Source organism: Quercus robur, chromosome 10, assembly GCF_932294415.1.
Source record: "Quercus robur chromosome 10, dhQueRobu3.1, whole genome shotgun sequence".
NCBI classification, from domain to species: domain Eukaryota; kingdom Viridiplantae; phylum Streptophyta; class Magnoliopsida; order Fagales; family Fagaceae; genus Quercus; species Quercus robur.
In genome coordinates, this window is record NC_065543.1 from 44,356,163 (window position 1) to 44,415,276 (window position 59,114).

General features: G+C 32.9%; 3 protein-coding genes and 1 long non-coding RNA gene across 4 annotated transcripts; 1 reads left to right on the top strand and 3 right to left on the bottom strand.

Moving 5' to 3' along the window:
• Positions 1-4,954: 4,954 nt before the first annotated feature.
• LOC126702374 (LIM domain-containing protein WLIM1-like) lies at positions 4,955-9,394 on the bottom strand. The gene is made up of 5 exons (XM_050401066.1): positions 9,065-9,394; positions 7,127-7,223; positions 6,985-7,025; positions 6,750-6,839; positions 4,955-5,484 (listed from the first exon to the last, which is right to left on the bottom strand). Exons 1-5 carry the CDS (start codon positions 9,200-9,202, stop codon positions 5,257-5,259), a joined length of 594 nt encoding a protein of 197 aa, XP_050257023.1. The 5' UTR covers positions 9,203-9,394; the 3' UTR covers positions 4,955-5,256.
• Positions 9,395-14,155: 4,761 nt separating this feature from the next.
• On the bottom strand, positions 14,156-18,068 carry LOC126702523 (succinate dehydrogenase subunit 7A, mitochondrial). Its single transcript, XM_050401241.1, has 4 exons — positions 17,900-18,068; positions 17,744-17,812; positions 17,342-17,444; positions 14,156-14,524 (listed from the first exon to the last, which is right to left on the bottom strand). Exons 1-4 carry the CDS (start codon positions 17,954-17,956, stop codon positions 14,442-14,444), a joined length of 312 nt encoding a protein of 103 aa, XP_050257198.1. The 5' UTR covers positions 17,957-18,068; the 3' UTR covers positions 14,156-14,441.
• Positions 18,069-21,039: 2,971 nt separating this feature from the next.
• Positions 21,040-24,485, top strand: LOC126703170 (uncharacterized protein At5g50100, chloroplastic-like). The gene is made up of 8 exons (XM_050402102.1): positions 21,040-21,249; positions 21,643-21,782; positions 21,908-22,015; positions 22,385-22,441; positions 23,135-23,200; positions 23,336-23,396; positions 23,867-23,913; positions 23,994-24,485. The coding sequence occupies exons 1-8, from the start codon at positions 21,090-21,092 to the stop codon at positions 24,030-24,032; spliced, it is 678 nt and encodes a 225-aa protein (XP_050258059.1). The 5' UTR covers positions 21,040-21,089; the 3' UTR covers positions 24,033-24,485.
• Positions 24,486-25,658: 1,173 nt separating this feature from the next.
• LOC126703174 (uncharacterized) lies at positions 25,659-28,743 on the bottom strand. The gene is made up of 4 exons (XR_007647960.1): positions 28,589-28,743; positions 28,349-28,429; positions 28,168-28,233; positions 25,659-26,148 (listed from the first exon to the last, which is right to left on the bottom strand). It is a non-coding gene; the product is annotated as an uncharacterized LOC126703174 (long non-coding RNA).
• Between the last annotated feature and the right edge of the window lie 30,371 nt (positions 28,744-59,114).

Consider the following 59,114-nt stretch of genomic DNA (forward strand, 5'->3'; position numbering starts at 1 on the left):
GGTAGGGCTGTAAATAAATCTAGCTATTTATGAACAACTTAAGTTCAACTTATGAAAAATCTTGATTAGCAAATAAGCTAAGCCCAAGCCCAAATATATGCTCGATTAGAAAACAAGCCTTGTTCAAACATAATAATGTGTTCGTGAACATGAGACTCGATTTAATTATACGTAATATTATATTTTTATATGTATATTTATCTAAAAATATATTTACATAGACTTGAAATTAGATTGTGTAAGTTTGTAAATAGGTTTGTATGATATCAAATTATTATTTGTATTTTATTGATAATAATATTAGTCCATTCCTAGTAAAAATTCATAGATTGGTGAAGGTGTAAAAGATTTTAGTCATAGCTTTTCTATAGATAGGAAAAGAATAAGTTAATCAAGTAACTCATGAACAAGTTCGAGCTTATTTGATAACAAAATGAACCAAGGTTAAATATGTAATCTTATTTGGTGTTGAACTTGAGCTCGACTCATGTTCAAATTTCTAAATAAAATTAAATAAACAACTTTGAAGTTTTAATATTCGAATTGGTTCTGTTTGTTCACAACACTACTGTTGGCTACCCATTAAACATGTGATTATTGGTTATTCGCTAGAAATTAGAGGAGCAAAGTCATTCTAAAATGATATCCAAATAATTTATTTAGCAATATATATATATATATATATTTGCCTATAAAGGGCAAGAAAAAAAAAGAGTTTTTGTTTAATTATTTAGTACACCTAAAATGAAATATTTTCATGAGAAAAAACTTTTAGTACATATGATTATATGATTAATATTAATATTTGATCTTGAAAATATTTTAGAAAATAAATTATATATTATATTTCTTTTCAAAAAAAAAATTATATATTATATCTCACTACAAAAAAATTGTATATTATTCTCGTGCATAGGTCTGGGACTAGTTCCATTAATACGTCATCAATCATTTTGAAATTTCATTATTATCATGTACACATTATGAATACATGATATTTAAAAAAAAAAAAAAAAAATTGTTAAAAAGAGAGAGGGAGGATCATTTTCAAAAGTCACACAGTCACTTTAGTGACTGGTTCTAACTTTCTCAATGGACAATGGCTCCTTCATCTGCTAAAAAAGAAGACTACACGATGTCCCGGTTCCCTGACTGGTGGCAGACAATGTATTGGGTGCGTCCAGCAATACCCATCAGAGACCAACCTTTAATTTGGAGTCCCCAACATCAAATTATCAACTCTTCAGAGCTTTATAGCATTTAGCATCCATTCAATTGACAAAAGCCTGAAAAATCTCTTTGGCCTAACAGAATAATCATCCCCTCCCATGTGAGTAGTTCCATTCTGTAAAATTCCAACCAAGAACCAATTCCAAACAAACTACAAGCAAGTTTTGTTTACATATTGATATGTCAACATCCAACATTAACTTTTTGCATTCAGAAACCTAGTCCAAGCATCAAAATTTTGGAATTAAACAAAGTCATTTGAGGATAATGTACAATAAAAGGGCCATCTATTTATATAACAACTCAAAAAACTATGGTACGGATTCTTTACAAATGCAATAATTGTCTCATGCATTAGATGTATGCAACTATGCATCCTCCTCTCATAGCATGTGGACACACTGAGAGAGAAGATCGGATATACACCATGGTGCGAAAATGGATCCATGTATTGTATAATTTGTATTCGATGATCAGCCCATAGACTTCTGAGATGGTCTTCAGAGCTGAAAGACAATTATGGCATGTCCTTAGATACATCACTATCAGAATCAAAGCATAAACAATAATCACTAGCCCCTGATCATTTCTCTATATTCCTGAAATTCTTGGTCCTAACACAAAGTGAAGATCACTAAGGTGAATTTGTACTTTATATCCAGGATAGCCGTTAGCACCCCATTTTTTAATACTAGCATGCATTGGGTTGAAATGATGAGTGGATTCTTTGGAAATTGTGGAACTTTGAACAGGCCTTGATCATGAGGTTACATAAATTAAAGTAGATGGCAAAACTTTGATCAAATAAGATTCATGCAATAATGGGGTTGTAGGCAGAGAATGAGAGAGGTGGTGTAAGAGTATGAGATGAGAGTTATTTCAGATTTGAGTGACAATTTGGGCATGACTTGGTTGAGCTGAGAGAGTTCTAAAGCTGCTTTATTAGCATGTTGAAAGCAAATATATCTTTGTAGAGTTGGGTGATCATTTGGGATTTGGTTGATTGTGTTGGAGATGGCGGGAGATGTTGTTGATGAACAAGAAAGAGGGACAACTTTTGAATTCGAAGCGTGTAAAAAGAGAGTAGGTAGGCTGCGAACCTTTTGATCAGAAGTAGTTGGGGTTATTAAGCAATACATGATGGGGAGTGGACTGTAACAAATACTGATTTTGTGCTTAGGCTAGTCTGTGCCCAGGTTCGATCAAAAGAATGTTATTGCTGGCTTTGCTGCTACTACTAGCTCCTTGAACCCATGATATCTATTAGGTATTGGCTGGGGCCGTAAGGTGATAAGAGCTCGAGTTTAACTCATGAAAGAGATTGTTTAGCAAAACAAGCCCAAATTTTGGCTTAAACAAGCCAACTCAAACATAATACTATGTTCGTGAACATGAAACTTAATTTAATTATACATAATATTATACAGTTATACTTTTATATATATACTTATTTAAAAATATACTTACATAGGCTTGAAATTGGATGGTATAAATTTGTAAATAGGTTTATATGATGTCAAATTATTATTTGTAGTTTATTGATAATATAATTATTCCATTCATAGTAATAATCCATAGATTTGTAAAGGTGTAAAATTTTAGTTATAATTTTTCTATTCATGAGAAAAGAATAAATTAATCAAGTAACTTGTGAACAAGCTTAAGCTTGTTTGATAACAAAATAAACCAAGCTTAAACATGTAATTTTGTTTGGTGATAAGCTTAAACTCAACTTGTGTCATATTCGAAATACAATTAAATAAACAAATTTGAACTTTTAATACTGGACTTGGCTCGGCTTGTTCATGGTCCAACTATTCGATACCTATTAAACATGTGATTATTGATCATTCACTAAAAATTAGAGGAGCCAAGTTATTCTGAAATGATAGCCAGATAATTTACTTAGCATAAATAAATAAATTCTTGTCTATAAAGGGCAAGATAAAAAAGAGTTTGTATTTTTGTTTCTTTTTTTGTTTTTTAAATCAATAGTTTAATACACCTAAAATGAAATATTCCTACGAGAAAAATATATATATTTTTTATAAATGACTAATATTAATATATGATCTCACTATAAAATAATTATATATTCTTTCACATCGGTCTGCAATTAGTTCTGTGGGGATCAACAATTGACGGGCCAGGCCCATTCGCTGATGAAGGGCCCAAAGGTCTAAGCCGAAAAAGGGTCATGGCCAGAGTTCAAGAATAGTGTGGCCCAAATTGGCCCGGAGAAGCAGCCGAGGACAGTGCAGTCCTCGGCTGACTCAAGAATAAGGGCAGAAAGGTAAAAGGACGGGCTTGAAGGGAAATTCAAAATATCTAAGAAAAGCTTCCTCTGCCACCTTCCCCATGCATATCTCTGCGCCTAGCAGAGCCTTACCCATTAACTTTATCGACAACTCTCAACGACTTAGGTCTGGGACTGATGGGACAAGTATCAGTCTTGGAAATGTTGACCCTACACGTGGACGAAGGAAATTGAAGGCAGGCCAATATAAAAGGAAAATATGCAACCTAAAGAGGGGATCCTTCCAGAGAAAAGGACCAAAAGGGGTGAACACCTCTAAATCATGCATGAACAACTTAACAAAACCACAGCCGAGTAAACATGACTTAGCCTTTCGATCCCACTCTCTACAAATGATATTGTATGGGTCCATTTACGTGCGAACCCAACCCTACTGTGGTTTAACACAAATCGTGTCCCTACAAGTTCCATTAGAGAATAGAGCATAACACATTTGATTACGTAATGAACACATGATTTTTTTCCTCATCGTCAATATTTTTGAAATTTCATTACTATCATGTACACACTATTGATACATTATGAGAGTAAATCTGTTAGTCTTAAAATAATAATAGAATGTCTAATATCATACAAATATGATATTTGTAAAAAAATAATTGTTAAAAGGAGAGAGGGAGGATCATTTTCAAAAGTCACACATTCACTTTAGTGACTGGTTTCAACTTTCTCAATGTTTCCTTCGTCTGCTGAAAAAGAAGACTACAAGGTGTCCCGGTTCCCTGACTGGTGGCAGACAATGTATTGGGTGCGTCCAGCAATACCCATCAGAGACCAGCCTTTAATTTGGAGGCCCCAACATCAAAATTATTACCCCTCAGAGCTTTATAGCATTTAGCGTCCATTCAATTGACAAAAGCCTGAAAAATCTCTTTGGCCCAACAGAATAATCATCCCCTCCCATGTGAGTAGTTCCATTCTGTAAAATTCCAACAAGAACCAATTCCAAACAGACTACAAGCAAGTTTTGTTTACATATTGATATGTCAACATCCAACCTTAACTTTTTGTATTCAGAAACCTAGTCCAAGCTTCAAAATTTTGGAATTAAACAAAGTCATTTGAGGATAATGTACAATAAAACGCCGTCTATGTGTATAACAATTCAAAAAACTATGTTATGGATTCTTTACAAAATGCAATAATTATCTTATGCATAAGATGTATGCATCCTGCTCTCATAGCGTGTGGACATGCTATGAGAGAGAAGATCGGATATACACTTGGTGAGAAAATGGATGCATGTATTCGTTGATCGGCCCATTTACTTATATATACAAGGCCACAGCCTTTGGTGTGTGCCTGAAGATTCATAAAGATAAAGGCCCAGCAGCGTTTGAAGAGAAACACCAAAGATGACAAATATAAAAAAAAGAAGTCAATACCAAGGAACAGACACTCTAGCCATAGAAAATGAAGCCACACCAAGCTTTATATCAAAGACGGAAAACAGGAAAATTGGGCTTGCCAAATGGTTTGTAAAAGGAACTAAACACAACTCTACATAGGAACTATTCAAAGCTCACACTCAAAATCAGCAACGTACTGCAACTCTACCAAAGACTTAATACCTTATGAACACATTACACATATAGAAGAAACGCAATTCTAAAATCTCTTCTTGTATGCTATAACAGTTGCATCTCAAGTCTTGCTTAGAACCCACCATCCGTGTGATATAACGTTATAATATGAAAACTTTCACAGTACTATTCTGCTGCTGCATTCTCAGCTACAGCTACAGCTACCACCGTAACTTGTTCATTCTTGCCATTGCCAAATTGGCTGAAGTTTCCCTTCTGCTTGAATAGTTGGGTGTGGTGGTGCTTACAATACAGACGATGTTCATGGGCTACATAGTTTGATGGGCTGATCACACACCCTCCATGAGTGCACCTGAAGCAAGACTTATGATATGATTCACCATCAACCGCCACCTGTAAAAAAAGGCAGTCAGGGTAATGTACCAAGAAATTACATTGTTTTCAACATGCACATGAACATTGAAACTCTCTCTCTCTCATAGATATGCACACACACAAACACAAACACTCTTTTTGAATCTTTAAGGCTGATTTAACAATTTCATGAGGGTTTATCTTCAGTCAGTAGTATCTTCTCACATTGGAAATTTTGGTTTAATCGTTTTGGGTTGTGGTTTATTTACTAATAACTTCATAATTTTCCACCAAAAGAAATAATTAAAAAAAGGCTAATTTTCGCTTATATTCTTCAATAGTGGGAGAAATTCAAACAGGAGTACCAACTTAAATCTTTGAGTGTGCTTAAATTTTGTCACTCATACTGTAGATATGAAGTAATCACGGCATCTGATTGATGTACAAGTTGTACCAGTTGTCCACATATCAGGGAAACTATTATGGATTCTCATATTTAAAATTTTTTAGGTACCTCCATCTATCTGATATCATTGTAATGACTGCTAATTGATCCAGAGAAGTGGCATGTAGTTAGAAATATTTTTCTCAGACCAGGTGATTGCATTTAAACTACAACTAAAATAATTTCTACTCCACTATTACAAATGAGAGCTAATTGCAAGAGGATATTGCTTTCAAATTAAAGTTCCCTTTTAAGTACAACAAAGAGTAGTGAAGCATAGATGTCAATTTATGAAAATATTATGTAGCAAATGTCAAATAAGCAGCTTGTAAATAGCCATTTCACACATTGTTCAAATTTTAAAGCTTTTAATCTATCTTTTATCTCTCAAACACGCTTCTTTATGGTGTTCTATTCTTCACTATAATCTTATTTTCCGATTACACTTTTTTTCTTACAGGACCAGAAAAATGTCAAGTTTACTTGGACCTCTTCATAGCTGGGAAAACAGAATTACTTTTTTTTTTTTTCTGTTTGAGGACACCTGGTGGTTGACCATGACCTAGCAGTTTCTGAAGCTCCCATTAGACAGGCGCAGATGCCACAAAGTGACACTGCTTAAAGTAATTTGTGAGCAAATACTAAGATTAAAAAATAAATGTTATATTCTGACTACTTGAAAGGTACTTCAAAATGGATTGGTTTATACATTTGAAGCTCAGTGTAACAGTCAAATGAGAGCATGAAAGGTACTCAAATTGAGGACAATAACTTTCATGCTCCTTAAAACTAAAAAAATTTAATAAATAAATAACTTATGAAGAGCTCAACAATTGTATACTAAGATATTAAGATTTACCTTTTCAATTGGGTAGACAGTTTTATTGCAAGCAACACATTTTTCTTTAGTCCCACCAAACAAACTTGAAACTCTGCTGTTGGTCTGGACCTGAACAGTTCCATTCCCAATAAGAAACAATTTAAATAACTATTTAGGACTTCAATATCACTTATAGGGAACATTTCATTCCAGTTGATAGTTATAATTTCAATGAACAAAAAAGAAGAATTAGCAAAATCAAGCCTTCAAATACCTGATTGGCAGATCTGTCAGCTCTAACAGTTCTTGGAGTACCTGCAGAGGGGGAAAAAGAAAGAACAACATATGAAATAAGCATATTAACCAGATCAAAGCAGAGGTAAATATGCCTAAAACAACTCAAAACAGTCAATCACCTTCAAAACTTTTATCCAAGCTGCCAGTCATTTTAAACAGTTGATCAAAGTGAGGCTTGCAATACAAAACACCCTCAAAGGAGCTATAATTGCTCAGCTGCAAAGAAATTGCAGAAAATGAGAAATAAGGATAAAGTAGAAGCAGAAAAACCACTCTCTCTCTCTCTCTCTCTCTCTCTCTGTATATATATATATATATATCAGCATGTGTTGTGACCAGTCAATGGAAAAGCAGTTCCTGAGATGACGAACATCCAAATGCTGAGGTGAACAGAATTATAAATAAATTACAATTAAATATGAGATATGCTATTAGTGTTCCAAACTTCCTATTGCTGAAGACAGAGAAATAACAACCATTAACCTTTAACAGGTAAGAAGGCAAAAGAGCCGAATAAGACAAAAATAGCATTCGTGTAATCCTTATATAATTCTAGAAGTTAGTAAGAGCAAATGATGAAAATGGTAAAGTTAGTTATCTAATGACCTAAGGCATCAACCGTTGGCTAGTTAAAAGAGATGTCACTCTTGATCTAAAAAATGAGATACTGCAGAAATATGAAATTTGAAGTTCTATTAATCATTGTAATAAGCTACAAAAGTTTTACATGATTCCACTTTATTGCTGAACAAGCCAAGAATTGACCCCAAGATTCAAGCACTTCAAGAATGAGCAATTAATTAATGTCATGAAATTGGAGTAATACTTGAACAATGTATCTATATGGCAGGTAAATCTACTGGCAGATTGACAGTGAGTTTAATCTTTATTCCATTCATTTTGTCTTTAATTTCAGCTATTTGGAAGTGCTAAGAGATTGTGGTTGAGTCACAACAAAAAGATAACTTCTAGATACTTATACGGCGGAGAAGAATATAAATAACGATTATTGCACTGAAGAACAAGTGATTTGAAGAGTTATTTTTTATGTTAGGCAGATTATCTTGGTGTAGAATGTGAAAAACACCACCCAAAACAGGACCCTTTGTAGCACTTGGAGAATCCCTTTTTTGTGCTTGATCTATGCTCTGGACTGGTGTTGCTTAGTTAATCTCTGGTTGTTGTCTTATCCAAGTTGTGGTCCTGTTCATGTTGTATTTTCTGGTTATGGCTTGTGTTGTATTCTAGTTTGATGCATAAGCAGTGTGCTTTACTGGTTTTGTTTCTGAGTAATGAATTATCATTCATCAAAAAAAAAAAAAAACTGCAGTCATTCATTGAGGCAGTCATCTTAGGCTCACAAATTTAATATCTCGTTCATGTCTGATTCTCTATAGATGAAAATAGAACTAAATAATTTAAATTGACACTTCCATTTAAAGCATGGTTTCCTGGGGGCTTCTACTTATTAACATTCTGAATAAATTCTCTAAATTTTGATTTATTTCTGAATTACATTCAAATTTTCAAAGAACAAATTCAAACCTACTTTACCGCTTATAATTCCTTGACCATTCAAAATATAGTAAATCTTATTTGATCCAAATTTTATATCAAAAAATAGTCCAATTGAACCCATTTATGCAGCACAGAACTAGCCAACTTCTTAACAAGTGAAATCATGAATAAATTTAGGATTGTAAATAGAGAACTAAATATAGCAATCATCATTAATATTCACAATCAGAACAATAATTATCAAGATGCATGAACCCATCATCAAGCTAACACAGTCAACCCACTTAACATAATAAAATATTTCCAAGTACTCCATATAAGTTCATGTCTTCATGATCATAATCCTTAAACAAAACCCAGATATAAGAAGATCCATAACCAAGTTCAGAAGTGACAAAGCAAAGGCTTGCATGTGTACATACATATAAAATCAAATAGAAAAAGCCAAAGAGCACTATAAAAACCATGAAACTTCAATGTCAAAGAAGTGTACCCCATGTGTCCCAATGTTCAAAAGACTCTATCTTTATGGTTATTACCTTAAGGGTACCCTTACAGTGGTGACATCTGAAGCAAGCCTTGTGGTAGACCTTGCTATCAGCAGTAAGCTGATCAACAAAGTACACAGTTTTCTCACATGCCTTGCACTTTTGGGTAGTCCCTGCAAACGTTGCCATTCCCAAAAATCTTCCAAACCCAGAAATCTAATAAAATTCCAAAACAACAACAACAACAAAAATATGAGCAATATTGGAAACGGTCCTAGTTTGATGACTTTGTCTCCTTCAAACTCTTTATTGTCTCTTTCAAACTCTCAAGTTATGAGATTTACAGCTAAGAACATGTCAGAGCAAACCAAACCAACTCACTAGTAGTGGGTCTGACTTTAGGCATATACAAACTGCCAGCTGTGCATACCATTTGGACCAAACTATATTAAATTACGATTGTGCCCTCAGGAAGGTCAGGTGTCTTCGTACAGTTTTTCACTAGAGAACAGTGAATTAATGCTTTCTATGACCAGAAGAGTAAGTATATAAAGTTGGTGTATTTAGTACACAGAATGGTACATTTTGCGATTTTCTACGTGGTGGGAATTTTTTTTTTTTTTTGCAATAGGTGAGGTGGGAGACGAGTAGCTCCAGGAATTTTTTTTGAGAATGATTATTAAGAAACTTAAATTATACAAAATTTAATAAAAAAAGAACTTCATATATTAATAACAAAAAAAAAAAAAAAACACACACACACACATGCAAATATACTTATAATTTCCTTCTACGAATTTTCTTATCTTGAAATCGTTATATAAAATTCTTATTATCAATGTTGTAAGTTACATTTAAAAAAAAATTTAGTTAAATAAAACTTTTCTTGCACTTTTTTTTTATTTTCTATTTTTATGTAAGGACCTAATATATTGTTAAGGGGACTAAAGTTTAAGGACAAAATTTGGCTACAAACTAAGTTATAGCACAAGGAAACAACTCTCACTAAACAAATTAACATTGCTAACATATTTTGCAAATCTAACCGTTGAATTACATAGCTATTGATCTTTGATCTTCTTAAAATTTTGCAAGTATAGAGGATATAAGAAGAAAATGTAATTAAATGGTGGATTTGTTAAAATTCATAATCAATAAAAAAAAATATATATATATATATATTTATATATATATATTGAATGGAGTTGTATCCTTAACTAACAACCAAGTTTGTTGCCAAATTTGTCAAAAGTTTAGTTATGTTGGGCCTAAAAAAAATTTAGGGTTGTCACAAAAATTTTTTAAGGATAAAAAAAAATCATAAATTTTTAAAATTTATACATAATAATAATTATTTTTTCTTGGCTAGGGTGGTGTCGTCAGTGTGGGAGACTGATTAATGCACATGTAAATGTCATTTACATCATCATCTTTATTGTATATCAATCAAAATCTATCACCTCCATATTTGAGAATTTTTTTTATGTAAGATTAAAGAAAAATGAATAATATATCCAGTTAAAAAATATGGTATTACCATATTTGATGTTGGTAGAGTTTTGAAGGTTTTGAAAAAGCTCAACCCAACACCCAATTCAATATGTCGCATTAATAGTTGGACCGCTCAATCCATTTGAAAATCAATATCATATCTGTGTGCTTTGGTGCGGCTATGCAAGGTAAAGTAAGCTGGACGATAATTTAATTGGGAAAACAAATTCTAATATATTATTTCTTAAACTTTAGATGGTAAAATCCAAACATCCCTAGATTTTAAGTTTACAATTTAGTCTTTTTTTTTAGAACTTAAAAAACTATAATTAAGTTTTTATTTTTTTATACAAGATAAAAATTCTACTTTAACTTAATCTAAATATATATATATATATATATGTTTAGTCTAATATAAGTGTATATATATGTGAAACTCCCTCTTAGAGACTTGAACTCCAGGCTTTGTCCCTCACACTCCACTAAGAACTTATATTTATAAAGTAACTATCGCATCAAGAGCGCGTGATGTAATTAAGCTTTGTTAATAAAATGAAAAGGTAAAAACTTAAAATTTTATTAATTAACCAAAGATATTAAAATTTTTCAAAAGCCAACAAAATTGGGCTTTGCACAAGTTGATGCAGTGTCTTGAACGCGCCTCAGATGGAGTGGATAAGCAAAGTAATAGTATATAGTACCTCAAGGCTAGTCCAGGTACGTAAAATAAAGTAGAAAAATAAATTTTGTAAAATTCTGCAGAGGCATTCTGTTTTTGGGTTATTGAAGTTTGAACCCCAAAAATTCCGTGTTTGGTCAGGAACTCATGATGAGTTGATGAATCATTTTCAATTTTTAATTTTGTCATTATTATTAAATTCTTCGACAATTCTCTCCAGAGTCAGTGTACGTACCATTTACAGCTCAACTCCAATCATGCTCCTTACATTTATTAAAAAAAAAAAAAAAACCACGCTCCACCACTTCTTCAAAATTAAAACTGCTCCCGCCGCATTTTAAGAGTTTGTTTAGAACCATTTATTTAGTTAAAATCAATTTTTTATTTATTAAAAGTGCTGTAAATAAAGTTAAAATTAGTAAAAATAGTAAGATTCATAAATAATATTAAAAAGTGTAATAGAATTCAAGAATATTAATAAAAATAAACTGAATAATAGTAAAAATAAGCTAAACAGAAGAAAAAAAATGTCTTTTTTTTGCCAATACCAAACACAACCTAAGTTTTATCTCTCTCTCTCTCTCAAACTTTGTTTGAGGATACCAATTTTTTACACAATTTTTAAAATGATAGGTTGTGACTTGTGAGTAATAAACGATAGCTTTTGTATGAAATTAGCCAATTTCTTTACAACTTTTTAAAGTAACTGTATTTATCTCGGTTCGTGAAAAAAATTTCGACTATTTTAGCATTAAAACTTACTTTATTTATTTACATATTTTTTAAAATACCCTACATCAGATTATTTATTTTACACTATATTACATTAAAATGTCAATTTTTCTTAATTTTTTAAATTGTTTATCTTTCTTCGCACATAATAACCATCACCCACTCTCTTCTTTTAGGCCCAAAGTACATAAAGAAAGAAAAAAAAAATTATATGCCAAGTAAATAGCATCAGTATAAATTTACATAATTATTATAGCAATTTTGTAAATTTATATATTTTTAATTTGACTGATGTAGGTGATTTTGAAGATTGAGTATGTAGAATTAATAAATTTTTATATTTTGCATTATTTGATGCAAATGTTCAAATAAGATATGAACAGTGAATAATTGCTTTATATTAACCTATCTCTTTTATTTTCACCACTTATGACTTGCTATTTTAACAATCTGAGAACAAAGTTTTCATTTAATTTTTAAAGTTAACGTTTAAGATGATGATTTGTTGTTAATTAGTTATGTACTATTATATTGTAATTTGGTTGGTACCTGTAATGTAAGAGTAATTGACAGCACATTCATTTCTTATATTATCTTTTGTATCACTGCACTTTTTAGTACTATTCATGAGTCTTATTATATTATTTCAGCTAATTTTTACCTTTATTTATAGTACTTTCAGCAAAAAATTTTCAATTTTAACAAAATAAGCGAATCCCAAACAGACACTTAGTGTCACCCAATTGTTCTTTTTAAATTGGTGCTTAGTTGACTGTTATGAAAGATGATGAATAAAAAAGAGTCATGTTAATAGATGCTTTTAAAGAAATTGCTAATAAATCATAATAAGAAAGTTTTAACATCATTTTTATAGAAAATATAAAAAATTATTGAAAAAATTAATTACTTTATCATTTTCTCATAAAATATTTTTAAAAATAGTTCTTAAACCAATATTCTTAAAGCATTTGATATCATTCTCCGTAAAAAATGATAGAGCATCAGAGATGAACAAATTTTGTTCGAATCACAACTTCGCCAAAAACTTTGTCTCTAGTCTCTACCCCAAAACTTCAATGTGGAGATCCCATATTAATATTAGAAATCCTTGGCCTTGCTTGCTATCAATGAAAATTTTATTAGAGATCCTTGCTTTCAATGAAAACTTTTCTAGTCAACACAGCAGACTTTTGAGCCGAAAGTTGTACTCAATCTACCACACAGAGTCACCACTCCACATCACGTAGTATTAAATTATTAACCTCACAAGCCATCGTCTCTATTGGTGGGCAGTGGGCTCCTCTTTGTATAATCTGGTACCATGCCAAAAAGAAACAATTTTTAGTCACGCTCAATAACATTTTGTGATTCTCCTTTTTCTTTTCTTTCATTGGGGGCACACCAAAAATTGGCAAAAAGTCATTTTTAGTGAGGACAAAAGAAACATAGTTTCCAACACTTTGTAATGAGACAATCAGGTAGCAGCCAGTCGAAGCAAAATATTTACATGAAAATGTAATTTGAAGTGATTAGAATGTTCTAACCAAACAATTAGAAATTAAACCCAAAGAGTGAGACTCATGGATGTAACATGAGATAAGCTTGAGCAATTCTAAGTTTCTAACTACTAACAACCTTTCAAAGTTCAAATTAGTCTAAACTTTTGAAGATTAACCTCTCATTACGATACTCATTATGGCAGGCTGTCCTAGTCTAAATAATGATTAGATTCCATTTGGTCTTCATTCGCATATATCCACAGTGACTTTAATTTCCCGCTCACGTACAAGCAGCATGTTATAATGTTAGTAAACTTATTGCAGCTTAAGAAGAAAATAGCCATAGACCAAGTTTGGAATTTTTTATTTTTGGGGTTACTTTTAATTTCTCTTTGTTGTGATGGTGTTGTTGAAAGCGTGGGAGAGCATCTAGAAGAATAGACAGTGGGGGGGATATAATAGTGTTGCGAGTGTTCCAACTGCAAGTCTCAAATTTTTTTTTTTTTTTTTTTTTTTTTACATAAAGATCGGATTCGGGTAATATCTGTACCCAACCCAAAAATTTTGGATCTTTATCCAAAACAGGCCCGGCCCAATTCTCCTTAATTACCCATGACATATCAGGTAAACCTGAAAGCTTTGGATCAGGCCGGGCCAGGTACATGTTACCCATTGGATTTGGCCATCCCTACTTGAGTCTCTTCCAAACAGGTTACTATAGGTTATTTCCAAACAAGGAAGTTGACTCTCAAAAGCCCTCAGCTGCATTAATAACAGATTTAATAAAATAAAATTCAAAAGAGACCAAAAGAGCAGAAGGTTGGATTCAAACATTTGATAGAATGTTTTCACTGCTTATTTAACCCAGACCAAAAAAAAGAAAAGAAAAGACATAAGGCAAATGACAATAGGTCTAACATCATGGCCAAACAATCTTACATTCCCTCCCCCCCTCCCTCCCTTATTCTTCTCTTTTCTTTTTTTTACTTTTTTCTTGGTAAAGAAGTCCTGGAGTTATCACACTTCATTATGCACTTCCACCTGCAGCCCCTGCTTTTTTACGAGCTTCTTCTCGCATTACTGCTTTAACATATATTTCATAGCAGCAACCTGAAACATACATACATCACAAATAAGAATGAAAGCTTTAGAAACAGGTAACAAGAATACAATTACTTATAACAATTAGCATATGCAGATATCCTCTTATCATTCCCAATATAAACAACCATATTGATAGTTTATCTCAAACAAACAAAATTGATTCAAAATCACAATAAAAAGGCAGTCCCTTTATATTGAGCATTGTATAAGTAACTCCTGTCAACCTATTCCATAGGTAGAGAATGATGTGGTTCTAATTGAAGCTATAAAGGGCAATGCCATAAGAAAGACAATTACAACTAGTGAGAGAAGACAACCTAAGCCTAGCCAGATAACATGGCCATGCTTGATGCTAACAGGGAAAAAGACTTGAGTAGCCAAGTAAAATCAATTTTGTCCAATGATGAAGGTTGGTTGTTGATTTGTCATGACTGAATTCATAGACATAGTAGGTCATTTTGTGCCATAACTAACACACAATAGGTTCTATAACCATTCAGCACAATAAAAGGCAGGGATGGTGTTGTGTGCATGCACATGCGAGTGTGTGGACACTAGGAACTGCACAAGAGAAGAGCAAATATTTAAAAAAACCACAGCAAAAAAATCCCAAGTTTTAGCAAAACCCCACTTGGACGGGTTCCCAACATCGCGCTGCTTTTCACTCATCCTTCAGGGGATTACAACTTCCAAAATAGAGGGCCCTAGAAGAAGCTCTATCAGTCTAGTCACCAGATGAAATTGTGAAAGAAGCAAATTCCCCAATCCAAAAGATGCTTGAATCTATCAGTCTAGTCACCAAATGAAATTGTGATAGAAGCAAATTCCCTGATGCAAAAGATGCTAAAAGTTTCTTTTACTATTTTTTGTTTTTCTTTGAAATGATGCAAGTCAAAAGGGCCTTCTCACTTAAGGTTGGCCATTTCACACAATAATTTGTGAAGTCATTCAGGCCCTATTTTCTTCTCGAGTAAAAGTCGCTCAGACCATAACATAAAATTTTCTGCTGAAAATTTTACATGAAAGGAATAGAACATTTCCTATTGTCTTGAATTTAGATTCAAGCTGCTTGCTCAAACTCTACTGTTCAATAAGATAAATATAATCCAAAAAACTCTCAAGCTTCCCCACCCAAGATAATAAATCAAGTTTACAAAAGTTGATTCATATGGCTTTATTAGCAGTTTAATCCATTCTTCAGGAAGCATGCCAAAAAAGTTTGTCAAATCTAAAGGTTCTAAACATCACACGCACACACATCATGGCAAAAATGCAAACAAGTAACAACCATGAAGCCATCAACTCATTAGCAAAAGGTTTAACGTCAAACAAATAAGAGTAACAATTTTTGTAAAGTACAAATGGCCAGCTGTAATTAAAGCAATATCATTTTCAATTGGGTATACCACTGGTACGGCGGTACCACTTTTATTATCCACCAATCACAATAGGCCATATCAACAGTTGTGAAAAAAGTTGTAGAAAGATGTCCCTAGACTTTCTGAACAAAAACAATTCTCATAATACAATGTCTCAGATTGAGGTTTTATCAATTGCATACTAGATTTACTCTCGTTCCTTTTTTTATTTTTATTTTTTAACTGCTAATTGACACGCCCCAAATGGGTCTAGAACCCAAGACCTCCCCCTCCCCCTTGCTCTTATAAGAGCAGGAGATACCATTTGAGTTAAAGCACATTGGTAATTAACTTTTGTACTCCATAATGGATTAAATTTGGAATTGGCCAAAATATCACAATTTTTTAGCTTAGGTGCAGGAATCTAGCATACTAGATGGTGCTACCAATAGAGAATGCTATTTTCTGTTTCTTGCTACGGAGCTTATATAACTTGTAATGTGTGATTGCCTATGTAATTATACAAATGTAGTAAGCTCTTACAGAAAAAGAATAGGATTGCAAATGCAAAAATAAGTTCAAACTTGGATCTTACCAGATTACTTGGGCATATTGGCAATCAATATAAGGGAAAAAACTGAGGAGGAGAAAGGGGACATTCAGTTCCTTGTCATACCATGGACAGAACAATTATTGAATAGAAACAATCATATGACGGAGAAGCTAGAACCAGTTGGTACACTTCCTACATCCTTCAAATTTTTGGAGTTCTTAGAAGAACATGTTACCTTCCCCCACTACCACTTTATGCTTCTAGTGTTTGATAAATTAGAAAATTTTGGACAACTAAAATAGACTACGACTAGGATGCATGGACATGGGAACAGGTATGGGTACAATATTGCGACATGAGCAATTTTTGAACCATTATAATATGATACAGCAGATAGGACACCATTACAGCATCCCAAATAAAGTGTCTGTGCTTCCTAGGACTAATATAATTTGAAATTTTTATTTTTATTTTTATCGGTGAGTTGCACATGCATATGGTTGATCTAGATCACTTCACCCCCTACCCTATTATGTTAGGAGCAAGCCATTGGCATTCGAACATTTAAAATATTTTTTTTAAAAAAACTTAAAAAAGTACAAATGACATATACAGTGGAAATAAATCACTATACTATACTTTAATTCAGTGTACCAATTATAATAGCTTGCACATAGAATATAATGATTTGTCAAAATATAAAACGAGTATTGATAATTTCAAACACCCTTGTAATTCATTTCATGATTGACAAAAAATTCCTAAACATGAATTCTTTTTAGATACCTGAACAAATTACTTTTGTTCCAATATGTCCCTTTTGTATTACTCTTCATGTCAACCATATACTCTTCAAAGGAACTTAAAGTTTTGAGCAATTGCATAAACCATTAACAGATAACACTGTGTTACCTGCGACAACGACAATAGTGAGAACATCTCCCATTCTTTTAACTGCATTAACACTCTTCTTATGGGATTTGAATCGCTTCAAAGCCGGGTCCTCTGCCAAGAGCTGCAAAGTTTAAGCAACTTAGTACCAACACCACACACAAAAAATAGGAAAACCCATTACTGCGTTCGATATAAAATGACCCAATTCATTCACAAAGACAAGCATACTTAAACTTAAAATTCAGAAATGCATCAAAATTAGGATTCTTTAGGTGTTTGATTCAGTGTTTCAGCTACTAGCTTGACCAAATCTAGATGAATTTGATACGCATGAATATAAATCCTAACAGATATCAAACAATAAAGATACAGTGATAGAGCAATAGAGAGAGAGAGAGAGAGAGAGAGAGAGAGACTAACGGCTTTCTCGCGAGCCCCGAGTTCGATGTGGTAAGCGCGGCGCGTGTGAGAAAGCGCGTCCACTGTGTTCTAGAGAGAGAGAGAGAGAGAGAGAGAGAGATTAGAGGATCGAAACGACGAAGGAAAGGGATCGAGAAGAGAGGAAGTGCGTAGTACCTGGGAGTGAGATCGGAAATGCGAAGCGATGGAGGTTTTGTTAAGCAAGAACGCCATTTTGGTTGCGCTGAAGCTTCAAAGCTCAGAGAGAGAGAGAGATTGAAAATGAAAATGCTGAAGAATTTTTTGTTTTACTTTGGTGCCCCTGTACTTTCATGGCCTTTCACCACTAAGGTGCCAACTGCTAGGTGGCATTCTCCTAATTAGACATGTGTCCTAATTATGGTATCTCACGTCACTTTCTTTATTCTATTTAGCCCAAAAATGTGTAAATTTGCCTAAAAAAGATAAGTGTTAAGGGTGCATGCTATTTTTGCAACAAATCATAAATAATAAATTGTTATTAGTTCTAATTTGAACTTATTACTGAAATTATTATTTTTTTACCAAAAATAACTTATAATAACTTACTACTTAAAATTTGTTGTGAAAGTGTTAAGAACATAATATTTCTCCACATTAATAAGTGTATATTTGTATAAATTTACAAAAGTAACTATATATATTTATTTGTAGATGTGTACATGCTATATACAAATGCCGCTATATATACTGGCACTTTTATAAAATGTTGCAATACCAAGGTCTAGGAGAGCTTGGGCTCACTTGGATTTTTTGGTGGTAGCAACTGGCAAGTTGGTTGTTGAGTAAGGATTAGTGCAAATTTGTTTCGGGTCGGGTTGGAGATGGTTTTCTTTTGATGGGTTTTGGAGGCTTCGTTGAGATCCATAAATGGTTGGATTTTGCGACAATGGCTAATTGATTTTCTGGTTGGGGTTGATAGGTGGTAGGATGGCTAATTTTGTGTTGTCGCTTCATAGCGGTGGGGATGGGTTCGACAATGTGGGTTTCTCTTTGCTTGGTGGGTTGCATATTTATGGGTATGAATTTTTTGAGTTGCTACGATTTTTTGGGTTTATGGGTATGAAATTTTAATTGTTGTGACAAGAGATTTTTTTATTTGAAAAACTTTAAATTTTCCATTAACAGAAAACCTTATCATTTGGATTTAGTTGCACCATGAACAATTCTCTTTTTTTTTTTTTTATTATTATTATTATTTTTTTTAACTTCTCTTTATGCACATTTTAATAATCAAACTTCTAGCCCACAAAATTTTTACAGGAAGCTCATGAGACTTGCTTTCAAAACTAACCACATTAATGACTATTATAGTTCTGCTACTCAATATAATTATTAGTGATAAATATGTGATGGAAACTTATAATCTGTTTTTGTCCAAGCCGACCTCCTTTGGAAGAGATTTTGGAATCACGAAAAAAGAACAAAAGTTGGTAGTGTTATTTTTTAGGGATTACCATAATTGAGGTATATGGTGTTGAAATATGTTAGGGATTTTGTTTTGATCACAAGATGTTTATTTGGCTGGAGTTTATAAGTTCAACTTTTTTTTTTTCTCACTTTTTCAAAGTACAAATATACTTCTAACACACTTTTTAGCAAAATGTTTTCAATAGAAAGCTAAATAAGTTGTTCCTAAATAGATAAGTATATAATGATATAAATGCTTAAGATGTGAACTTGTGCTCCATAATTGCAAGAGGTCAGAGCTTTCCAGGCTTGTTTTTCATTTGATTCCATATGTGATTTTCAAAAATGAGCTTGATCTGAGCTCATAGCCAAAACTTGTAACAAGAGAAAGAGGTGTGGCAGTTCTTTAAATAATTAGACTCTTTACCTCAAGAAAGAGTATAATTTTGTAACCCTTTTTCAATATTGCTGCTATATCATTTGTACAGCAACATGTGTAAATTTTAACTTCAATTATATTCTTCAATTAATTTTAGTCATAAAAAAAAAATCTAGTGAGTTGATGCTCTTATAATGTGCACAAGGAAGTGGTAATTTTCTTTTGTTGGACAAGAAAAAGGAGGAAGAAACCTCACTTTAGAATTTCTAAATTAGAGCCATTTGGTTGTTATAATCATTCGAAGCCACTATCCAGTGTGAACTTCCAATACTTGATATGGATTATTATGAAAAGTTGAGTTTAGAGAGTTCTAGATGTTTGTGGCAATTAGTTTTTGTTTGTAATATGACCCCCCATTCGTGAAGTGTTCATATTTTTCTTGGATTTTGGATTTGTTGTTTGTGCACAAACCGGTCTCAATGGAATAAGTCATTCCTTTAAAGAATCATGACTAATAGCCAATACTACTTAGTTTGCTTCCACCTTTTGTTCCTCTCAACTCTCTTTATAAATGAGCATGAATTTAATTATTTAATTATTATTTTAACACTTCCATTCACAAACTCCCAAAAAAAAAAAAAAAAAAAAGTCTGATGTTGTGTGGACTGAAACTTCCTATTAATGAGTGAGATACAACACATAAAATTTCTTAAAATTTTAAACTGAAAATAAAGTGGAACATAGTTTGAACTTTGGGTTATCTACTTTGACATTATTATAAATAATTATTTATTTTAATAAAATGAAAAATGCTACGTCCATAATATTTTCATAACACTTTCACAATAAATTATAAATGATAAGTTGTTATTAGCTCTAATTTGAAAATACAACTTAAATTATTTTTTACCCGTCCATAACTTTTAATAACAACCAACTGTTTATAATTAATTTTGAAAATGTTGTAAAAATATTATGGACAGAGCATTTCTTTAAGAAAATTATCAATTTGCTCAAAATAATAAATACTATTGACATTTTGGATTGAGAAATGATATGTCCACAACATTTTTACAACAAATCTTAAGTGGCAAGTTGTTATGGGTTGTTATTGTTGAGTTAAAAAAGTAATCTCAGTGCTACATTCAAATTTGAACCAATAATAACTAATCACCCATGATTTGTTGTAAAAATGTTATGGACACAGTACTTCTCTTTTAGATTAGCCAAGAGAATTCAGTATTCCGATGTTTTATCCTAATAATAGGGGGTAAAGCAAATGTTGTAATTCAAAAATCAAAATTTTATCATATATCTAAAATTTTTAATTAAAAAAAAAAAAAACATTTGGTTCTACTTTCCGAACGTATTGAGTTAGTGGACGATTGGAGGCCAAATAGGCAAGTATTCTTTGAGTGAAGCCCGCATTGCCACGTGTATGAAAAAGCAGCTATGAACATCACCAACTTTGGATTTAAGGAAACGAAACAAACACCGAATCCTTCAAAATTCAAGAGCTGATTTTTAAGAAAAGAAGCAATGGCATTGAGAGGAGCTGTTGCCACAGCTTGTAACGTTGGAGGAAGACACAGAAACCCGTCTCTCCTATCAATTCCTCACTATCTTAAACTCAAATTCCATTACCCTCCTTCACATGCTCTCCATAGATTCACAGCTTTTCCTATATACCAACCCGGTGGTGAGTCTCTATCTCTGTTCTCTATTTTCATCTTCCAAACTTTACTTGGTTCTTTCGGTTTGTATAGAAACAATAAAAAGCAATTCTCATTGAAAACCAAGTTTTGGGTTTCATTTTTTTATGGTGTTTTAATGTTTTTCTTACAGAGAATATGACTTTGGACATGATAGAATGGCAAAAAAGAACTTATGTGACCGACCCTTATTAGTTTGTTGAGGGTTTGTAGGATAGCCAGTTCCACACTTTGTTGTTGTTGTTGTTGTAAATGTTTTTCCTTCGTTATTTGATGGAATAGAACCAATTTTAGGTGGAAACTAATTTAACAATTTTGATCAGTGACACTAAGAATTGAAGCAAGTTTTGTTGGTTGTTGTGCTATTTAAATTTATGCAGGACTTAAATATCCAATCCGTGCAATAAGCGAGGCTGCTGTGGATCCCTTAACACCCAAGAAAGAAGATGAAGAACAATCACCTCAGAATTGGACAATTAAAATGTTATATGATGGGGACTGCCCGCTTTGCATGCGTGAGGTCTGTCTTCAAGGACCTGTTTTTTGCATTTCTTCAAGAGCACACCTGATTTGTGTGTAAAATGTGTTGATTTGTGAATTTGGTCATTTTAAATATTTGATGTGTTTAAGTTCATTATATGTCAGGTCAACATGCTCAGGGAGAGGAATAAGGACTATGGTACGATCAAATTTGTTGATATAAGTTCTGATGAATACTCTCCAGAGGATAATCAAGGCCTAGACTACAAAACTGTATGTTCCAAACAATGCCGAAATTTGTAGTATACACGACTTGTTTGTCGAAGAGGGCTTGCTAGGATCTATAAGATAAGAAGTAGAAAATGAAGTATATAAGTGACTGTAACACTACCTGTTAGTCATATCCAATATGACTTCACAGACTGATTTACTCTTTTTTTTTTGGTGGCTCTTATGGATCATTAGAAATTTCCTGAAAAATCCACGTGAAATCATGTGGCTCTGTGCTTTGGCCATAGGAAAGTAAATGATAACTTTGTAAAATACTTAATGGTATGCTACAATACAAATTTTAGAGCATCTTTGTGTCAGATTTATTGCAATACAGTGATGAAGTTCTGTTTTTTTTTTTTTTTTTCTTAGGTAATGGGAAGGATTCATGCCATCCTCTCTGATGGAACTGTAGTTACTGATGTTGAAGTACGCCGCATTTCCTACCCCTTTCATTTCTCCTATAATTGTATTTTTGCAGTGTCTGCTCTTCTCATTTCACGTTTTACTTTATTTCCAAATTTCCACGTTATATAAATTCACTATCTTGTATTTATCTGTGTATGTGAGTAAGCATGCATATGTGCATGTCATCTATGTGAATATGTATATACTTGTGTTACAGTGATCCAACCTATGGAATATATAAGAATAATGGGGGAAATAAAACACCATCGATCAATAGGTTTGGAAACTTCAACTAAGGCTATTCCATGACTAGAATCAATTAGTACAAGTACATGATTGTAAAACTTTGAATCTAATAAGTGTTCTAGACAATCACTAACTATCAAATATCTAAACTCTAAAGGAGGCCAAAGCGCAGCCTAGGATGTGGAACTATGATCACCTCCATGATTCTATCATTTTACCAACGCTTGCATGGAAAGTTTATTGGGTCCTATTGTAGGCATGTGGACAATGATTCTCTCTAAGCCAATTTCCTTCTCAGTCCCCTTTGCAATTCAATAGTAAATGTCAATGGTTTGGGACACGTTTGGAATTCTTTAGGTACACAATCTGTTTGAAGAAGATGGCTAAAGAACTCTGTTAAGATGTTACTTAATCTGCCACTGCTTCCTTTATCTGATATTCTCATTCCTGCATATGACAACTTTACAGGCATTTAGAAGACTATATGAACAAGTTGGTCTTGGTTGGGTTTATGCCATTACCAAATATGAACCTGTAAGTTTCTTTGTTCCTAATTTTACTTGTAGTTCAATCGAATGCTACCATTCTCTAGACGCATAAGGTTGTGGATAATGCTCCCTTGTCCTCTCATCATTATTTGTACTAAATATAACAATATGCATTTAACAGATTGCAACAATAACTGATGCCGTATATGGTGTTTGGGCTAAATATCGTCTTCAAATCACAGGTAAATTTGTATTGCATAAACAATTTTATGTTATGACCCCTTTAAAGTTCTTAGGCAGTCGTGCCTTCTTTGCTTCAGTTAAAAAAAGGTCTTGCTATAGCTGATTTTTTCCCCCTGGATATTACATATTATAATAGAGTAGCACCAGCCTTGTGATACACACACCCAATTCAGTGACTCTTTAATCCTTGTGATAAGGAATTATTTCTTTTGATAATCATTATATTGTCCACTAACAGAAAACCATATCATTTGGATTTAGTTGCACCATGAAAAAAATATCTGTGCGATTTTTTAACTTCTCTTTATGCACATTTTCAAAATCAAACTGAGCCTGCAACATGCTTCACTGGAAGCTCATGAAACTTGCTTTGAAAACTAACCACATTGATGACTAATCTGATTTTGCTCTGCTCAATCAAATTCTTATCTTATAAATATTTTATGCAAACTTATCTGTTTTTGTCCAGGCCGGCCACCTTTAGAAGACATTTTGGAATTACGAAAGAAGAACAAGGTTTGTATACCACTGTGCAGGGATTAGCATATTTGGGTATATGGTGCTGATTAATGTTAGATGTTCTGTTTTCATTGCAGGATGAAGTATGTAATGACAGAAATTCATGTAAGAAGTGACCTTGCTCGATAATTGCAAGAAGTCTAAGCTTTCCAGGCTCACTCTTCATTTTCTTACATATATGATCTTCAAAAATGAGTTGCATGTGGGCTCATAGCCAAAAGTCGTAATAAGATGAAGAGGTGTGGTAGTTCACATACACTTTTCAATTGATTTTAGTCATCAAATAGTCTAGTGATATGATGCTCGTGTAATGCATAATGATGTGATAATACACTTTTGTTGGATGGGAAAAAGGAGATAACCAAGAAATCCCTCTTTAGAATTAATAAATTAGAGCCTTTTCTTATCATTCCAAACCACTTTCCACTTTGAACTTCCAAATGTTGACATAGATTATTATGAAAAGATGAATCTAGAGAGGTCTAGACGTTTTGTGGCCATTAGTCTCTGTTTGTATATAAGGTTTGACAATCTAATTGATTCTCAAACTTTAATATTTCATTCGTGTACATATGACTTGTTTTTTCTGTATTGTATCAGTTTTGTTAATTAGTAATAGGTGTGGCAGACACATGATATAGGTGAACAGTGTCAAAGATTTATTATTTGATTAAATTCAGTTTTAAATGGCTGGTTAGGCTCTGTTAATGGTATATGGAGTATACAGAGGCGTGAATATCTGAAATTATTCTAATGAGAAAATCAGTTTTCATTCTCAATTTGATATGACAAGAAACAGAACAAGGAACGGTGGATCATATAGTGAAATCTATAGAGTGGCAGATCAAATTTCTGTAGAACATATTGGGTCAACTTCAAGAAATAAACAATTGCAGCGTCTAGACACTGATCAATAGCAGAGGTAGACAATGCCCTCTCAAATGGGGGTTTTAAAGGCCCCTAGTTCAAGTGGGTTTCAAACGTTATTTTATCAGATATACTGGAACATCACGATAAATGTGGTGAGGATATGAAGTCACATTGCAATGCTGGTATTAGGAAAGAATCTATCCAGAATTGGCAAGTGCTGCAATGGGAAGTCATTTTGATGCTATAAGGGAGCAGGATTTAACAGAATCAAAAGGAGGGCAACTGCTTATGTGCAAAGACAGATCGGGCAATAAAGTATTACCAGGATGCGACTCTTGGGAATGTGACACAAAACGATACTGCAATCAATTCAACTCTTAGACCAGATATGACTCTTCAACTGAAAAATGGAATCACAAGCATCATTATCCTATCAAGTGGCATCATGACTGTATATGAATGTTTATGGTCTGAAGCTTGGGCAACTGTTTTTTCTGTTTGTATTATTTTTCTATGGCTGCCGTGGTTGGGTCAGATGTGGTGTCCTAATATTCTGGCTTGTCTGGTTGTGTTTCCCTAACAGATGAATTTTTGACAACATCACATCACAGAAAAAAAAAAAAATTCTTGCTTCCAACAACCTTTTTAACAATAGAAACCTTGTTTTTGAAGTTTGAAAAATTGCATTGCAAATTTAATTATCTTAGCAGTTGGATGTGAGATCTTTAGTAAAGTATAAATACATACGCTGAATATAGTATAATTAACCTTACCAAAGTGTAAATGGATTCAATTTTCCATAAACAAGAAATTACATATGTGAAAAATTTGCTTGCTTACATATTCTTGATTATAAAATTAAAAAAAAAAAAAAAAAAGACCACTTGAACAATTTCTGCAACCTGATTGTTATTGTCTCCTCGTTCCCTTGAAAGAAATGCTTGAAAAGCTGCTGATTGGAATCTCTGTAGGAGCTAGCCATATATCTGACAAACAAATTGATAAATTTGTTTGTACGAACACAGTACCCCTATGATAAGGATTGAACATAAATTGACCATGAATAGCCGAAGGGGGGAAATGAGTATTGAGGCAGGTAGCTCAATAGCAATGGTTCCAAAAACTAGATAGATGAACCTGAGTATGGAAAGGTACTCAGAGTGTTTAGGCAGTACCGATATCAACACATATGCAAGGCCGTAGACGAATATAGCCACAAGGAAAAGCAAGAAAATAGCATGATGCGTTTCAAGTGGAGAGATGTCCGAGGAGCGAAAGTGAAAACCAATTATGGCAAACAGAAGAGCGATGAGGAAAAAAAGTAGCTTTTGAAATGCTTCAAAGATACCGAGAGCTTCCTCCCTGGCAGAAACACAAACAAGAAATCCTTCAGCTTTAATATTCTTTTTCTTCCAAACATAAGGAAATCAAAATCCCACAAAATCCACTTAACTTAAAAAAAAAAAAAAAAAAACTAAAGGAAATGACCTCAGATTTATTAGGTTTCTCTCCCAAAGCTACCAAAATGAGTGCAATACAACTTGAAGAGATGAACAAGCCAATAACAATAGTATTTCATTCACCCTTAGTACAAGAAATAATTTCTGAAAATTTGTCTTATCAAGAATTCTAAAAATTCACTCTTTATATGTGTGATTGCAATACTGAGTTTACAATAATTAGAGTCATTCAATAAGCTATAGGTCTGATACAAGACTTATTGTTCCTCATACATGCAGCAATATTGATGTTGAAATGTAAACAACAACAATCAAGCCTTAGTCCCAAAACTTTCAAATTGGCTTGGGAACCTCTATAGACTAATGAAAGTTGGCCACATATTTTCTTTTCCACCATTCTATCTTATCCAAAATCGTACTCTTTGGTTACCTCCTTAATTGATATCTCCTTTTTTACTACTTCCATTAATGTTATTTTAGAATGAAAGTAAACTAGTGAATAAGATGTGGCTCCTGTGAGCAACACCAAAAACAAATAGTAACCAAAACAATGGCTGACAATTTGTCCACAAACAACCAGTATTCTTACAAGACAATCACCCACACTCCTATCAGCAACCCAGCAATTAGTAAAGCAACACAACAGTTCCAAACTAACACATCTGATGTAGCAATGGAACATTAAAATGTTACTACTTTACAAATTTGCATATTCAAGATTTATTTTCTGGGGCCATGCTTGAAGTCCAGTTGAAGTAAAAGTCATGTGATTTTAAAGGTCTATTTGTGTGTCTTTGGGTTAAAACAGTTTTTGATATGGAATTTTATTTAGTAAGTTATGGTCAATTTTGTATTTAGGAGCAAAATTGTGATTTCTAAAATCCCTATGAATTAAGGATATTTTGGTAATTTAGTAACTTTAGTTGAGTCTAGGATTTTGTAGGAGATCTTAAATATCTTACTTTTTATTTTGTTAGACTCCAGTGACCCATGGATCAAAGGTGGAACATAAAAGACAATGGGATGCACTACTTGATTAGGCTAGAGTGAAAGCAATGGAAGAAGCACTTGCTTTTGATGAGCTAGGAATTGAGCGTACTCTTCCTTTGGTATGGAGACAAATTCTATCTTTAGAGTCATCTTGGGTGTTTAATGTGGCCAATGAAGGACAAAGTTCAAGCATAGTATTCACTGCAGTTTTGCCTTTGAATACAAAATTGACCAATAACTTGTTAAATAAAAACCCATATTAAAAACTGTTTTAACCTCAGGACACATAAATAAACGTTCAAAAACAAATTATTTTTACTTTAATTGAATTTCACACCTAGATCCTTAGAAGAATTTTGAAGTAATAACAAATTAATCTTCAACAACTACATCAAACCAAAAAAGAAAAAAATTGTAACTCTATTACAAAAACATACCATGAATTGAGCAATAATTCAGAAACTCAAATCACGTAAAACAAATCCCAACTGAGAATGGACAGCCCAAAAAAAAAAAAAAATCAATTATACAGCCATGAAACAGATGGTTAACAATAAACTTCCCTTCCAACTTTTTTTGTTGTTGATAGATATAAAGTTCCCTTTCAACTTCAACCAATAATTTTAACAATTACATATTAATAAATATAAATATATAATAAGCATAATAATATGCTTTATCTAACCCATCGAAATAATCCCAAATTATGCATATCCAGAAGCTAGCCCCTAAGTTCAATGAGCTAATACAAGTACATAACATGAAGAACATATTTATACAAGAACCCAAATCTGTTCAATAGGTGATAGAAAGCTTCCAAAATTGAAACCTTCAATAAATTAACTGCCGAATTTAAGTTAATTCTTGTAGAAAACTAAAAGGCAAATAACAATCAAATTTGAAAAATTGAAAAACGAAGGATAAACTAAACCTGTTCAGTACGTAAACAAGTGCTTCAGAAATTAGTTTGACCACTTCGATCGCAGCAGTTTTTAAGCTGAAACTCGTAGAAAACAAAAGTTAAAAAATCAATTATTAAACAAAAATTGATCCAATCATCTTGAAAAAAATGAAAAACAAAGGAATAGAGCTATAAAACCGAGAACCCAAACCTCTTCAGTATGACATAAAAAGCTTTCAAAATAAAAGCTCTCAATCTGTTAGTTGAGCTCACAGCTTCATCTGAGTTGACGCTGATTAAGAATAAAAAATGAATATCAATTATTAAACAAAGAAAAGATCCAAGTAACAATAAAATTAGTAAATTGGATAAAAAAAAATAAAGAATATCAGTATCAATGCGAGCTATTTATGCCCAAACACAAAGGTTTGGGCTTGGATCCAAGTCCAACCTCAGTAAAATCCACGTATCTTAACAGGCCTAGACCTGCAGTCACAAACTTCCATTGAAGCTCACAACGCTTCTGTCCGCCGCCGACCGATGCTGATGCCATACCCATCAATATTATTATCATTATTAATTAGCTGGAGTTTCTGACAAAAACGAAAGAGGAGGATAAGAGAGAAGCGTTGAAGGGGTTTTGAAGGGAGAGCGATTTGTTGCCGTGAAGAGAGAGAAATCATTAACGTTAACGGTTAATCGCCGTTTTCTCTTAAAACTCACACGTGTTTTTTTTTTTTACAAAATTTTGATACAAAATTAAACCTAAGTTTTCAATCTTACTTAATATCATTCACACTATTACATATTTTGAAAATCTAACAGTTTAATTGCATGTTCTATATGTTCTTAATACAAACTAGCCTCTGAGCACGCCCTTACTCGCGTGCTCAGAAGCTCTTCTATTTTTTTTGGTAAAGATTAATAATTTGGATTTATTATAATTTGAGATTTTTACTTTTTCCAATCACCAAAAAAAAAAAAAAAAAAAACAACAACAACAACAACGTGGGATGAGTTTTGTAGATTAGAGGAGTTTTAAAACTAACAAAAGAGTGATCCTATTTTATAGGTAGTTAGTGAGTAGAAGTAGGAATTTAAATCAACTTAAAAGTAGGAGTTTATTAGAAGCATGAAGGTATTTCAACGTAGAAGTACGAATTTATTTTTTTTGTCAATTTACTATTTTAACCCTATTTTTAAGTTTTAGGTAGGGATATTTTTGACAGTAAAAAACAATAACTAACTTTCTTTTGCCAATTTACTATTTTAGCCCCATTTTTAAGTTGTTGGTTAATTAATTTAGGAGTATTTTTGACAGAAAAAAAAAAAAAAAACTAACTTTCTGAATTCTCTTAATATATACAGATATCAAATTTTATGCCAATTGGATATTATTTATTATATGATTTATAAGTTTACATTTTATGCATAATTTTAAACTACAAAAAAAATTACAATTTAAATAATTTATTAATGATATAATTATTGATTTTTAATTTTATAAAATTTTTGCAAGTATGGAGAATATAAGAAAAAAAAATAATCCAAGAGTGAATTTGTTAAAATTTACCATCAATAAAAAAGTTGTTGCTTAAAACTACAATCAATTTTGAGACTACACTTTTTATTGTATTTACAACTGCCCTGTTTGCAGAACAGTCGCAGAAAATCCTTGTCCAAATTCCAAAATATATCATGAACAGAAAAAGGTTTTTGAGGGAGGAGTTTTGAGAGTCAGAGATAACGAACGTATAATCTCGGCACTCCATGCACAGATTGCAAGCTATACCTTCTCAGCATCCACACATTTCCTCAAAACTCGATGAACGTTTTGTGGAAGTTGGCTTGTGTTGGCTTACGCACAAGCCAACTATTACCTGTTTAACCGGTTTGGCTAATAACTAATAAGCCAACAATGACTAGAACATCAAGCAGTGGGAAATAACTAATAAGCTGATAAGAAAATATTGAAGAAGAAAATGAAAATAGTACCTATTACTTCTCTCCAAGTCCATTGTGGGATGTTTTTGGAACCTTAAAGTATGTTTGAGGTATGTGGGAAGTGTTTGCAAGTTCAGAATGGGAAGGTATATATGTTCTTATATAGAGGGAAGTGTTTGCAAGTTTGGCTGAAAGAATTTTGTGTTGAAGGTATGTGGGAAGTGTTTTCTAGTTCAGAATGGGGAGGTCTATATGTTCTTATATAGAGGGAAGTGTTTGCAAGGTTTAATATTTTTGGTTTTGAGTAATATTAATATTTTTGGAGGGGCGACTCTGGGAAAACTGTCGGAAACTGTTGAAGTAGGGACACTTTGTGTTGAAATTTTTGGAATTTTGTGTTGTGAAGTAGGGACACTTTTGTGTTAATATTTTTGGTTTTGAGTAATATTAATATTTTTGGAGTGGAGACTTTTGGAAACTGTCGGAAAGTGTTGAAGATACACTTATAACTGTTGAAGTAGGGACACTTTGTGTTGAAACTTTCCTTCACACAATACTAATAAGGGTATTAGCAATTGCTTGATCTCGAATTTGGAAACTGTTGAAGTAGGGATACTTTGTGTTGAAACTTTTGGAATATTTTGTGTTGTGAAGTAGGGACACTTTTGTGTTAATATTTTTGGTTTTGAGTAATATTAATATTTTTGGAGTGGAGACTTTTGGAAATCTCGAAATGGAAACTGTTGAAGTAGGGACACTTTGTGTTGAAACTGGAATATTTTGTGTTGTGAAGTAGGAACACTTTTGTGTTGGAATTTATATTTTGTGTTGTGAAGTAGGGATACTTTTGTGTTAATATTTTTGGTTTTGAGTCAAATTTGGAAACTGTTGAAGTAGGGACACTTTGTGTTGAAACTTTTGGAATATTTTGTGTTGTGAAGTAGGGACACTTTTGTGTTAATATTTTTGGTTTTGAGTAATATTAATATTTTTGGAGTGGAGACTTTGGAAATCTCGAATTTGGAGATTGTTGAAGTAGGGACACTTTGTGTTGAAACTTTTGGAATATTTTGTGTTGTGAAGGTAGGGACACTTTTGTGTTAATATTTTTGGTTTTGAGTAATATTAATATTTTTGGAGTGGAGACTTTTGGAAATCTCGAATTTGGAAACTGTTGAAGTAGGGACACTTTGTGTTGAAACTGGAATATTTTGTGTTGTGAAGTAGGGACACTTTTGTGTTGGAATTTATATTTTGTGTTGTGAAGTAGGGATATTTTTGTGTTAATATTTTTGGTTTTGAGTCGAATTTGGAAACTGTTGAAGTAGGGACACTTTGTGTTGAAACTTTTGGAATATTTTGTGTTGTGAAGTAGGGACACTTTTGTGTTGGAATTTTATGTTGTGATGTGAAGTAGGGATACTTTTGTGTTAATATTTTTGGTTTTGAGTAAAGTGGAGACTTTTGGAAATCTCGAATTTGGAAACTGTTGAAGTAGGGACACTTTGTGTTGAAACTGGAATATTTTGTGTTGTGAAGTAGGGACACTTTGTGTTGAAACTGGAATATTTTGTGTTGTGAAGTAGGGACATTTTTGTGTTGGAATTTTATGTTGTGATGTATGTTAATATTTTTGGTTTTGAGTAATATTAATATTTTTGGAGTGGAGACTTTTGGAAACTGTTGAATATACACTTTGAAGGTAATTTAAAGTTGTTACGTTGATTGTTTTTTTTTTTTTTGATAATAAGTGGATTTCATGTACACATTAAAGGGAGATTACTCCTTATAAGCACATCTTTACGTGCTTTTCTAGATGATGTGAGATTATAGAATTGCTTCTCTCTTTGGTCCTTCACACAATACTTTACTAATAAGGTTATTAGCAATTGTTTGATCTCGAATGAATTGTTGAATTGTTTGAGATATATATATATATATATATATTCTATAATTTGAGGATATGATGCTATTGTCATTTTTCTAAGGCTTGTTGATTGAAATTTCATCCAAAACCCTTAATCGAATTAATTATGTTGCAACAATTATACACCTTATTTGATCCAATCCATGGGGCCTAGAAATTGGAACAACGGAACCAAACTCCTAAAAATTTTGATGTTTTTTAACAGAATTTTGTGTCATATACTTATTTTTCGCATCATGGTTGTTGCAACATCTTGTAAAATCATTAAGTTGTACTACAAACAAGTTTTGTTTGGAGAGGATGGATTAATGCTAAAACTTTTTTGGTTATAAAATATTTTAAGTATGAATTACATATTTGGTCCCTATTCTATACATTATATTTCAATTGTGTCAATTTAGTCTCTAACCTTTCAGTATCATGTCAATTTAACTTCTGCTGTTATCTTTTGGATGAAAATTGATGATGTGTCTAATGGTTAAAATAAAAAATTAGCTTTTGTTGACGTGACAGAGGAATATCTGTTGTCCTCATCAAAGGAAAAATGATGAAGAACAAAATGAAGTTAGTAGACTAACCTTTCGTGATCAACCTCAGAATCGGAAATGGTCTGCGACTCCAACTTTGTGCTCCCATCCATTCTTTGGATTGAGATCATGATTGATAGCCGGTTGGATTGAGATGATGATTGATAGCCGTGTTGAGCTTTTTTAGGTATAAAAGCTGTTGCTTACTTCCATCCATGGAAGTTTATTGGATTTTAGTATAGGGATGCTTTAGTATAATATATTTAATTCAGCTTTTATAGGTACCTTTGATAATGCTTAGGTCAGTTGACTCCGTTCAATAGGATTTTAGGCTGCGTTTGTTTTGGTGTAAAACCATTTCAAGAAATGATTTTACACCTCATCAACTGTTTGGTTGCGCATGGAAAATAGAATTTTTTGGAAAAGCATTTCATTTGACCGTGTGTTTAATGGCTTTGACCCGGAAATTGGTTGACACTTCTATTTTCACTTCAAACCATTTCCAGACTCAGACGCGCAGAGAGAGAGAGAGAGAGAAGAGAGAGAGCTCAAGCACAGACACACGGCCGGTGATGCCCAAAAGCCATCCTCGCCAGTGATGCCCAGAACCCATCCTCGCCAGTGATGCCCACAACCCATCCTCACTGGTGATGCCTAGAAGCCCAGAACCCATCCTTATTGGTGATGCCCAGAGGCCCAAAACCCATCCTCATCAGTGATGCCCAAAAGCCCAGAACCCATCCTTGCTGGTGATGCCCAGAAGCCTAGAACCCATCCTTGCCGGTGATGCCCAGAACCACCCCTCGACACACGGCCACGCCATTGCATGCAAGCCACTCCACCGACCCATCCCTCATCCTTGTCCTCACCGACCCGATTTCAATCTCTCACTCTTTCTTCCTCCCCTTCTTTGTTTGACTAAGTTTGAAAGTTTAATGGTTTTATTTTGATTTTTGTTTCTTTAAAAAGTTTACATCTTGCAATTTTCTATTATAAATTTTTTTGGAAGCTGAAAAAATGGTTGAGAAAATGTGAGAAACCAGTAGAAAATTTGTATTTTTCAGAATGTTACCAAACATCTGAAAATATTTTCCAATACAATTTTCAAAATGCAACCAAACACTAAAAAAATATTTTCCTTTCTGGAAAATATTTTCACCTGAAAATATTTTACACTTGAAAAATATTTTACATTCAACCAAATGCAGCCTTAGTATTGGAGTATATTTTATTCAGCTTTTATAGGTGGGCTTTTTTCTAGGGGGCTTTTTTGAAGGGGGTTTAGACTTTTAGTGTTTGAGTATATTTAATTCAGTTTTTATAGGCGAGCTTTTCTCTAGGGGACTTTTTTTTAGGTGGTTTTAGGGTCTGTTTGGATACCACTTATTGTTGAAAATTGAAAATACTGTAACAAAATAATTTTTAAATGTGTGAATAGTGCCATGGGACCCATTTTTAATAAAAATTTTGCTAAAAAAAGTACTTGTGGGTCTTGGGAATAGTGCACGAGACCCACTGATTTTGACTTAAACACAGCTGAAAGTGAGTTTCAGCTTTATCCAAACTCACGCTTAGTGTCGGTTGGCCTAGCTTATTTTTGGCCAACTTATTTTACTATTTAGTTTATTTTTGTTACTATTCGTGGGTCCTATTGCACTTTTGGTACCATTCATTAGTCCTACTATATTATTTCAACTAACATTTACATTTATCTACTATACTTTCAGCAAAAATTTTTAGTTTCAGCAAAATAAGAGGATCCCAAACAGATCCTTAGTATCGGAGTATATTTGATTTAGCTTTTATAGGCGGGCTTTTTTCAAGGGATGCTTTAGTATAGTATATATTTAATTAAGGATTTCATACTATGCTTTTTTCAAGTTTCTTATCAGGCTGTTTTTCAGTTTCGGACAAGTACGTTCGAGTCTTTTGGCTAAATATTGCAAAAAATGGAGTTTATTGTTATTATAGGTACTGTTTAAAGTTATTTAGCAAAATAAGGAGAGAGACTGAATTTCGGCAACACCGTTGCCGAAATTGTAAGAAAAAGTATGAGAGAGAAGAAAGTTGAGTGATGTGATGGGAAGGGAGAAAAAATTGAATTTCGGTAATGAGATTACTGAAATTCTTGTCCTGCCCAACTCTTGCCTGTGAAGTGCCCAAAATGCATGCTAGGGGGAGTGCCCAAATGGGAAAGCAATTGTGGCAACCAAGTTGCCAAACTTGTAGGGAATGGGAGGAGAGAGAAAATATGAATTGTGGCAACCAAGTTGCCGAAAATGGGAGGAAAAAAAAGAAAAAAAAGAATTGTGGTTGCCGAAATCTTGAGGAGGAATTAAAAAAAAAAAGTGCTACGTCTACAATACTTTTCCAATATTTTCACAACAAATCACAGGTGGTTAGTTGTTATTAGTTCAAATTTGAATTTAACACTGAGATTACTTTTTTAATCTAACAATAACAATCAATAACAACTTGCAACTTAGGATTTGTTGTAAAAATGTTGTGGACATATCATTTCTAAAAAAAAAAGAAAAGTGGCAATTGATTTGTGGCAATGGCATTGCCGAAATAGAGGAGAAAAAAAATTGTGGAAATGGATTTGTGGCAATGGCATTGCCAAAATAGAAGGGGGAAAAATGTTGCAATTGATTTGCTGAAAATTGGAGAAGAGAGAGAATTGTCTGAATAAAAAAAAATATAATGCATATATTCTTATTCTTTAGTAGTTTTTTTGACCTGTTTTGTGTGTGTGTTATGTTCTTTTATTTCGTATTGTAAAAGTACCCTATGAGGAGTCAATCAACCAATCACCTCACCTTTTCTTCTGTTTCTTATTCTTTGCTTGGAATATGTTCACTAATCATTCCCAATAAAACCACCTATTGATATCACGTCTAAAATCTATCTCATAGATTCTTTTTTGTCTTTTTATTTCTCCTCTTCATAATAAAAGGCAAGTACCCTTTCTGAAGGATTGCATCTCCTCACAAAGTTACATCCTCTGATTGTTAAATTACTCTTTTGCTTTGTTTTAGTGTGCACAATTAAGGATTGTAAGTTTTTGGTTAATGTAAGTTTTTTTTTGCTTTGCTTATTAACTTATAGCTCTAGAAATTAACAGATTTATTATTATTGTATAAACATATGCTTTGTAAATATTAGAAGCTAATACATTGTAAAATATTATGTATTGTTGTAGTTAATATTATTTGTATGCCTATGATTATGATTATTGTTGTTGTTATTGTTGTTATTATTCAAATTTTAGATTAATGAAATTTTTTATGGTTATCTGATTGTGGTTTCTTTTTTTCCATTTTTTTTTTTTTTTGCAAGTATCACTCTATAATTCCCACTCTTTCAGTTGGTATCACAATTGTGATAAGCATCTTAGCTCTCTAATTAAATTTATGTATGTGTTTTTTTAATTTTGAAATTATTTAATATTATTTATTGTTATTATTAGTATATGTTGTTGTTGTTGTTATTATTCAAATTTTAGATTAATGAATTTTTTATGGTAATCTGATTGTGTTTTTTTTTTTTTTTTTTTTGGCAAGTATCACTCTATAATTCTCACTCTTTTAGTTGATATCACAATTGTGGTAAGTATCTCAACTCTCTAATTAAATTTATGTATGTGTTTTGTTAATTTTGAAATTATTTAATATTATTTATTGTTATTATTAGTATATAACCACAAAAATTGTAATAAATTGTATTATTGTGATCTTTTTATAATAATTTTACTTTGTTATTATCAATTATTACATCTATTACTTGGAAAAAATATACTGCATAATATGTTTGTTGGTTTATAATAAAGATATGTATGTGTATTATTATTATTATTATTATTTTTATTTAGTACAATAAATCGTACATTTGTGTTTCTTTTTCTTTAAAGTTTAGTTGGTATAAAAATTTATTAAGTTTCTTGAATCTTTACTTTTTAGGGTGGTTATAGGTTGGGAAATGAAAATTAATTATATGCTTTATAAATATTATACGCTAATATATTGTAAATATTATATATGGTTATATTATAGTTAATACTAATTATTGTGTGCATGATTATTTTTGCTAAAACTATTATTATTATTATTAAAAATTTTGCTTCATAAATCCTTTATTTGAGTTTCTTTCAATATATTATGAACTACAAGCATTGTAAGTTATATTTAATATTTAGCATAAAAAACTGTAGTAGTCACTATATATTAATTTTATTATTTTTTATTATTGTTCTTTTGTTTTTATTTAGGATTATTTTTTTTAGGAGATATTTATGATTATCTGATTGTGTTTTTTTTGTTCTTTCTTTCTTTTCTTGCAAGTATCACTCTATAATTCCTACATTCCTTCACTTCATATCGCAATTGTAATAAGCTTCTCGGCCCTCTAATTTAATTAGAAATTATTTTCTTAGTTTATAATTTTTTATATAGATGGTTTGTAAAAAATATACCGTCAGATGGATGTTGCATGGTTTAACTCATTGTAGCATTTAATGTAGGATATATTTGAAATGGAGCCTGGGCCATTCGATCATTCTCTACTAACCCAACAACAATATCATATCTCTAATGATGCAATGGAAGGCAATGTACATTGCGAGATCAAAATTTATTAATGTCCTAATAATATTTACAATTATTCAATTTACATGAAAATAATTTCAACATTAGCAATATAACATTGTACATTTTTAAAAAAATTTCAAGTTTCCACCTTACGAGTGCGACCCCAACCACTTGCACCCCCCCTGGGCAGTTAGGCGAGCGTATCACCCCATATTTGCATCAATATAGATATTGACTGGGGTCTTATCATTTCTTTGGTGGAGCAGTGGCGATCTGAAACCCATGCATTTCACCAACCTACTTGTGAAATGTCGATCACTCTACAAGATATAGCAATCATTACAGGATTGCCTATTGATGGCAATGCAATGTGTGGGCCCACTAATTTAGATTGCGGAAAAGTTTGCGAGAATTTACTTGGGGTGACACCACTTGCAATAACATTGGCATATGGTGGTCTTAAAATAACATGGGTAAGGAATACATTCTCAAACCTACCAGAGGGTGCCAATGCTGTAACGACCCAATAGTGTGCTAGGGCATACATGTTCCAGGTTTTGGCTTTATTATTTGGAAATAAAAGCCAAATTAGATTGCAATGCTACCTTATCCAGTTGTTAGAGGACTTTGGTGTAGTTGGGGAATATAGCTGGGGTAGTGCCACACTTGCTTTCCTTTATAAAGAGCTTTGTACTGCTGCTATTAAAAAAAGCACGGAGGTTGTAGGTCCTGTTTTCATATTACAATTATGGGCGTGGGAGCATCTTCCACATCTGACCCCAATTCCAATAAATCCAACAAATTTAAATGGCGACAACCCATATGATTGCAGGTATAATATTTACTTTATATTTCTATACAATATTGTATACTGTAGTGTTTATCCTTGATACTTCCAAACCCTAAAATCAGTGGCAATCATTAATTGTGTATAGGTGTGGTACCAAGAGAATGTTTACTCACACACCAACGCATGTTTTGCGTGCACACCATTCTAATCACGACACACATAATAATGAATAGGTAATATATCACAATGTATCAATGGTTAATTTACTAGTTATATTATTGTCTTAATTGATTATAACATAGTTATTATAATTGGAATTGCTGGTTGTTTGGACACTATACGATAATTATTTGCATCCATGGTGTCTTGCAGAAAAACATATATGGACTACAATAGTGCCATTGCTATGCTTCCAAATTGTGGAGTATTACCATCCAAAAAGAGTCATGCGACAGTTTGGGTTGTTGCAAAGATGTCCAAAGTGGCCTACTGAAAATTTGGATAAATCTGTGTATTGTGTAAAGTTGACAGGAAAGTTTGGTGTTAATTGGCTTAGGAAGCATGCACAATACTACCGGCTTTGGAACGAGCAAGCTGAACATATACTTGGGGATGAAAATTTCCATTTAGGTGTGGACTACACAGCATGGTACCATTAACATGGTCACCTATGCACGACACTAGAGGCGGCTGCCCATATGTACCATGAAAGTTCAAAAACGTGTACAAAAACACTTTTGAAAGTTTAGACCCCCAAAAACCAATTAATCAACACAAGCAATATGTCAAACAACTAGTGTGCGGAAACTTAACATATGCTATAATATGGAATTGATTAAACAACTATCTAAGCCACAACAAAATAAACCACAGCAGATAATGTAAAGGCAGAGATAGAGAGGAAGGAAGATGCAAACACAGAGATAACACCAGATATGTTATCGAAGAGGAAACCGAAGACCTCGACGAAAAACCTCTCCGCCGCCCTCCAAGCGGTAATCAATCCACTAGAAAATACAGTTGGGATACAAGGACAGCAATAGACCCTCCAAGCCTAATCTACCCAGTGCACCTAAGCCCTCCAAGCTTCTTGCTCCAACGAGGTTGCGCCGAACCTTTTTCTTTTCTAGCTTTCCGGATTCCGCTACTACACCGTAGCATCAACCAATGAATATTGGCTCCTTCCTAACTGCTTCCCAGAACTTCAAACGACTGTCTCACAGGGATGATAATGGTGAGAACCAGGTTTGGTATAAAGCCTCTCAAGGATTTGACAATGGAGAGGAAGAGAGTGAGGGAATTTGATGAGACTCTAAGGTAGAGATTGTGGGTGAAACAATCTGGTTTTTCTTTAGGGTTTCTCTCTCAAAATTCTCTCTGGAAGCTCTCTTTCAATCGTGGGTTAAAAGGGTATTTATACTGGAGTGAAGAGGAATGCGAAACGTCAGGTTTTTCCAAAACAGGGGTGGCTCGTGGCTTGACTAAGTCGCGAGTTCCAGTCGCGAGTTAACCGTATGGCCAGTTGTCCTGTTTTGTCCTGTAGTGCTCCAGCTAGCATGACTGTTCATCTTCCAGCATGCTTGGCACGTGTGCATCTTCTGGCGGGTTGAAGCCGCGAGTCCACCCGCGAGTCCCAGCCGCGACACTCTGTTTTCTTGCACACTCTTGAGCAATCTTCACACTATCTCACTCACTACCCTTACAACAATCCCACCTAAATACAGGGTTACTAAATGCTGAATTACAAGCAAATTTGGCACGGAATAAAGCCAATTAGATGGTTGAATAAATTCAACCTTACATACCATGTTATTATTTTAGTTTTTTCAATAATATTGATAACAAATTATTTACACAAACAAAATACTGCACTAATATTGATAACAAATTATTATTTTAGCTTTTTCAATAATACTGCACTAATAAATGTTTTTTTCTTTTTCTGTGGCAGCAAATTGAGATCAATATCATGTTAAATTTGGCTGGTGCAAACCAACAAAGGAATGATCTCACTACACAACAAGTCCTTCTAGTAATAGTAGAGGGCCTCAATCGAGTGAAGTTATCGATGGAAGCAAATATTTCCTCCGTCCTTGCTGAGAGGGTGACACACTTCGAGCGACGACAAAGGCACCAAGGAAGACAGCCACAAACCTCTATTGAAACCCGCTCGTCCACCACTACACAATGTGGACAATGTGGAAATGATGAAGCCGGACCATCCACCTCTACACAGCACCATATGTACATCTCTACCCAAGCTAGGCCAGCAATATCTACCAATAATGAGCCAACCACCTTCATTGAGTATAATTCAATTAATATCAACGAGTATTGCATGTCTTTATATCAACAGATTGGATTATCCACTTCCATAGGACAAGGATTTGAGGGTTTGTTTAGCTATGACCATTACCCCAACCTAGTTCAACACCTCCCTCCTATCACCCATCGCCACCTCCATCCTATTCTAGGCAATACAATTATGGCCAAGATAGCTAGTACAACTATGATTTCTGCACACCACAACCTTCCCAACGATCCCCTCATGTTGGTGATTTCTACACGCCACCAAATACATGGGCATGTGCTCCAAACTTTGAGGAAGAGGCCTCCGTAATAGACTCTGAGGAAGATGCCTTAAATGAGGACAGTGGAGAAGATGCAGAAGGTGCAGAAAATATGGAGGTGTCATCAGATACTGAAAGTGATGAAGGTGTAATACCCAAAAAATAAAGATTAAAAAGAAGGGTATTTATGTAAATCTTTTGTGGGGTCAATTTTATAATTTATAATTATAAGGGAGTTTTTAGAAAATAAGGTCGAAACCCTAGCTATATAAAAGCTTATTATGTCAAAGTATAGGGAGAGATGTTTTGAGAGATGAGACTACTCAAAATACTCAAGTAGAGAAGGTTTGATTGCACAATTGAGGTAAGAGCCTAAGAATCTCTTTCTTGTCAAATCTAAGCTTTATTTGGAATTAGAGTACTTTTTATGTGGGTATTTTGATTAGTAGTGAAACAATTTAATCATTCAAGAGTTTTAATGATGCAAATGAAGAAAAGTTTGGATTTATTTTCAGTATTACTGCTTTTTTTTTTTTTTTTTTTTTTTTTTTTTTTTTTTTATGTTCAGTAACTTAATATTATTTGTCTTTTGTTGCGTTGAGCGGATATAGAATTTGCAGAATTTTAGGCTTTGTGGGACAAGTTTTTGTACAGCCGAAATAGTACCAATTTGATGAGTTGAGGTCTGACAAGTTATTAAAAATAAAAGGAGAAGAAGAAGAAGAAAGAAATAATGGCTGTTCTGTAAGGCACATGGCCTAGCTTGTACTTGGAATTGTCAACAACTCAAAAGATGATAATGGTGGCAGGTGGTAAAAAAAAAAAAAAAAAATAGTACCTGAAGAGTAGTCCATGTGTTGCTCTTCTTTTACAGGTGACATTTTCCTTTACCTATTCTATAGGTCTTATCCTAGGTTATTATTACTGGCAGATAGTAAAGAATAAATATCTGGTGATTATGTGGATTTTTCATTGAAATAATAGTGAAAAATCATGGGATATTTTTAACAATCTCCCTTTTGGTAGGATATTGTTATAAGTTTTTTTTTTTTTTTTTAATTATTTGATTATTGAGTATAGTGTTTAAAAATTGTTTTACGTAATATCTAAGGATTTTAGAAGAAGTATTAGGGAGAAGTTCCTTTTGGTATGGCTTTTGGAGATAAGTAACCTTATCCTAATTGGGTTTTATTTTCCTTATATTAATGTATTTTTAACTACTAAAAATTGTTTATAATTGTTAGAATTTTTAATACTGAGTATATGATTTTTATATACATGCTTGAATGAGATATATTTTTGTTAGAAACTATGATTTCATATATATGATTATGAACAATTTGACTATGAATTGATTTTGATACCCAGCCAATGGGGGTTATTCATTGGTACTCTGATACCCAGCTAATGGGGGTTATTCATTGGTATTCTGATACTCAAACCAATTGGGGTTATTCATTGGTACTCTGATACCCAGCCAATGGGGGTTATTCATTGGTACTCTGATACCCAGTCACGAGGATATAACGTGACCGTAGTCATAAGATTGTTAAGAATATGAATTATGGTTGAATATTTGAACTATTTTGAGTCCTTAAAACTACATATGTGATTTTGGAAATGTTTGAGTATTTGAACTATTCTGAGTCACTTAAACTACGTATGTATTTTTGGAACCTATTGTAAGTTATAACTTTTGATATATAAAAAACTGATTACTTTCTAAACCATTTATGATATATATTTGTAAGGTTAAAGTATGTGATCTATTTGCAACTTAATTATTTTAAGACTATGAAACTTCTTTAGTTATTTTTGAAAACTCATAGTATATTATAACTTTTGAAAACTCATATTACATCTTATTACTTTATAGATCTATTGCTTGATAGAACTTATTAGGATTTTGGTTATTAAGTTGTCAGCTCACCCTTTTTTTCCCCTCTAGTTTTAGATTGTGAAGAATATCAAGTTTGGGGAGTTTGATGTTGTGTTGTGAGCAGGAAAAGAAGCTTATGATTTTGGTATTGGATGGTTTTCTAATAATTTTATATTTATTGGCCAATTGGCATTATGTACATGAGGTTTGGATTTTGTTCCTATTAAATTATTGGAGATTTATTCATAAAGAAATTGTTGAGGTATTTTGGATTTATTTGATTTTAGTTTTTGAGGATAAATTTTAGTTGCTAAGAAGGTCTTGCACACTTCTAGGGTGCTTACTTTATAAGCGTGCGGAGGTTTTCACGAGCCTATCTTTATAGTTGGGTTTGGGGCGTGACAATGGTAATTATCAAACAGATGTTGATATTAGAACCATGCCAATGTGCATGGGGAAAAGTCATGTGCAAGCACGAAGGTACCCTCAACGAGTAAATAGGCATCCTCTATGTTGTGGAACACAACAAAAACTTCATGTACCCCATCGTGGCAATCACTAATCAATATAAAATGACTATTTATTAAGAATATATTAAAGTATTATCGTTGTTTATGCATCATTGTAGCAAAAAATATTATGCCTAGATAGTATACATAGCACATTATAACACTAACTGTAAGACCTTTGCGAAAATAAGAAATGTGTACACATTTTTTGGCATTTGAAATTAGTGCCCAATTAATCTAATCATACATCTATTTAATATAATTGTCCATTCCTACAAATCCAACATAGAATCAATATGTGTAGCCACAATTGTAGGCACGGAATAGGTGAAAAAAAGAAGGTGTCAAACTTTTGATCTTTTTTCCTTTGCATGATGGCTACTGTGGTGTACATTTCTATTTTCGTTCTCCACAGCCTCTCTTCCAAACCCTCGTAAAAGTGTCAAAGAAAAATAAAACTTTCACCATCTAATTTTCGTCCAAATTTACATAAGCAAATTGTGAGTTAATTTCGGCCTTCAAAATTTGTGAATTTCAAAAAACTCAAAACAAAAAAGTTGTAGATATTTAAGTCACGGTTCTAGCCCATCCAATCTTGAGTCAATTGGATTTTTGAGGAGAGAGATACACCTAAAATACTGATTAGTGATTAAATCTGATTTTTCCTCTTCAGATTGTGGCCCTTCGAATGGGGCATGTTCTTCTATTATGGCCTTCTTGCCTACAAAGACTGCACAATGACCTTGGGTGATGCTTTGCCCCTTCTTCCATTTCATTTCGAAGTCGAGTTGTTCTTGGTCGACCTTTTCATGGCGCAACTTGACATTAGGATACAAGATCGGGAAATCAGGCTCATTCCAATGTACACTGTTTGGAACCATGTGAAATATAGGTGCATAACAAGCAACTTGTTCTTCCAAATGGTAGCAGCGGTCGATATATCGCATTGCAGAGATGCCTTGATATTTACATGCGGCAATGACATGTAAGCATGGAATCTTATAAACCTGCTATTTTTGACAACTACAAGTGCTCTGCCTCAAATTTACCTCATGACGATGATTACCCCTATATGCAAAGTTAGGGTTTATTGGTATTCTGACTTCAAATAGACCATCTTCATGACTGAACACAGTAATTGAATGATTTGGTGCCTTTTTTTCCCATTTATTGAATTTATTCTTTACATAGGCTGTAATGAGTTCACCGGCAGTAACCTCTGCGCATGCCTTAGTATACCGATCGGCAAAGTTGGCTACACAACGGTAGTATATAAGTTCAACTAACGCAATTATGGGCAAATTTCTAGCACTCTTTAGAATTTTGTTGAAGCTTTCAGACAAGTTTGTGGTCATTGTCCCATAACGATGTCCACCATCGTGTGCTAACGTCCACTTTTCCACCGGCATGTTCATTAAATACTTCTCACCATTTGCACTTAATTGAGTAATTCTATCCCGGGTTATTTGATAACTTTGTAACTGATTCTCCTTGCCTGCCCACATTACCATAGCCTTCAAGTTTTTATTCCCAATTTGTTGATTGAAATTGCTAGCAACATTGCGAAGGCAAAAACGATGATACCAACGTGTTGATTGACATATAGTCTATATCGCTGCCATTATACCAGGGTGATGATAAGATTTGACACATAACCCTTCTGATTAGTGACATTAATCTGAATACAACGCAAAAACCAATACTAGCTATCATCAGTTTCCTTCTTCACAATGGCAAAGGCAAGTGGAAAAAGTCAGTTGTCACCATCCCACGTTGATGCAATCAGTAACGTACCTCTGTACTTACCATATAGGAAAGTTCCATCTATACTAATCATTGGCCTACAATGTTGAAAACCTTCAATTGATGGACCAAAAGCCTAGAACAATCTCTCGAATATCGCATAGCCTGGCATAGTAGCAGGTATTGTTCTCCAAATAACCCTGTTGCCCGGGTTTGAATCAATCAAAGCTTTCAACCATTTTAGCAATAATTGATAAGATTTGTCCCAATCACCAAACGCTCTACCAATTGCCTTTTCTTTCACCTCCCACACCTTAAAATAAGAAGGCAAGTATTGGTACTTATTGTAAAGAGTCTATTGAAGTGAAGAAATCTTTATGGTTGGATCATTTTTGACAACATCCCTCAACTCTTTCTCAATAACATGGGTGTCTAATTGCTCGTGATCTTGTGTGAGTTTGGACTCTATACATGTGTGTGGACCATTGTATTTCCTAACCTCAAACAACCCATATGTAGCCCAGAAGCATGCTCGAAGATGCCAAGAACAATGTTTGCACCTTACAAACCAACATGCTGGATCTGACTCTTTTATACAAAATGTTTGGTTCCTCTTGATGTGATAGTGTTTAATAGCAGCTTGTAGCTCATTCTTATCGCCAAAAAGTAAGCCCACATAAAACTCTTGGGTAGGGTCCCAAATACTCAGAGTGGGCTTTTCAAATGGTGGGGTTGGATCAATCATATTATCCCACGTGTTCTGTGAAAAGCTTAGTGATGAAGGTTGATGGAATGCCATAGTTGGACTACTTTCATGATTAGGTTCATTGAGAGGCTCTTGTTCATCTCTAACATCATCAAGGACCTCGTCGTCATCAACTTGGTCATCACTATCCATGGCCTGCATCCTTTCTGATAATGTATGGACCGCATTTTCTACAGTAGCAACTATGTGATGTGTATCATTGGGATCATTAGCAGCTCTCTGAGTGGCGATTTGGTCATACTAAGCTTCAAACTCAAAACAAGTAGTCTCTTGTGTGACATGCTTAGTTGGATTATCATAGTTAGCATCACTGGTGTTCATTGGCTGATAAGGAACATGTTGGTCCTCAGTTGCAACATGGGTATATGGAGCATGATAGTCAACACCACCAATGTTGATTGGGGAATGAGCTGCATCTTCAGAAGAATGACCAGTATGAGTGGCATATGAATCATGGAAGTGCCCACCATGTGAATAACTAAATGATGCATTCGGTCCTTCGTTGGCATATCGAATGGGCAAAACATCTCGATGGCTTCTTATGGGCTCTACATCCACGTATAACTTTGCACCTACAAATCCATATTGGCGGTCTAACATATCGAATATTGCATTGACATCATTATCATCTTCTACCAAAACTTACTGGTTAGTCATAGAATGTGGATGGCATTGAAAAGGAAATCTATACCAAATAGTTAGTTTTGAATCTTCTCTTGTTATATGAAGCATGGATGCTACTCCATCACATAGATCTTCAAATGTAACACCCCGGCTTAATGGAAGCATAGAAGGAGGTGACCCTTCGTAATAAACCTCATTTTCGCCATGTTTAATTATTCCGCCAGAATGGATGAGAAAAATGAACAACTTTTCTACCATCTACACTAAAACATAACAATAGTATTAATATATTAACACTACATAACCATTATAATGCAATACAAGAAGGTAATCCATTAAAAATATTCAATGTTTAAATAGCTAGAGCTGAGAGAATTCTATTAAAGAGGATTGGTTCATTGATAATTTATTACTGTCCATCATAGTAGTTAAAATTATTTTTTGTTTCCCTTTTCTTAATTAACTTAGCAAAACATTAACATTTAGAAGGATTTGTTATGGTTACGTTAATTATTTTATGTAGATTTTCATTTTGCTTCTTCTAAAACAAGACAGATTATATAATGTTCTCATGCATCCATACAATTTTCTTTATTATTATTATACCTAAAACTTAGATATTAAGGTTTATGAGCATATTTTTGGTTTTCTTATACATACGTGTATATTATAGGCTAACAAACTAAGTATTTCTTCAAGGAAATATATGTCAATTTTAAAATATATTTTTGCTATATGAAATTTTAGGTAAAAATTCATGGACAAATAATTTAAAACATATCATACAAATCAGTTCATATTGCAAAACACATAATACAAAAACAAAATTTGCATGAACAAATAATTTAACAAAAACAAGATTTTCATGCTTAGCTATGCCCCTAAAACATATCAACATAAATATTATAAAAAGAAAAGTAACTACTTAAGAGATGTAACTCACCTTGTAAGAGATAAAGAACGGATAGATATTTGCAAGTGTTGTTCCATATAGTTGTTCGTGGAATGTATGGCATGCATGAATTGAAAATGGTTGGTAGAATTATGAGGGGAATAAGAGTGGAGAAGAAGGTTGATGGAATTTTTAGAGGAAAAAGAATAGAAAATAAGAACCATGGAAACTTTAGTAACATTAGTGTTGTTTAAATAGGATGCAAGTTTCACATAAGTTAAATTCTTAGATTTTAAACTGTATAATTAAATACGCAATTGACCAAATACAACACAACATAGATGGGACACTCTTATACAAATAAATTACTTAACTATACACATATATTCACCGCAAAGAATCTGTGCAAAAATCTCAATTTCTTTGTCTTGTTTAAAGTGTACACATCAATCATTTTTTCTTCTTCCGTATTGTAAGAATCTATGTACTTTCTTTGTTTTGTTTTGCTTGCAACGTGCATATCAATCATTTTTTTTCTTCCATATTGCAAGACTCTATATACTTTCTTTGCTTTTTTTTTTTTTTTTTTTGTTTACAACATGCACATCAATCATTTTTTTTCTTCCGTATTGTAAGAATCTATGTACTTTCTTTGTTTTTTGTTTTTTGTCTTGTTTTTTTTTTTTTTTTTGTTTATAGCGTGCACATCAATCATTTTTTTCTTCTACAAGAATCTATGTACTTTCTCTTTTTTTTTTCTTTTTTTTGTTGTTTATAGCATGCACATCAATCATTTTTTTCTTTCATTTCATATTGTAAGAATCTATGTACTTTTTTTTAGAATAAGAATCAATGTACTCATTGTACTTGAATCTATCATTATTTGTTTCATAGGGTATTTTTACAATACGAAATGAAAGAACATGACATACACACAAACCAAATTGCTTCGGTAAAAAAAAAAATTATTGAAGAATAAGAATATGTGTACTATTTTTTTTATTCAGACAACTCTCTCTCTCTCTCTCTCTCTCTTTCCTCCAATTTTCAGCAAATCAATTGCAACAAATTTTTTTTCCTTTCTATTTCGGCAATGCCATTACCACAAAACAATTGCAACAAAATTTTTTTTTCCTCCTATTTCAGCAATGTCATTGCCACAAATCAATTGCCACAATTTGTTTTTTTTCTTTTTTCCTTCTATTTCGGCAATGCCATTGCCACAAACCAATTGCAACAATTTTTTTGTTCTTCTATTTTGGCAATGCCATTCCACAAATCAATTGCCACAATTTTTTTTTCCTTCTATTTCATCAGTGCCAATGCCACAAATTAACCACAATTTTTTTTAAAAAAAAATTCCTCCCTAAGATTTCAGCAACTTGGTTGCCACAATTCATATTTTCTCTCTCCTCCCATTCCCTACAATTTCGCCAACTTGGTTGCCACAATTGCTTTCCCATTTGGGCACTCCCCCTAGCATGCATTTTGGGCACTTCATGGGCAGGAGCTAGGTAGGACAAGAATTTCGGTAATCTCATTATTGAAATTCAATTTTTTCTCCCTCCCCATCGCATCACTCAACTTTCTTCTCTCTCATACTTTTTCTTACAATTTCGACAATGGCATTGCCGAAATTCAATCTCTCTCCTCATTTTGCTAAATAACTTTGAACAGTAACTATAACAACAATAAACTCCGTTTTTTGCAATATTTAGCCAAAAAACTCCTAGTTCCAAGCCAAGTTAATTTATTTTACATTTTTTTCCTTCTTTTTTTTTTCATGCTTCTACACTTTGAAAAGAGACTACTCCTTAAAATACTAAGTATTTTAACACACACACAAAGGGAGAAGAGAGAATGTCTTAAAGAAACTGACAGTTGTGTATATCCAAAAGCACCTTGTTCCTTTTCTTAAATCTCTTTATCCACTCATTTCCTATAAATATTACAGGTTTGATAACAATAAGAGCAATAACATCTGAGGATGCAAAAAAAAAAAAAAAAAAAAAAAAATATATATATATATATATATTTATCTCTATTTTACATCCTCACACCACTTTATCTATTTTACAAACACATTTTACAATTCACCCTACATCCCAATTTTTATTTTTACATACAACTTAATAAAATAATATAACTACCAAATAAAATAATATAAACACTACTTTATGAGAGAGAGGAGAAAAGTTAACAAGAAAGGGAGGCAGCCAATGAGAGAAGGAGAGAGAGGAAAGTGAGAAGAAAAAAATAATTAAAAAAAGGCAAGCAACTGCTACAGTGGGGTTGTATAAATACAACCCCACTGTTGCTGGGTTGCAAATGTTTTTAGATATAGCAACCTGGTTGGAGTTTGTTTTTGTGGATTTGGTGGGTAAAATAGCAACTTGGGGGGTTTTACACCGTCCAATGCTAATGCTCTAATGCTACTTGGTAAGTCATACATTGTCAGGCAAAAGCTAGTGCTCCATGATGACGTAAGGGTAGTAAAACATACCCTGCTATACAATTAGTAATAAATGGGTGGGGTTACTTATTGGGCGACCAGAAAATTCCAAACTAGGACTCAATTTTCTCTCTCTTTGGATCCCATATAATTTGAACTTCTGAAGTACATTATAATTAGTTTTAATCATCATTCTAAGATAACCAATTGGTTCAATTTCTAGATACTTGATTTTATGACAAGATACTTTATCATTTAAGCTTATTGGAAGTCTGAAACCCGCCATTTATCCACTCTTCTAAAAAAAATGAGTAATATTACATATACAATAGTTTTCACACAATAGTTAACTTTACAAGTTTTTAATCATTGCTAGTTATGAAATTTTTTGTGAGTTATTGAAGAAAAAAATTACGTATCTTTGACACTAGAAAAATTGGGGATTTGGGTTTATTTGGTTGGATGAGTGGAAAAGTGGGAGGATATAGAAAATGGTGGAAGGATGAAAAAAATGGTAAGATAGAAAAGATTTTATTTTCTCTCATTTTTCTTTGATTGGGAGTGAAAAAGTGGAGGGATGGAAAAAATGAGTTTGAATAAATTTACTCATATATCCTTGTTAAATAATGTTGCCCAATTAAAACAAAAAATGTGACAAATAACCACACAAAAAGAGCAATCACCCAAATTTATTATAAAAAAAAATGTCCCAAAAAAAAATCACGTCTAGTTAAAAAAAAAAATATATATATATATATATATCATGCCTAGGCCTTAAAAAATCAAAAGAAAAAAAAGAGGCAATGTTATTACCCAAAAAAAAGGGCAACGTTATTGCCCAAGGGAGAAGAAAAATAAAAATAAAGGCAACTTGAACAAGCCAATGTGCACATGCACATAGGCATTTTTGTCAATCAAGAAAAGATTCATCCACATTCAGTTTTTCTCCCTATTTTAGGGAGAAAAAATTTTGGTGGGTCCAGGGAGAAAACACCTGGGCCCCACCATTTATTTTTCTTCCTCCTTATCCAACCAAATACACTTTAAAAAAGTTTTCCTTCCTATTTTCTCTCCAAAGTTTTCCATTCACCCTGTTTCACCTCCAAACAAACACATGCTAGAGCTACGATGGTTGATTCATTCTTTCTTCAATTCTTTCTTTCTCTAATTCTCTCTCTTCTTCACCTTTACATCACCATTAAATTGAGCTATTGATAGCTGCTAGAGTTCCACTTCTACAATGTCTAATGTAGGAAATGATGTCATTGTTAAATTCTAAAGAACAAAAACATTGTAAAGAAAATGCAAAGAGATTCAAAGGCAGAAGCAAAGAAAAAAGAAAGAAAACAAAGAACACTAGGTTACATGGTACAGCCTAACAACCTAAGTTCGCAGGATAAAACCCTAGACAACTACATCTTTAATATTAGATTTTGTGTACTATATGTATATATAGATATAGATATAGTTATATGCTACAAGGTCTAGAATTAAGTGTAAATGAGTTTTACACTAAATTTGGTATGTACGGTTCACGGCTATTAGCTTGCACCAAGCTTATGACATGTCTCCTAAATGGGCCCATCTTGAGCTGCTTACTAACTGAGCACCTAGCCCACTCCTTAGATGGGACTGGTTTGAGCTCTTGGTCCTAACTGAGCAACTTCTACTATACCAAGGTCAAGGGATAATGCCTTGAGAAAATCTGCCTGCCAAGCAATTATTGGCGCCTAGTGCAAGTTCCAAGAAGGTCATGTCAGTCACAAATAATGGGTCCCATCCGGTTAGGAATATAGTCAAGAGGACCCGTCAACATGGGAAACCCTCTCTCTCATCATGACGACCTTGCTTGCTCACTCCCAAGTGCAAGAGATCGTAGTAATATAATTTTCGGAGTACCGAGATTGAACCACAAGGAGCAGGGTATATTCAAAGACAATGTAATTAAAAAAAAACTTTTGGTGAAGATGAAGAATAATTTTTTTTCTGGTAATTGTAAACAGGAATAACAATGATAACTTATTTAAGTCAATGTAAATACTAGGAAATCGAGATGTTTCCCTATATCGCTATGAAATTCTTTGTGATTTAAGAAATTATATATTTCATAATTGATTGTTCTTATACAATTAAATTCTTATGATTCGGTTGAACTAAGACAATTCAAGAATGCATGATAACCTAGATTAATAATGCGGTTAGAAAAGTTTTCAGAAAAACACATTCACTTTAAAACCTGATTTCTATTTGAAACTATTAGAAATTCATCTCAACAATAAGAAAAACATGATTGAACTTATTGAAAGCATGGAAGAACTAATACATCAAAAGAAATCTAATTGAACAATCAAGTATGTTATTGATAAAATCCTAGAAGGAATCACATTAAATATTCATACCGTATAGAAGAAACATAAACCCTAGCCCTACCAAAAAGTTTAGGCTGCCATTAGAGAAAGGAAAATACAAGTTTTTCTCTCCAAAATTTGTTCTACCAGCCTCCCTTCCAAAACCCTAACCTCTAAGTGTCCAAAGAAAATAAAACTTTTTCTATTTTAATTTCCTTCCAGGTTTATAGCAATAACTTGTGAGTTAATTTCGGCCTTCAAAATTGAGAATTTAGAAAAACTCAAAACTGGAAAGTTGTAGATAGTTAAGTCATGCTTCCAACCCATCTAGCCTTGTGTCAATTGGATTTTTGAGAAGAGAGATACACCCAAAATACTAATCAGTGCTCAAATCAGATTTTTCCTTTTTAGATTCTGCCACTTTGATTTCTTTCCTTATTTGAAGCTTCCAATCATGGTAGACAATCCAAGCACTCTAGCTGCACCTCCTTAGACATTTAAGCATGGTCCTTTAGCTCCACTTCAATTCTAGTTTGGCCTCCATTCTCTCACAAATTCCTGTAAACTCATCTTTCTCACATAATTTCCTAAAAGTAGAAAATTACACACAATGAATAGCATCTTATTCAAGAAATTATGTAAAGATAAATAATAGGGACTAATGCAAATCATGGCTTAATCAATATATATATATATATATATACATAAGACCGAAGCCTCTGCTAGCACCACAATTTTTCACATCAGCACAACACAATATTTAAAAAATAAAAAATAGAATTAAAAAACCTTTTTTTTTTTTTTTTTTTAACGCAATGCTTATCTGTAAAAATAAACAAAACTCAATAGACATAAACACAAACTCAGCATGTAGGCTTGCTCCTCTCTTCACGCTGGAAAATTATTAGGTACTCCCCGGAGTACCATAAATGCGTACTCCCTCCTCTCACATGAATAGTAGGTCCCACCATGAATTTAATTAGCGGGACTCACCATTTATGTGAGAGGAGGGAGTACACAATAATTTCCCCTTCATGCTGCCCCTCATTCCTTTCTCAGAGCATCCCTCTTCTCTTAGTCTGGCTTTCTCTATTCATAGCCTTTGCTGTCTCAAGTCTTGACCTCTAAAGCTTGGTATGTTTTTGTAATCCTATTTGGTTCTGGAGAACATGTTGATTTCATATTATTTTGTTTCTCTCTTTTCATAGTCAAGTCAAGGTATTTTATAGATTACAAAAATTACAAAAAAGATTGCTTAGAGTTTTGGGTCTTAAGGAATTACTAATTTTCTACTCCAATTTTGTTTTAGGCCCTTTTGTTCTGTTAGGTTTTTTCTGCAATTTAATTTTGATTCGTACTACAATATTTGCACTATGTTTATAGCTTTTAAAAATTGCGTCTTTAATAGCTCTGGACTCTTACTGTATTAGTCTTAACTATTTCACTTAACTTGAATTGTCTATTGCGTTGTTTTAAATACAAATTTTGTGTTTGTAGGACCAAATTTGTATTGGGTTTTTGTTTTTAAATGGTTTATCACACTCTGTTTGCAACTAAACTGTGTATTGTTGTTTTTTGGTTTTACAATTTTTGATATATTCAATGAGTGTCAAGGGATGTCTCAATAAGTGTGAGATTCCCCCCTTCTAATTCTTCTGATTTCTAGAAAATTTTTTTTGGAGAAACTTTTGCTTTCTAGAATGGTAGACAACAATGCTGATAAAATGTGTATAGTGAAGAAGTTTTTTGAAATCTATAATGGAAAAGGGGCAATTGAAATATATTGGAAACATGATCTAATTTAAAAAGGAAAAAAAAATAAAAACAACACTACCTAGCAAGCTGGGATACTAAAAGATGTTAATTTACCCTCAAATTACATAGCAGATATATACAACATCATCTGAATGTGTAGAATTTGTCTTATAAAAAAGGAGTCAGAACCACAATCTAAAAAATTTCATAGCAAACATCAACTGCCAATTAAAATAGCTGATAAATATTCAATACGATCTTAAACATATAGGCATTTTTCTAAACTATGTGTCAAACTTACAATCTGAAGATTCTCTTAACCACTTTTTAAACTTGAGTTTCCTCTAAAACTTTGACATTTTTTTTTTTTTTACTTAAGTTTTCAAAACTTCCAAACTTTTTTATTAAGGTTAAACTGTGGAAACTTCAAAGTTGAACCATCCAACCTGTAGAGCTGTCTGATAGTAAATATTCTTCTTTTGGGGGTTAATAAAAGAGCTTTCCTGTTAGCGGCATTGTTTAGACAAGAAACTAATAGGCCTAGGCAAGCCTGATAAGAACTGGGAAAATAATTCTTTACAATCAATTATGATGGTTGTGTGTTAAGGGATGTGTCAATGAGTGTAAAGGTTAGAATTTTTGATATATTCATTAGGTTTTGTAGAGATAGTTGACCTTCGAGTGAGGGATGGACTCACTAAGAAGTTGGAATAACCTACTATAGATGGGTGGGATACTGGGATGTCATTTCAAATTCTGAGGCATTTTGATTTTTCTTCCAGTTACTTTATTGCTTTTTTTCCTGGCTTTGAGAGACCCCATTCCTTCCCTTTCCTTTACTCAAATGTCATTATCTTTAGCATCTATATCTAGCATAGCAAAGTTGGATTATTTACCTCTATGTTGTACATGTCTACAAGATACTATGCCATCTGATGTAGACCTCTCTCGTTACTGTGATGATTCCATTGAAACTTCAATATTCAATAGTGTGCAAATAATGGGCCTGAATGGAATGGCCTTTTTACCATATTTATAAGTTTGTATATAGATAATTGTACCTTTTTTTTTCTAATGAATCCCGTGCATTGCAGGAGAGTATAACTTATCGTCAACAAGTGGAACAAGAGTTTATATTAATTTGGACATTCCTGAGACTGCTAAATTCAAAGATCAGTAAGTGCTTTGTTTTGGATTCACATTTTTAATTTATTTACAGACTCTACAATACTACTTAAAGCATCAATGCAAGCCGTATTGTGAAAACTGATGCATGGCACCATGTTTGATGGGTAATAGGTCTGCAACCACGAATGGCCACATCTGACTGAAATAGTAGGTTTACTCATAGGATTACACTTTCTCAAACATAGTCAGCAAGCAAAAAAATTATAAAGTCCCCACCAAACTAAATGATTGTGTACGTTTTTAGACCCCTTAAAACACAATTGGATTAACCTAGTTAATTAGCCAAGTGATTACTTAGTCCAAATTTCAGATCTAGGTTAACACACAATCATATAATCATATCAATATAAAGTGCGAAATATAAATAACACAAAGATATGATGACCTAGGAAACCACACTGGTAAAAACTTGGGGAGGATTTAACCTAACTATCCTCAAGGTAAACCTGAATCCACAATGAAAGAATCGAAGTTTTACAATAGCGACTTAAACCACTAACATCCTATTGCTACCCACCAGTAGAAACTTTTTGACACGACCATATGCAAGCTTCGAGACCACAGACTCCTTCTTTCTTTGGCCTTTGCAAAACACAAACACCCACGTTTGTGACTTTGAGATCCCACTCAAAGGTTTAGCAACACATACTCTCCTGTTTATGACTCCAAGACCACCCTTGAAGGTTTAGATCATTAGCACCTTTGATGACTAGAGAAGGCAGCAACTTTTACAATACCGGATTTTGAGATTCTTTAAGTAATAACACCGGTAGAAGATATGAGAGAGTTTTTTAGGAACAAAATCCTAAATACAAAAGAGGCACTCTCTTCTCTTTCTAAAAAGCCTTATAATTAAAAACGTGCTTAGGGTTTCCTTTATATACTGGGAGAAGTAGATTTGAAACCCTAATCTTTAATAGGCTTGAACTGCTGTTTGGGCTTAATTAAAATTCTGCAAATACGACTTTCGATCGATTGAGCCTGTCTTTCGATCAATCGAACTAGACATATTATGAAATCTTCTTCCTGTAGCTTGTACGTTCTTGAATCTTGACTTGAATCACCTTGAGCATTGTCTAATAATACCTATAGACTCTAAGATCTATATTTAGATAAGTTTGTGTTCACGATTTACCAGTTGTTCTAAACTTTTAGAACCTAACAAATTGGTTTAATGATTGGTTTAATAATTTTTTCCTCACATCGAGTAAAGGATATAAATGATTGATAATATATTTTTGATCACTAATTTTAGTTTTGGATTAAAATTATAGATCTATGTATTAGCCCAAACATCATGAGAAACTTTATACTATAAGGTGTTAGTTCTGGACTCTGTGATAGATCTATGTATTGTAAAAAGAGGTGACTCTCATATTTGATCCTCCCATGATACATACATATATTGCCTTTGTCACGCAATTCATGTTTATGTGCAAAGCTCATGTTTCATATTTTCTTATAACATCCCTTTATGCTTTATCTATCCAACTAAGAAATCCTATGATCTCTGAACCTTTACTTCAGAAACTCAGAGCAAACATATTCCCATAACCTTTAACTTTCTGCTTTCTTTAGTTACCTATTGTAATGTTTCCCTTTATCTTGGATTCACATAAATATAGATATTTAAAAAGCAACAAAATCACCCTTTTGAAAGGTGACAATACTGTACCATGTCTATAATACTATGTCTAATATCTTTATGTAATATAACAGGCTTGTGGAAAATAACCAACCAATAGTACAAATGCCAAAGCAATTTAAACCACAAGTGGCAATTCAAGAAGAGATGAACATCAATAGAAGAACCATAAGTGAAATAACAAAAATTATGTGGGACTCTGATAGTGAGGTAAGAAAAAAAAAAATACCTTCAATAATAACATTGTGTCCTTAACATTGCTTTATGTACTATAGACCTACTTTTACAAAATTTAACTATAAAATTATGAATTGATTGATATTAAATTCAATTTCTAGGAAACTATCTTTACTTGTCAAGGAAAGATTATATACATTGACATAGATAATTCTGGTTGGTACTTTTATCTGTTGCGAAGTATGTTGTAAAAAGGTAAAGTCAAGAGATAAATTTTTATGGTGTGACAATTGCAACAAAAAGGCATACTTCCCAATCCCAAGGTACACAAAATGATATTAACATTATATATGTCATTTCTTTTATCAGGTATAGAATTCAATTAAAGGTTGAAGATAGCTCAGGAATGGCCACATTCATTTTATCTTATTCAAATGCAGAAAAATTACTCAACATATCAACGAAAGACCTTTTGAACAAATGTTTAGAGGTGAGAATATGGAAGATAAAATTCGTATTTAATATTTACTAAACTTTACTCGAGTGTACAATTTGAAAAATGTTACTTTTGTTAGGAGCCCAAAGAAGTCATCCTTCCTGTGCAAATAGAAAATCTGAAAGGAAAACAATTTGTTTTCCAAATACAACTAAATGACTACAATCTCAAGTGTGGATGTGAATTCTACACTGTCAAGAAACTTTGACTCTTTTGAAGAAACTGACAAAATAATTCAACTTGATAAAATGATAGAAGTATTTATTCTTTAATTTACCAAAATTAAAAATATGATATTTAAGATGTATATGTTATAATACATTCCTCAGCCTGTTCTATTGCCAAGCTTACATCAGTGATACTTCAAATGAATGTACCCAATTGGTCCAATAGTAACACAATCTGGTAACTTGTCCAAGAATGGCTTGCTGTTTGATTGGCCAAACAAGCAACCAAATGATTCTGTGGTGTATGTGTCATTTGGGAGTGGTGCAACAGTGTCACACGAGCAAATGACTGAGCTATTTGTGTCATTTTTTTAATCTAGAAAAATGTATATTTTGTTATTATTTGATGGCTGTTACAATTATAATGTCACATCATTTGGAGGTTCATCTTAATTTTTATTTATTTTTAATTAAAAAAATTGCTTGCATTCCCGTGCATCGCATGGGTTAGCGACTAGTTATACAAATTAAGCATAGTAATAAGGAGATAATGCCCACATAAATATATAACAAGTATACATTTTAAGGCATTATCAGACCCCACTAAGGGAAGTCTATAAATAGAGACCGATGGGTAGAAGGTTGGGGGTTGGAAAATTTTGGGGTGAGAGACACAAGTGTAGTAAGGAGAAAAGCTTCTCGGGAAGAAAGGAGTCCAGCCTGGATTTCTTTGAAAAGGGGGTCGGTCACATTGTTACGTCTTAGTTACGTTAAATGAAAGTGTAACTATCATTTGTTTTTTGTAGAATCTATACCGCCATCTTTTGGGCCTCCCATTGTTGGATATTCTTGACCCACACTACAAATAAATTGGGGGAATCAGCCTAAAAACTTCACTCCTTTGGGTTACATCACTCCCATAGGGTCATTTGAGTCAATACATATAATAAACTTAAACCTAATGTCATGCATGATTCACCATTAATTTGTGCTTTTTGAACATCTCTTATGCACATTTTCAAAATCAAACTTCTAGCCCACAACATACTTCACAGGAAGCTCATGAGACTTGCTTTGAAAACTAAGCATGTTGATGACTAATATAATTCTGCTATACTGAGGTATATGGTGCTGATACATGTTAGTAGTGGCGGCTCTAGGAATTTTTTTTCGAGTGGTCACTAAGAAACTTAAATTATACAAAATTTAATAAAAAGATAATTTGAATATATCAATGTCACAAAAAAAAAAAATGAAGCATTACAAGTTTTTTCTACTAACAGAGAGAGAGAAAAAATTGACTGATAAGAGATAAAATGGGAATTGAGAATGCTGAGATGACAGTAATAAAGTAAGAGAATTGAAATGATGATAGAGAAAGAAAAAATGATGATATTTGTTGTAACTATGAGCCGAGTCATTAAAGAAAGCAAAATTATTGCAACTATAAAGCCAAAAAGAACATAATTGTCGGCATTGCTAAGGAAAACTCATGAACTACAATATTATTCTTGAGTCCATTTTTCCAGGAAAAATGAAATTAGAGATTATTTTTATGTAATAGGTTGAAAGAGTTACAAATTTGAATAATTATTTTTGTTTTTCTTTTTGAATTGGTTTTTTGATGAATAATTTGTTAACTCATTTTTGTTTCGTTTAGTCATTTTTTTTTTTTGGATATTTTTGTTGTTATTTGTGATTTTTTTTTGGTTATTTAAGTTTTTTTTTTTTTTTTTTTTTTTTTTTTTTTTTTTTTTTGCGTTTAATGGGAAAAAGATTATGTTTGTGGGGACAGAATTATTTTTGGAGTAATGCTACATTGACAACATTTTTAAAACAAATTTTATGCAATAATTTGTGATTAGTGGGTTAAAAAATGATGTCAATATTGAGCCAAAATTAGAATTAGTAACCGCTTTTCACTTAATACATAAGATTTGTTGTGAAATTATTGTAAAAATGTTGTAAATGTAGCATTACTCTTATTTTTAT

What these genes read in the sequence shown, in the direction of transcription:
- LOC126702374 (XM_050401066.1), bottom strand. Translation starts at nt 9,202, where the DNA reads ATGGCAACGTTTGCAGGGACTACCCAAAAGTGCAAGGCATGTGAGAAA. An exon ending in ACTGTAAGGGTACCCTTAAG is followed by an intron (nt 7,224 to 9,064) that starts GTAATAACCATA and finishes ATTTCTTTGCAG; the next exon opens with CTGAGCAATTATAGCTCCTT. An exon ending in CTTGGATAAAAGTTTTGAAG is followed by an intron (nt 7,026 to 7,126) that starts GTGATTGACTGT and finishes CCCCCTCTGCAG; the next exon opens with GTACTCCAAGAACTGTTAGA.
- LOC126702523 (XM_050401241.1), bottom strand. Translation starts at nt 17,956, where the DNA reads ATGGCGTTCTTGCTTAACAAAACCTCCATCGCTTCGCATTTCCGATCT. An exon ending in ATTTCCGATCTCACTCCCAG is followed by an intron (nt 17,813 to 17,899) that starts GTACTACGCACT and finishes CTCTCTCTCTAG; the next exon opens with AACACAGTGGACGCGCTTTC. An exon ending in TCGGGGCTCGCGAGAAAGCC is followed by an intron (nt 17,445 to 17,743) that starts GTTAGTCTCTCT and finishes TAAACTTTGCAG; the next exon opens with CTCTTGGCAGAGGACCCGGC.
- LOC126703170 (XM_050402102.1), top strand. Translation starts at nt 21,090, where the DNA reads ATGGCATTGAGAGGAGCTGTTGCCACAGCTTGTAACGTTGGAGGAAGA. An exon ending in AAGGCCTAGACTACAAAACT is followed by an intron (nt 22,016 to 22,384) that starts GTATGTTCCAAA and finishes TTTTTTTCTTAG; the next exon opens with GTAATGGGAAGGATTCATGC. An exon ending in ATATCGTCTTCAAATCACAG is followed by an intron (nt 23,397 to 23,866) that starts GTAAATTTGTAT and finishes GTTTTTGTCCAG; the next exon opens with GCCGGCCACCTTTAGAAGAC.